General features: G+C 35.2%; 1 protein-coding gene, 1 long non-coding RNA gene and 1 pseudogene across 3 annotated transcripts; 1 reads left to right on the top strand and 2 right to left on the bottom strand.

The window, feature by feature from the left end:
• The first annotated feature begins 3,446 nt into the window (after nt 1-3,446).
• On the top strand, nt 3,447-6,683 carry LOC141410308 (uncharacterized). The gene is made up of 2 exons (XR_012434898.1): nt 3,447-3,581; nt 6,143-6,683. It is a non-coding gene; the product is annotated as an uncharacterized lncRNA (long non-coding RNA).
• Nucleotides 6,684-9,181: 2,498 nt separating this feature from the next.
• Nucleotides 9,182-10,435, bottom strand: LOC102114996 (speckle-type POZ protein-like pseudogene; annotated as a pseudogene).
• An 11,153-nt stretch (nt 10,436-21,588) lies between these two features.
• Nucleotides 21,589-49,680, bottom strand: LOC102127013 (UDP-glucuronosyltransferase 2B18-like). Of its 2 annotated transcripts, XM_045392539.2 has the most exons (6): nt 48,926-49,680; nt 47,476-47,624; nt 30,948-31,079; nt 27,348-27,435; nt 26,291-26,510; nt 21,589-22,124 (listed from the first exon to the last, which is right to left on the bottom strand). In XM_045392539.2, exons 1-6 carry the CDS (start codon nt 49,644-49,646, stop codon nt 21,845-21,847), a joined length of 1,590 nt encoding a protein of 529 aa, XP_045248474.2. In that variant the 5' UTR covers nt 49,647-49,680; the 3' UTR covers nt 21,589-21,844. The 2 variants fall into 2 exon arrangements, with proteins under 2 accessions (XP_045248474.2, XP_065401203.1); XM_065545131.1 differs by lacking the exon at nt 26,291-26,510.
• Between the last annotated feature and the right edge of the window lie 21,410 nt (nt 49,681-71,090).

Below are 71,090 nucleotides of genomic sequence, written 5' to 3'. Positions count from 1 at the left end.
CACCAGTGGAAATGTGGACTCGGTGGGCCAATTTTAAGCTCACCTTTGTCAGAACCTCTGTATGCCCCCACTTTCAAAAATGTTCTTTTCTTTTCTTTCTTTTTTTTTTTTTTTTTTTTTTTGAGACGGAGTCTCGCTCTGTTGCCAAAGTTGGAAGGCTGGAGTGCAGTGGCGCAATTTCGGCTCACCTCACCCAAGCTCCGCATCCCAGGTTCCTGCCATTCTCCTGCCTCAGCCTCCCTAGTAGCTGGGACTACAGGCACCTGCCAACATGCCCGGCTAATTTTTTGTATTTTTAATAGAGATGGGGTTTCACCGTGTTAGCCGGGGTGGTCTTTATCTCCTGACCTCAAGATCCACTCGTCTTGGCCTCCCAAAGTGGTGGGATTACAGGCGTGAGCCACTGCACCTGGCCAAAAATGTTATTTTCAAAAGAAAGTCAGGCCTCCTACTCATCCAAATTTTACCAAGATTCAGTGCCCAAGGATACAACTTGTAGAATAATAACAAATGAGAAATTTGAAATGTTATGCCCCACCAGTTTTTAATTTATTGTCCCTCGGATGCAAATACAGCTTTATGATACCGAATCAGGATCTTGTAAGCATTCCTCCTTTGCCAGGTAGTTGAATGTTAAGCTTCCTCAATAGAGGACACTGGAGGGATAGTGAGGTGGTTGATACAGGAAGGCTCATCCCTTCCAAAGACAAACTCCTCAGTTATTCAGAAATATTTATCATTAATGTTGGAATTTAAGGATATGTATGTAAAAGAATATACTTAAGAATACTAAATAATATGCTTAAAGAATGTAGGAAGAAAACTCCTAATAGCACATTTGTTTTATCTTTTAAGAAATATTGCATGCTGCATAGAAATTAATTCAGAAAACTCCTAAACCATTTGTTCTTGACATAGATAGATTCAGCTTCATATGTTATTTTCAAGATAACATTTACAATTATTTTATTTTTATGTTCAAGTTCTGTGGTGCTTGCATATCCCTGTCTTTATGCAGCATATTCAAAATTAAAAAAATATTGCAAATATGAAGAATGTTATATCAATTGTATCATTCTATGTGATTGCTTAGAGTTTCTGTGTTTAAACTTTGTTAACTGCTGAGATATTTAAAAGCTTGTAGAATCAATCTCCAAGAAACAGACACATCATATTATTGCAATTTTTGTAATTCAATTTACTATGAAATTTTTATGACTCTCCATCCTTCATGTTCACATATTTTCCTAAATATAAATGTACATATCACTTTATGTGAAAAGACTTCTCAAAATTAAACTAGTGAAAGTATTATTTGTTCACTCATGGATAGATATAGAATCATGTATCTGGAAATATGGTCTAAGAATTTCAAAGAAGATCAATTTTCAGAATATACTTTCCTAATAAAGAATATACTTTATTAGGAATATATTTCAGATACATTTCAGATACAGAAATGTATCTGAAAGTATATTCTGATACATTTTCAGAAGACACTTCATTAAGAAAATATAAACAGACTAGAATTTAGCTTTTGTAGTACATGTTGAGCATCATTATTGCCTCAGACTAATATATATACATATAAATTTTTTCTTCAAACTTAAAAAAAAAAGACATTACTATAATTAAAGTGCATGAATGCATTACTTTTTTCTTTTCTTGGACTTTGTTATTTTTTTCTTTCTAGTGGCATGACTATATATTCAATATTTAATAAAGTAAAATATTCAGTGTATATTTCTCTTCTAGACATTAAAATAATTTGTTTTATTACCAACTGTAGCTAAAAATATTTTTTCATAGCAAAGATTACTGTAACAATCTTTCTCATGTGTTACAAATGATCATTATGCCTCTGTTCTGATTGTTCAGGCACATCTCTTGTCAGACAGAAGAACTGTTCTTAAGTTGGTTCCTTTCTTCTTTGCGATTTGCTTTGCAAATCTTTTTCTGAATCCAGAGGCTGTAATGACCAATATTTAAAGGCAGGATTTGGAGAGCTTTTTGCCATTTATTATGCTTTCTTCAACATAGACCTTAAAAATTATTGCACAGGATGTTTGACTCTTTATTCCATCTACAATTTACTTTTCCATGTTATGAGCAGAGAATAAGAAAAATTATTATACATATTTCTGGTTTGTGTACACTCAGTATTCCAGGTATTAAAGAAGTCAGAAATGTCTGACTTGACAAATTAAGGCCAAGAAATAGTGACATCTTATTGCAGGAGAGAAATCATGTAACATTATAATCTAGAGGGACTGATCTAAACTTGCTGGACCATATCTACAATTCCTAACTAAAGGGAACTAGTCTAGTAGTTTATTTTGTGTATTATTCTCCAATTACAAAGGGTCATTACTAAAGTGAAAACAGTAAATCAAGCATATTCAAGGCATCATGTAGAAAGCATCTTTAGTCTTTCTAACCAAGGATTTTACAAGGTTGCATTGTTTTGGATAGGAAGTCAGTTACGACCATCTATAATTTTGAAACAAACAACATTCTCATTAACAAATATTTTGTATTTCATGAAGGATTTGAGCTTTAAACTCCCATGTAACACAAAAGACTTGTATAAACACCATGTTAAGAGACTTGGCCAAGTTTTGCTTAGCTTATATGCTAGGTCATAAATTTGTCTTTAATAGTCACCCTAGCTTCCATGGTAGGTCTTGAATCAAAATAATGTGATCCTGCCAAACTGCAAAACATACACTGTGTAACCCACCTTGCCTAATAGTTTTCAATTATTTCCCACTTAATTTTTATGTAATTTTCTGTTTTCATATAACCCACTAGTTCTTTTTTGTATTCCTCATTTTTATTCATATCAGTTTTCTCTTTAAAGGCCAAGCCTCAGTTACCTTTGTCTTAGAGTTGAACTTAATTTGTACTGTAGTTTCTATCTCCTACTTCAGTAGTCAGAATAAAATCTGTCTTGCCATTTTTAAGAAGGATCTTGCTGTTTTTCTTGACAGGGACACATATAATCCATATCATTGCATTTGTTTATATAGAAGAGTTTTCTTTACCTATGTAACAAACCTGCATATCTTGCACATGTGCCTCTGAACTTACAATAAATGTTGGAAATAAAAAATAAGATAACATAAAAATAAAAAAGAGGTTTCTAAAAATGCACAGTAGAAATACGTGTTTCTGAACTTCTCAAATAAACAGCCTGAGTTTCCAGTGAATCTCATTTTTTTTTTCAGTTTAGAAATATACGTAAGCAAGCATTAAAATGGAGTTATTTTAAGGTTTCTGAAATTAAAATTGTATATTACCTAATGTTTAACAAAGAGTAAAATATTTAAATAAATCAGGAAAGGCACAAGTCTTGTGAAATGTAGAGGAGAATTTTGCAACACCTTGATGAATAGTGGTGGCATTAAATGTCATGACCTTCCCTATCATGTCTGCCTGCTTTAGATCTCAAACAGTGCTACTCTCTTTTCATTTCTTTCTGGTCTTAACAAACTTTTGATCATCAAACAAGCAACATATTATGAAAAAGAGTAAAAATTGCCTCGCAGGCCAGCACAACCAGAGAGCAGTACTGGAACCAGGTGAGATTGTTGGCAGGTGGCAGCAAGTACTTGACTCCTTTGTGGCGCATGACAAACTTGATCTAGAAGACTGTTTGGTCCATGGGCTTCATAAGCTGATCATAATGAATGATTGATAGCCAGAAAACATTGTCTTTATAACTAAAGGAAAATCAAATAGACATAAGCTTATAGAATATAAATTATAAATATGTGAAAATTTTGTGTAGATGTCAGAAATTAGTGCTACATAAAAGTAGATGAAAAAATATTTCATTTCATGGTGGTTATAGAGATTTTGGTTTATGGGTTAGAATTTGTTGAATGCATAAGATTCCAAGATGTGAAAGGAGAATTGAAGAGAGGACAAGTATTTCTATCCTAGAAATTAAAATTAGTTAAGTCCAAAGGATAAAAAGAAATCATTTCAGAGTACAGAGGTTGAATTAGCCATTAATGAAATTGTAATGAATCTGGTGTGCAAATTTCAAAATAGTATCAAAGTCGAGAGATAGGAGACAAATCTTTGACAAGGTTCAGGTCCATGTCAGGGCAAAGCTGATAAGAAGTTGGCATTGATCAGGAATTAGTATTGACATTATATCAGTGAATTAGTGATTAAAAGTGTAAAAGTAAATGGCCTTAGTTTGAATCATGAACTGATATCTACTGGTCCTTTTCTTTTTTTAATGTATCTCTTGCTAGTTTTTTTTTTTTTTTATTGTTAAATTGAATGAATAAGAATGGTATCTTTCTTATCTGATTATTGTGAGTAGTCATGCAATGATTCTTAGGGTACTTGGTAGAATTATTCTCATCATAAAGAGACTCTCAGTAAATGTTCACTATTATTACTGTTTTTCTTGCATTGTGATTTTAAAATCTAAGTAGTGCTTAATATTTTACTTTGAGGTATTGTAGTTCCATTTATTTCCAGTGTTGAAATAATTATGAACTAATAAACAAGGAATAAGGATGAATATAAGTACAAGGCTTACCAATTCAAAACCAAAAAGTGTGAAAGCCTGGCACTGTAGCAATAGCAATGGAGGTAACTTCTCTTTTTGATATTCAAAAAACAGAGCAGGAAGGCTCTGTTTTTCAGAGGAGGGAATTAATTCTGATATGTATTTTTAACACAATTGGGAAAAACTATAACTAAGAAGTTACATAATACAAACTACCAATATAATGCACACCATTTTATATACATTCAATGGGTATCAACTAATTAAAAATTATCTTTATTTTTCAACACAACATTGTATGTATTAATATTTATAATATTATCAAAATAATAGTAATAGCAAAACTAAAATTAATGTCTCTACTGAAATAATTTAGAAACCATATATTTCTGGTTTCAGATATTTTGGCTATTAGACAGGAATATTCCAATCTATGTCTTTCAAGCCAATTATTTTTTGATTTTATAAATTTTCCAAATATGCAAAAGCAACCACAACCATAAGAACAAAGAATATGGCTACATTTATACAGTATGTTCCTTTCCCAATAATTTTTAAAGGCAAATTTGAAAGCTCTAGTTGTTTACAAGTTATCAGTAATGGGATCAAAATGTTAGGATAAAAAATTTGGAAAGCATTAAATATAATGGTAATTAGAGATTGATTATGTCTTGCTGATTTACTAAAAATAAGTTACTTTACAAGAGTTTTAAAAACAAGGAAAAAAGGTAACTAAAATGAGATGATGGACATGTTTATTTGCTTCATTATGGTAGCCTTTTCACTAAGTATTTATATCCCATAATATCACTTTCTGTACCTTCAATAGGCAAAATAAAATTTACTTGAAGAATAACATTTGATGAGATCTCATTCTAAAAGACCCTCATGACTGTGCTGAAAATTAGTCAGTGCTGTAAAAATATTTATGCTTCTTTTCTTTAACTTTGCTCTCAGTCTTTCTTATAATCCTTCTGTTACTATTTTCAGTAATTCCTTTTATTTCACTTTTTGGCTATTTTAAAACTTATGCAGTATACTAAAACCTCTGACAAATGTTTCCACTAAAACCACCAAAAAAAAGATTGTGATACTCACAATTATTTATTGACGATTGCTTTTAAGCGTTACCAAAAAAAGTGTACTCAGCATTGTGTTCATGTTCAGAGTCACTGCTGCTTCCTTGGCATTCATGTGAGAAGTTGTCAGTACATGCTATGTAGTTAAAAAATTACATTCATGAAGAGTCATTAATGACTGCTTTTAATGCATTAATCAAATCTGTAATTGGCATTGTTTTTGAGTCTACTCTAACAGCTTCCCCCTTAGCCTTCATGTGAACAAACTTATCGAGTTGATCTGCAAACAAAGGAAGGCCCACCATAGGGATCCCATGGTTGATCCACTTATTGGTGTCACTGTCTGCACCATGAGGTATAAAAGCTTTGGTTTTTAGATGACCTAGGATTAGATAAACTTTTGAATAATTATTCGTAAAGAGTCTTAGAATTAAGATGAGCAATGCTCAATATGAGGCAATGAAATGGGCAATGTTCTCTAGATAACAAATTACTGTAACAGTCAAACTGCACTAAAATTACTTTCATATCTCAGAGAAAGAAGCACCAAGTCCTCTGGGATGATAAGTGAAGACTGCACAGTTAAGAAGTGGTATGTGACTTGTGACTTGAAGAATGAACGCAAGATTGTCATGCGGACAAACAGAAAGAGCACACTGTGGATAAAGAAAACTGCATATTCCCTACTCCAGCCCCCCAAAAGCATTATGCATGCTAGAACATGTTCTCTTAGAGAAATAGCGGAGTCACTGAGGGTGATATGGCATGGTGTCCAGGGCAGCAGGGAGTAGGGTGGTGGTGATGCTCAAATAGAGGAAGGACAGGCCACCCTCCATCACAAAATGTGTTACCACTTCATAATAAAGACTGGGGATTTATTCCCATAGAAAATGAAGTCACTGGTAATAAAAGAAGAGCTGTTATTTTTCATCTATATTTGAAATATCTAGCTACTAGGAGAAGAGGGTAGGTGTAACATTTGAATTAGGAGATGGACAACCCAGAAAATGGTTGAAAAATTATTCGCGAGATGTAACTACACTTGAAATAAAGTTAATTTGTTTCTGGTCATAAAATAATGTGACTGTATATAATAAAATGCCAACAGTTGTAGTTTATTATATTTCCCCCCAGGACTGGAACATAAATGAAAAGAAGTAAGATTTTATTTTTGAGTTTTTAAATAACAAATGGTGAATCACAAATTTTCTGTTGTACTATTTTTATCCTGATTGGCTATTACCCAAGTTTTCAAAAATTTATTCTTCAGAGTCTTACCAAGAAGGCTATTCTGGACTACCCACTTGTACAGCTGAGTAACTGTACTAAGGTATCTGATTTTATGTCATCAAATTTCCATAGATCCATATAGATAAGGGAGCCTACCGATGAGAATACATGGACACATAGAGGGCAACAACACACACTGGGGCCTTTCAGAGAGTGGAAGGTTTGAGGAGGGAGAGGATCAAGAAAAATAACTAATGGGTACTTGGCTTAATACCTGGGTGATGAAATAATCTATACAACAAATCCCCATGACACAAGTTGACTTACATAACAAACCTGCTCTTGCACCCCTAAACTTAAAACTTCAAAAAAAGATATAAAGTACCTTGTTTTATGAGTCAAATTCAAATTAGAGCATGTCTATTAGAATTCTAAAAAGAGACTGGGCACGGTGGCTCACTCCTGTAATCCCAGCACTTTGGGAGGCCGAGGCAGGTGAATCACGAGGTCAAGAGTTCAAGACCAGCCTGGCCACAATGGTGAAACCCTGCCTTTAATAACAATATTTAAAAAATTAGCCAGGTGTTGTGGCGAGCACCAGTAATCCCAGCTACTAGGGTGGATGAAGCAGAGAACTGCTTGAACCCAGAAGGCAGAGGTTGCAGTGAGCTGAGATCGTGCCACTGCACTCCAGCCTAGGTGACAGAAAGAGACTCCATCTCAAAAAAACAAAAAACAAAAAACAAAAAGAGTTCTAAAAAGATGGATATCACCTACTTAAATGCTTTCCATATGGTTGATAAGGAAATTAGGACAAGGCAGGGTAAGTAATGAGAACTACTAGAAAACTGAAGTAAATAGAACAACCATATTTCCTTGACTTGGTTTCATATTAAATCAGATTAAATAAAATCATGACGTTTTATACATAGTGACTTAGATATTGAGATAATAAATGAAAAATTCAAATATTTAAGTAATCATTAGGCGGACGTAATTCCAGTGTAAAGAAGAGTAACAAATTGCTAATGGTCCACACCTTTTTTATTAATGTATTTACTACATTCATTTTCATCTTCCAAATACAATGTTAAGCTTTTCATTTCTAAAGCAATGAAGTGGGAGTGAATCTACTTATATTCACTTGTTTCATAAGTTACATTCTCATATCTGATGATTATAAAGAAAGCAAATCTATCAATCATCTATGTATGATTTCATAGTTTCAGGGTTTCAGCATGTTGGCAAGGCTAGTCTCAAACTCCTGACCTCAGGTGTGATCCACCTGCCTCGGCCTTCAGTTCAGTTTTTGAAGGAGAGCAGACTATCCAAGATTCATTTATAGTTAGGTATATTTTGCAAAGTGAAAAAACAGGAGTAAATTCAATAATGAATCTCTACAATCCAAAACCATTTAATACAATCAAGAATATCTTTCTTATCTATTATCACAAACATCCCAGTTGCCTCCTTCTAAAATGTTATTTCAAATGTTAAGACACAATTAATTCTACCCTATTAATTTGCTCAAAAGCAAAAATAAATATGTACCGTTCAGTATATAAAAGTTACACAGTAAAAGTAAAAGTGTACATATATATCTTTGTTAATTGGCCAACTTATTAAATTTACATTTGGTCATCCTTACTCTTAACATGTGTATATAAATGTAGGTCACTATAAATAAAAAAAATTACTTCCACACAATACATGCTTTCTTCATGATATCTTAACCTCATTCACTTCTCAATCATTGTAAACTTAGATAAACCCACAGTTTGTGGGACAGTTAACATACAAGACAAACATCACATATTTCACTAAAAATCTGGGCCAACTCATTGTTTATTTGCCCCCTGAAATGAAAAATAAATTAGAATTGAAGCAGTGTATTGCTGTAACTTACTTTCAAGGTAAATGTGTTCTCTCATAATTACAGAACTTAGATTGAAGACATTACTGGTAAACTCCAATACAAGTGCTTTTAAAGAGAATTTAATATTAAACCTTGAGACAGCATAGGACAAACCCTGTAAAATTCACTTTTCTTTTTCAAAATAAAAGATCCTTTTGAAACTCAGTATCTTCAGTTATCAATAGTACTGCATTATAAAGCTAGTTTATGCAATTCTTCATAGCATTGGTCAAAATGACAAGTAATAATAAATAAAATTAAAGCATTATACAAACAAGATAAGTCATTGAAAATAATTTAAGGCCTTGAAGTGAATTAATCAGTCTAACTTAAAGCTGAAGAATAAACCATTAATTATCCACCTGAAATGCAAGCAATATGCTTTTTTAGCTTCTGTTCTGTAGACCAAATAACAGAAACAACTCTTCCTTACGGTTTATGGTTTATTTTTAGAATCCTGGACTTGAATGACAAAAAGTCAATTCCATTTTTCAATTGTTCACGGAAGATTTCTGACTGTTTTAGCCGTTTGTGTGGAATGCCAAACTGTGGACACTGTGCAGATGCTAGTGCTCAGAAGGCTTCTGCTACTAAGTAAGGGTGAGACTGAATCATGGACTTCCCCCTTGATGTTTCCATTACATCGGTTGCTTGGTTGCTGTTCCAGTTTTTCTTATGTTTACACCCAAGTTGTCGAAGTACAATGCACCTATTAATAATGTCTATGGCTTGTGCTTTCAATTGTTCTGCAAAGTGCAAATCTGCAAGGACAAGGGTATCAGCAATATTTTTTATTGAGAGATTACTAGACAAAGCTTCCTCACACATGACCTTCAGCTGTTCCCAGTGCATGTTTGTCTGCAGCTGCCAACAAGTTTTCAGCCATTTTGTCAAGGTTTAATCCTTTCCCTGTGTTAATACATCTCATCATTTCTTTAAAAATATCAGCGTCTAAATCATTTATTTCCACTCAATTCTTTATGCTTTCTTCCATTTCATGTTCAAACATGGCATTAAAACTGGGGATTGAGGTACAAGCAGATTTAAAAGCTTTACATTCTTCTCCTCTCACAACAAAACTGCAGTCTGTAAATCTCCTGTTTTCCCAGAGATTACCTACATCTTCTAGTCGACACTCAGCCACCTTCAAAGTAATTGTATTAGTATGTTCTGATATGTTTACTGAATCTTGGACCACACTCATCTTGCAAAATAATGTAAGCTTGTCATCTGGTAAAAGACTATTAGCTTCGTCAAGCTAAAGTTTCCCTCTAATGAATTTTTTAAAATCTCAGTCCTTCCCTTGCACGAATTGATATGCTCTTTGGCTTTCCATTGCTTTTATTTCTTCCCTTTTGGCATTCAGAAGGGAAAATTTGAATTTTGCTCACACTTCACTTTTTGGAAAGCTGACTAAATGCAAATATAAGGACAAGAAATCTTTACTTTCGTTATCTAATCCCTTTGGGTTTACCCTCAGGCACCATTTCATTTTGTCATTTGGGCCAAGTGAAAATGTTGAACTTTTTAACACCTCACCCATTTCCTCTTGACAAAAACTGAAGTTATTAATGGTCTATGTGTTGAATACTTTACTACTTTGACCTGTGTATAACACTAGCTTTCTACTATGGGACAAGAAGTTATATCTCTAGGTAAAGGTGGGGCAGGTTCCTGAGACATTGCCACTTTATTGCATTCTTTTAGGATTTATGTAGTACCTCACACAGTTGATACCTTACCTTAGATGTCTCAGAGAATTAGTGTTTGATTTTCACCAGGGGCGTGGTTGAGAAGGGCCACCCTCATGTTTTCTCAATTCCCGGATGTGCCCTGGCTGCATCAGCTCCGAGACGCCAAGGCTGTGCTGGAGGCAGCAGGGTTAATGGCGGCAAGTCCCTGTGGAGGCACCTCCACCGACCCACATTCCTCCTCCCTTGCCTGCCATCCTTCCCTATCTCTCTCTCCTCTTGGTGTCATTCCTTGCTGCAATAGAGTTTTGCATCCACATACCTCCTTAGTGCTGTTGACAAATATATTACATATGTATAAGTTAAATGTTCAGCATTACAACTATATATATGTATGCTTTATATAATTGTTTCTTAAATTTGTTAAGAAAGTTAAATAAATATGAATTTATATTATCTGTTAAAATTACATAATTATTTATTCAGGTGTGTTTTTTATTATGTGGATTCACACTGCTTTCTGTGTTTATTTACTTTTAGCCTGGAAAATTTTCTTTAGAATTTATTGTGAGGCAGATTAGTTAGCAATAACTTTCTGTTTTTGTTTGTTTAGAAATGTCTTTATTTCATCATTTTTTGAAGATGATTTTGATTTTGTAGTATGAAGAATTTCTGGTTGGCAGTTTTTTCTTTCAGTACTTTGAATGTGACAAACCATTGCCTTAGGGGCAGCATTGTTTCTGATGAGCAGTCAGCTATTAACGTTATCTGAGTTCCCTTATATGTGGTTACTTGTTGTAGTCTTTGTGCTTTATAATTTTCTTCCTTTAGTTTTCAATCTATTATTATTGTGTTTCTGTTTGGATCTTTTTGTGTTTACCCTAACCTAAGAATTTACAGAACCTCTGAAATGTGTAAATTAGTGTTTTAAAAAAAGTTTATAGGATATTTGGGGCATTATTTTTGAATATTTTTCCACTGAATCTTTCTCTTCTTCATGTGATACTCCTGTTTTGCCTACGTTGCTGTGCTTAAGTGTGTCCCAAGAGTCTATAAGGCTCTGTTTATTTCTGTTCATTCTTTGTTTCTCTCTTCTTTGGATTATATAATCTCTGTCGATCTCTCTTCAGCATTTTTTGGCTCTTATTTTTCTTCCTCAAATATGAAGCAGAATCCTGCTTGTGCATTCTCTATTTCTGTTATTATATTTTCATAGCACTATGTTCACTTGGTTCTTTGAAAAAATATAACTTCTATGTTTTTCTACATATTCTCGATTGAATGTGACACTATCTTTGTACCTTAATTTTCAGCTTTATATGTGATTTCCTTTAGGTCTTTGAGTATATTTATAATGTCTAATTTAAAGTTTTGCCTGTTAAATCTTCAACTCATCCTTTTTTTTTTTTTTTTTTTTCAGACAGAGCCTCACTCAATTGCCCAGGCTGGAGTGCAGTGGCACGATCTTGACTCACTGAAATTCCCACATCCCGGGTTCAATCAATTCTTCTGTCCCATCTTACCAAGCAGCTGGGATTATAGGCATGCACCACCAGGTCCGGATAATTTTGTGTTTTTAGTAGTTGGGGTTTCACCATGTTGGCCAGGCTGGTCTTGAACTCCTGACTACAGGCAATCCTCCCAACTCGACCTCCCCAAGTGCTGGGATCACAGGTGTGAGCCACTGTGCCCAACCTAACTCGTCCCTTTCACAGGCATGTTTTATTGCCTATTTTCCCCATATAGCAGTCCCACTTTCCTATTTCTTTATATACATGTTAAAATTTGTTAAACCCTCAATATTTTAGATAATATGTTATAGTTACTCTGGAAATTATACCCCCATCTTCTTTTAATTCTAATTGTTAATTTGTTTGGTGAGGAGATGGATTATTTTAATGAAGTCTTTTTCCCTTGCAGTGTTATTTCCTTGGTGTTTCTACTCAGAAAGTGCACCCTTGGGTGTTTTCACAAACCCTGGAATAACAGTGATTTTAATAGGAACACTCTTTGACTCCTTTCTGGTTTTTTTGTTTCTTTGTTTGTTTGTTTGTTTTACATGCTCAGTCTACCTCTTAAACTTTACAAATTATTGGCTGATTGATCTTTTTCTTTTGATATTGCCCTTTGGGCATAAATTACTTCATAGTCTGAACCAATAACATTTAGGCACTTTTGCAGTGATAGATTCTGAGGCATTTCAGGGTGATATGAACACAGGAAACACCGTTCTTTTCTGTCTTTTTTTCCTGATTAGTTAGCTTTCTTATGGTCTCGTTGGCATCACTCATGAAATTACCACCTACTTTAGCTGTTACCAAAAAACTCTTCGTATTTTGACCACATGCTTAGGCTTGAATTTCCTACACATTTTTTCATATAAAGTGAATTGCTGTCATGAAAGCTTTAGAACTCTTTGTTTAATGGTCTCTTTCCTTGGGAGAAAGGTATCATCAACCTTTGCTCCAGAGCTAGGGGCACGGGCAGTGGCACACTTCTGTTTGTGCCACTAAGAGTAAGGTGCTAGCCTATAGTCTTGATTTGCTGCTTCTCTCATGGAATCTCCATCCTATAAATGAACTATCATAATGACTATTTGGTACTCAGAGGTCTTAGTATGCTGTGCCTGAGTAAAAATTCTGTGCTTTGACAGTGGCTACATGAAAGAAGTGAAACTTTTTTCACCTCTCTTGCCAGAAATGTAGCCTCTGTAACACCTAGTTGAGGTGTCTCTGTGTGAAAACTTTAGGAAGCTTATTCCCTCCCAAAAAGATAATATAGCCCTCTTGCAGAAGTTTCACAGAGGGGCAGTCCAATGTTCTTGTCTCCACCGGCTTGCAGTAAAATTTCTGTCGCACTGAGGGAGGGTAGGCTAGCAAACAAGACATTTTTTAATGCCGCAAGCTCCTGCTATTTTAAACAACCCTTAGTGTGTTCCTTAAATGTTTATTTGTTTGCTGCATGTTTTGAGGGCAATTCCTAGTATATTGTTAAATTTGTTAATTAATTTTATTTTTTAAACCCTTTCTCTGTTTGTCCAGAGAATACTCACTGGCAGTACTTGCAGATGCAGCATTTACCTCGAGATAACTTTGTCACAAAATATCTAGCTTTTATTATTATTTTTTCATTCCTTTAGCATGCGAACTTTGGAAACAAATAAACAAACAAACAAAAAATTCCATTTTTAGCATTCTATTGGCAGTAGTGCTATTTCCGTTTACAAAATGTAGACATTTTCGATTGCTGAAAATGTCAAATTCTAGAAAATGTAGGATGATATTCACATTGTTCTAGAGCAGTTGTTGGCTGAAGATTAATCTGATGAATTCCATTTTTCTAAAGTAGATGATTCAGACTATTCTGATGTTAGCTCTCTTTGGAAATAACTCCAAGAAGAGTTTTTATAATGATGTTCACACTGAAAAAGAGTCAGATTTGCTTCATCCTGAAGGAGTGTATTTATGTAAAATTAAATAAATGCTGGCTGTGAGCTGCACTATTTTTTTCCTAAACTGGAAAATGGTGAGGCGATGTGGTTTCACAAAGTTGCCCAGGCTGGCCTTGAACTCCTGGGCTCAAGTAATCCTGCCTCCTCAGCCTCCTGAGTAGCTGGGACTATAGGTCCATGCCACTGCAGTCAACTTCTCCTAACGTGATTAAATAGTTGTCTCTAAAAACAATTTTCACTATTTATTCTTGTTACATTTCAGAGCTGATTCATTTTATGCTACCAATCTGGAATTGGCCAGGACATGTTTTCTTCTAAAATGTCTATCTTCATATCATAAGTTTGCTCTGCCTCAGCATTCATTTTTAGACTTAATATGAGTTGTTTAAGATCTAGTCATAGCTTGTCACTTTTGGCTTTGTTAAAACTTCCCTTCCTCGTGTAGTTGTTTGAGATAGAGTCTACTTGTTTCTCATCCTAATGACCCAGAAATGCAACATATCACAGATGTAATGACCATGATATAACCTAATGATCAATACCAGAGTCATATAATAATTTTCCCCTTCTTGTGTGTTCCCTTAATCCAGCCATTCCTCTACTCCTGCAGAGAAGCCTAGGAAATAATACTCATGGTCCTTAATAAAAGTCCTCCCACAGGGGTTTCCCCTACCACTTCCAGAGCTGGTTGAGTTCTCTGCCACTTCTGGACTTTCTGTCAGTTTCTTATCATCATCCCTAACATCAGTTAGGAACTATGAGTAATAAATTTCTTCTATTTTATGCATTTTGTTCTTCCTTTCTCATTTTAATATATTTTACCTGACTCATATATCTGAAACTCACTTCCCCACCTCCATGAGAGCTTTCCAGGATCTTGGTTTACAGCCATTCTCAAGAAAGATACTTCAATATAAAATTGGAAAGAACTCATAACAATATAAATCACAACACCTCTGAATATATTTAATAACAGAGAAATTAGAAATAAAAGTTTAATTTTATGCATCATAGAATTGCTATTTAGAAACAAATAGGACATGTTAGAAATAAGAAAAAATAAAACACTTTGTTGAAGTTATATACCTATTTGCATTTTTTAAAAAGTATTACCCAATGGGTTATAGCATGATGCCAACACATAATGCCAGGTTGCAAGGCATGGAGAATGGGAGAATGTGACATGACTATCTAATGGGTACAAATCTTCCTTTTGAAGTGAAAAAAATTACTTTGGATCTAGATAGTAGTGGTAGTGGCAAATGTGTTAAATGCCAATGAATCATACACACTAAATGGTTTAAGTGTATAATTTTGTGGTGTGAAATTCCTATATCAATTATTCTTTAAATAAACAAGTGGCTGACCGGATTTGACCAAGAAGCCATAGTTTGTCAGCCCTTGGTTTATGCTACAAATTTAATTCCCATATGCTTGAAATAGTAAATGCTGTCATTTTTATCATTTACATTAGAAACATAGTATGTTTTGAAACTAATATATTATGCAATTATATGAACACTAAAATTATTACCGTGGAAATTTTTTAATTTAATTATAATAGTGCCAATTTTATTTTGCTGTACACACAATTGTTAGTGCTTTGCAATATTAATGATTTCATTCTTTCAGCAATCCCATGATACTGATAATGTAATGACAACCATTTCCATTTCATTGGTGAGGAAGCTGAGGCAAATAAAGTCCCCATAACTTGTCGAACCCCACGTCATTATATAGTGATTTCTAAGACTTGAATAAAGGCCATCTTGATCCAGAGTGCCAGCTCTCAACTACCATGTTATGTTGACTCTCTTACTCTGGGTGCAGATATTTTCAAAGTGTAGGTATTAGGTGGGCTCAGTTGTGTGTTCCTTCCACAGTTTCTTATTTCCTATGGTGCCTGGGTCTTTAATTATCTGAAGATCATTCACTTAACATACTTAGTGATTCGTGTTGAAAAGCTGAGAGTGCTAGTGGGCTACCAGGATTTCTTAGGCATATATTTATGTCTCTACAAAATTGTCATTTGTTATGGGGACTACAGATTGAGTTGTTGTGTAATAGTGAGAGAAAAAAAGACAAGAAAGGAAGAAACTGAAAGAGAGAAAGAGAAACAGAAAGAGAACGTGCTGTGTTTCCACCAGAGCTTTGAAAGTTTAGCTGCATTATTTCCATTACATTCTTTGTGTTGAGACAGCTACAAAGTTTGCCAGACTTCAAAGGGAGGGGATATTACTTGATTGGAAAATTGTCAATGTATTTATAGTCATGTCTCAAAATAACAACAAATAAAACCTTTTGAAGAAGGCAGCAGAAGTTATTTATTTATTTATTATTTTTATTTTTTTTTTTGAGACGGAGTCTCTCTCTGTCACCCAGGCTGGAGTGCAGTGGCCACCTCGCCCGGCTAGTTTTTTGTATTTTTTTTTTTAGTAGAGACGGCGGCGTTTCACCGTGTGTTAGCCAGGATGGTCTCGATCTCCTGACTTCGTGATCCACCCGTCTCGGCCTCCCAAAGTGCTGGGACCACAGGCTTGAGCCACCGCTCCCGGCCCGGCAGCAGAAGTTATTAAACTATTGTATGATTCATAAAATATTAAAAATAGTTATAGAAAAAATATTAAAATTACATGAATTTAGATTTCTACAATTATTGCAATTTTTAAACATTGTATCAGTTATTCATACATATTTTTTAAAATAGAACAAACGTCCTAAAAACAAGCTACAAGTGGATAAAATAGATGATATATGAGAAACATTATCAAGTTTTTGAATGACACTAGTGAATTAATAACATGATGTTACATTTTGGAACTTCTTGTCCTGAATTGATGTGTTTATTTCACTAATTAAATTTTAAATCTCATAATTAATACATGAAAACTTTGTGGAAAGTTAAACATTGCAGAATTGTATAGAATAGAAATTTAAATTATCATCCTTGGAATTACATGTATTTTTTGAGATTCTTCTTCATACTAGCTTACGTATATTTTATTTCATTGCAAAAACTACTTTTTTGTTTTTCTGGAAACTTCTTTTTCTGTTTAGTAATGTGATAATCAGCCTGTTATCTGCAGTGGCTACATTCAAACACTTGTTGGAGGTACATGTGTTCATTGACTGAAAGCCATTTAAGTGCTGGAGAAATTTGGTTCATTCATGTGCTTGTATGCAAGGATTTCTACATGATAAATTTCTAGATGTAAAACTTCAGTTTCAAATGGCATATTTACATTTTATTTAAGAGTGTTGGCTCAAATTATACTCCCTCAAAAATAGATTTCTCAGGTTTTTATGGGGTGCAAATCTTCTCTATGGCATTAATTTGTTGGCATTAGTTCTATTTTTATGAGCATGAGTAAATTTTTAGTCTTTTATATCTTATTGGCCATTTTGAATTACTTCTTCATATTTTCATCAATTTTTTATTAGATTGTTAGTCTCTTTTCGTTGGTGATTTGTAGTTCTCACTGAACAATGGATACCAATCTTTTGTTATGTGTGTTATAAGATAGGTTTTATGTGAAATAATTCAGGTTTATAATCATGATAAAACATTAATCTTTGGCACTATATAAGTTCTGTTTGTCTTTATACCTGTATTAATTCCTGGATGATTTGTATGAAATTTTGTGTAGTTTCTCTATCTCATTAATGTTTTAGTGCGTACGTGTCTATAGATTACATTATTTATCTATGTGTATACAATTATAAACATGCATATATATCTGTTTTTAATCACACCTTACCCTGGAGAATATTTTTTTGTGAGAATTAGTTAATGGTAAGACATTTAAGTGATAAAGACAAGTAGATTTCTGTCAATCTGGGCTAGTTTGATCATAAAGTGCTTCCCTGATGTGTAGATTAAAGGAGGGTTATGACTTGATTTAGCTATTTTCCACAAAATTTATAAACTTTTTAATTCTTTGTATATATTTTTTGACATGCTAAAAAGTTTATATTTCCATATTATATTCATAGGAGAGATGAATCAAAAGACTGTGGAAAATAAGAAAAAAGATACGATTATTTAAAGTATAGTTATGTGGAATAATAATAAGTATTTCAAGCTGTCTTCAAAATACAAATTGAATTTCACAACATATCTGTTAGCTACTTAATTGATGATGTGTCTTGTTTAAAAGAAATGGGCATGTATATGTACATGCATGTTTAGCAAGATAGAAAATTCACTAAGTGCCTTTAGAGTGCAATTTCTATATGATCATAATCTAAAATTAAGGACTTAACGATTGTTATTAAAGGTCAAAAATGATAATAAAACCCATATGAAATTTAGGATTGTTTTTTCTCGTTTTATTAAGAATGATGATGGTATTTTAATGAGAATTGAATTAGATTTATAGATTTCTTTTGGCAAATGCTCATTTTCACAAAATTGATTCTACCCATCCATGAGCATGGGCTGTATTACCGTTTGTTTATGTCATCTATGACTTTTTTCGCAATGTTTTGTAGTTTTCTTTGTAGAGATCTTTCACCTTCTTGGTGAGATATATTCATGAAATTTTCTATAATTTCTCTATCTCATCAATGTTTTAGTGTGTATGTGTCTATAGATTACATGATTTATCTATGTGTATAAAATTATAAATATACATATATATATATCTGTTTTTAATCACACCTTAAGCTGGAGAATATTCTTTTGTGAGAATTGGTTAATGGTAAGACATTTAAGTGACAAAGACAAGTAGATTTCTGTCAATCTGGACTAGTTTGATCATAAAGTACTTCCCTCATGTGTAGATTAAAGGAGGGTTAAAGGTAGATTAAAGGTGAGAAAAAAGTGTTTTTTCTTTTTTTTTTACAGCTATTGTGAAAATGGATGAGTTGTTATTTGATTCTCAGCTTTGAACCCAGCATAGCCAAAGCAAGACTAAGAAAAAAGAACAAATCTGGGGGCATCACATTGTAACGCCTAAGGTTCTTGCCAGCCACGCCAAAAACTGGTGGTGTGGCTGACCACGGCAAGTGAAAGAGACCTGGACTGAGAGTGAGCAGTAGGTTTTATTGAGCAGAGCAAGAGTACAAAGCTTCCACAGTGTGGAAGGGGTCATGAATGGGTAACCAGAGCTGGATTACATGATTGCCTTTTAAACTCTTTAAGGGGGGAAATATGTGCAGCAAGAAGATGTTACCAGAGCCAGAAACAAAGGCAATTAACCATTTGTAACATGTCTTAGTCTTAGAACTTGAGGAAAACCGGAATCGAAACCTAGGTTTTATCTACTTTATGACCTTGCCGTGGCATGGCAAAGGAGACAGGATCTTACAAGACTTTACAAAGAATGTTTACAAGGAATTGGAATTAGGAGTGTAGATAAGGTCCACTGGTTACAGAAAAACAGGCAGTTAACATTTCTTTCACTTTAGTTTTGGGGAAGGGGGAAGGGAGAGAGGACACAGGGAAACCTACAGCAAAATTTTCATTGTTTATAGCTTTCTTGGGGAAGGAAACACATGCACAAATCCTGTAGTTAGGAATATTTTAAGCATATATCTTCAATATTATTCATCCAGGATCGAAGTAAGTCCTCATGTAGTAAATGAGTGAGTTTCACAGCTTTCTGGGTCCCTGCTTGACCCAGGAAGCCCAGCTGGCACCTCCTCTCAACATTACCCAACATATTGCAAGGCATATTCCAAGTTACCAAAACAACATGGCATCGGTATAAAAACAGGCATGGAGACCAATGAAACAGAATAGAGAATCCAGCATTAAAGACAAATACTGACAGCCAACTGATGTTTGACAAAGTAAACAATAATATAAAGTGGGGAAATGACACCTTATTCAACAAATGGGGCTAGAATAATTGGCAATCCACAGGTAGGAGAATGAAACTGCATCTTCTTCTCTCACCATATAAACAATCAACTCAAGATGGATCAAATAATGAAATCTAAGACCTGAAACAATAAAATATTATAGAAGGTAACATTTCAAAAACTCTTCTAGACATTGGGTTAGGCAAAAACCTCGTGACGAAAAATCCAAAAGCAAATGAAACTGAAACAAAGATAAATAGTTGTGATTTATTTAAACTAAAAAGCTTATGCCAGCAAAAGAAATAATCAGCTGTGTAAATAGACAACTCACAGAGTAATCAAAAATATTGATGAACTATGCATCTGACAAAGGACCGATGTCCAGAATTTACAAAGAACTAAAAAAAATCCACAAGAGAGAAATAAACCCCTTCAAAAAGTAGGTTAAGGTAAGGGTAACTAGATAATTCTTAAAAGAAGATGTATAATTGGCCAACACATACGAAAATATACTCGACTTCACTAATTATCAGTAAAATGAAAATCAAAAGCATAATGCAAAACCACTATACTCCTGCAAGAATGCCATAATTTTAAAATCCAAAAATAATACAATGTTGGCATGGATGTGGATAAAGGGGGACACTTTTATGCTGCTGTGGGAATGCAAACTAATACAAATACTATGAAAAACCATATGAAGATTCCTATAAGAACTAAAAGTAGAAGTACCATTTGATCCAGCAATCCCACTACTGTGTATCTTCCCAGATACATAGTAGATACAAAGAAGTTTTATATGAAAAAGATCCATGAACATACACGTGTACAACAGCACTATTAGCAATTTAAAAAATATGGAACCAAACTAAATGCCCATCAACCAACCAACAGGTGGATAAAGAAAATGTGGTATACATAAATATATACACACACACACACACACTCACATATACCTATGTACATACACGCACATATACATACTATATTTATACACCATGGAATACCACTAAACCATAAAAAGAAACAAAATAATGGCATTAACAGCAACTTGTATGGAGTGGGAGAGCATTATTCTAAGTGAGGTAATTCAGGAATAGAAAACTGAACATCGTAAATTCTCACTTATAAGTGGGAGCTAAGCTATGAGGATGCAAAAGCATAAGAAAAATATAATGAGCTCTGAGGATTCAGAGGGGAGGTTGGGAGGGAGTAAGGGATACAAGACTACACATTGAGTGCAGGGTACACTGCTCACGTGATATGTGCACCCAAATCTCAGAAATTACCACTAAAGAACTTATCCATCTAATCAAACACCACCTATTCCCAAATAACTATTAATATAATTTAAAATATTATAATAAAATCAACCAGATGAATATTTTTAAATATCTAGAAAAATAGAATTGGCTCATGAAACCAAAGACGTTACAAAATAGTTCAATTTTACAGTAGGAAGAAGGTTAAGAGTTGCTGTATTTCTAATTCCACATAATTTCCACTGATAAATGACTTAAACTCTAAAACAGTAAACATTTGGCTATAAATTTTAGGAAAAATGTGAAAATAAAGCTGCATGCATTATAAAAGCCAAGCAATACTACTCATCTTAAAATATCCAAAGGAAGAGAGACTTTCTATATAATATAACTATGTAATAGTTTCCTTAGCAGCAGTTAAAACAATACAATCCCATTCAAAATGAAGCCAAATTATTCTGAGTATGTGCAAAACAGCACTGATACTGTCAGTGGACTTCTTAATGTTCTTGTGTTTAAGTAGAATGTGTGAAATATAGTTAAGCTGAGTAAACATTTTCTTGTGTAAACTGTGAATTAGAACACAAATTTCAATATAAGTTCAACAAATTTCAATACAAACTCATATGGATTTATATTATTTTTTATTTTCCCGAGTGTTTTCTTCATTTCCACAAAATATTTCTAACCATTAACTGGGTGGTAAATCTCTGAAAAACAAATTTTTATTTGACAAAGTACATTTTGAAAAGATTTTTATTTTTATTTTTTATTTTTCTTTTGGTCACAGGAAGAAAGAAATCTTGTATCATAACCTTTCTTGCTGGAATAAACTGAAGTAGTCTCATCTATCAGGTTTTCCAGCTTCAAATCTCAGATATAACTAATCACTTTTTCCCTTCTTTCCTTTTCTAGCAAACTTCCAGAAACAAAACAGACAACATTTCATGATGATAAATATCACAGTTGCCACACAGGCCAGCAGGAACCCAATCACATCCAAAGAGTGATACTGGAACCAGGTGAGGTCATGGGCTGCAGGCCGAAGGTGTTTAGCTCCTTTGTGGCGCATGACAAATTCAATCCAGAAGACTGCTCGATCCAGGGGCTTCACTGGTTGATCATGTTGAATTCTTGATAATTTCATAACATTCTCTTTATATCTGAAGGATAAAAAAAAAGACCCCAATGCAGCAGGAACAGACGTTTACAAAACCCCTCAGACACCGAGTTAAAGAAGGAAGGGGTTTATTCATTAGGGAGCATCAGCAAGACTCCTGTCTCAAGAGCTGAGCTCTCCAAGTGAGCAATTCCTGTCCCTTCTAAGGACTCACAACTCTACAGGGGTCCATGTGAGAGGGTCATGATCAACTGAGCAAGCAGTGGGTACATGACTGGGGACTGCATGCACCAGTAATCAGAACGGAACAGAAGAGGACAGGGATTTTTACAATGCTTTTCCATAAAATGTCTGGAATCTATAGATAATCAGTTAGGTCAGGGGTCAATCTTTAACTACCAGGCCCAGGGTGTGGCACCAGGCTGTTTGCTTGTGGATTTCATTTCTGCCTTTAGTTTTTACTTCTTCTTTCTTAGGAGGCAGAAATTCGGCATAAGACAATATGAGGAGTGGTCTTCTCCCTTACTAACACTGAAAGTAAGTTAATGTGTCTGTGCATATCAAGTTTATGAAAGGCTTTTAAAGTGCCAAATAATTCAAAGTAAATGTCACAGAATTGACATAGAATTTATGTATTTTTATTTGAGTCATCATAGAAAGTTTGGCTTTTAAATTTGATTTTTCTCATTGACAAATATTTTTAAAGTAGAAATTGAATGTTAGGTGAGAAAGTTAATTTTTTTGAAGCAGAGAAAATATAAGGCATTTTAATTTGCCTTTAATTGTTTAATTTTAAGTTTTTGTGGGTACATATTAAGTGTATATATTTATGGGGTATATGAGTTGTTTTGATACAATGTGAAATAATCACATCATGGAAAATAGGATATTCATCCCTTAAGCATTTATCCTTTGTATTATGAACACATTACAATTACACTGTTAGTTCTCAAACAGACATATGAGAACGTGCTCAACATCATGAACCATTTTAAGTGCTGTAAGAAAGATCGTGAAAGTGCAATATGAGAATTATCATCTCTAAGTTCCTAAAAAGTAATTGTGTCATGGTGAGTGACATGCCTCACAGCTAGCCACTTTGCTTCTACATTACTCTTTTGTCTCCTACTGTTTCCCAACCTGTAGCCAGATTGACTTTTTGCAATTAAAGTCAGTTTATAGCACTCCCCTGATTAAGACTTTGGCCTGGCTTCTCATTATTTAGAGAATAAAATCCAACTCTGTTATTTGGTCTACAGAACCCTACATTATTAGACACTGGCACATTCTTTTTCTAACACTTTTCCCCTGCACACTGTCTTCTAGATTGGCCTTCTATTTTTCTTTAAGCTCCCAAAGGTGTTCTTAGCACCTTACACATTTTTTTTCCCTCTCTCCTGCTCTTGGAGTATTCTCTCTTGCTACAACCCAAGGCATGCTTCTCTCCCTTTCTATGGCTTCCTTCTAATGTTACTTCTAAGAGAGGCTTTTACTGACCACACTATCATGGAAACTCTAGGATTTTCTCTATTTTCTGTGCTTATTTTGCTATTTGATTCCTAGAATTTTAAAATGCATTATATATCTCATAAAATAAACATTTAAATATTAAATACAAAAGATAAATATACATACACTAAATGAATAGTTCAAAAATGTAAGATCATCTTGAACATTATTTAGAGGTGAAGATATCTATTTACCTACTCTTCAGATCATGGTATAGGATATCACAACCTGTCTAGAATCACTCTCTTTTTCTGAACCATTTAGTCACTACTTTTGTCCTCCAATTAAGTATTAGCCTGACTTCGAATAGCATACATTATTTTTCCTTGTTTATGTAATTGAATTATATAGTATGTATTCATTAGTGTCTTTTTTTAATGTAGCAGTTGTTGGGTAATTCCATTGCTGTGTAGTATTTTGTTGATTGATAAAGCACAGACTACGCCTTTATTTTATGATTAATACATATTTGGGTTGCTACCAATTTTTAGGCACTATTGATAATTCTGTCATAAACATTCTTCTAGATGGTATTATATTTATATATTTATACATATCTCTTGGGTATATAGTTGAGAGTAGAATTGCTGAGATAAAACTGGATGCATAATTGTGATTCACTTCTTGACTTTAAAATTTTTTGAAGTTTGTTTTTTTGATCTCTAAAATTTAAAGATATGTTAGTTATAGTTTTTATAACTTCCCTTACTTCCACTATGACTGAATCATACAGTTTCTATGACATTGAACCTTATTATACTTACTAAGTCTTGAGTTTTTGCCCACCACATATCACTTCAAATAACTATTCGACATCCTCTAAGAAAATGTGTCTTCCAGTTGATATATATAATACATACATGTGTATTGTGTATGCACATATGTGCATGTGTGTGCATCATTTACATTATAAGATTCCATTCATTAATGGTGTTCTTCAAATATTTTATGTCTTTACTCACTATTTGCTCTTTTTTTAAGTCTGTTTAGGTTGAGTGAAACTATTTGTATAATCACTTTTAAATCTACTAGTTTGCTTTATATATTTTTTTTCTATTTGTCCAAGCTGGTTTGTGTTTCTTTTCAATTATTTCCCATCTTCTTTAAAGGTATTTTTATTATTCATTAATCTTCTTTTTTTGTGATAAAGTATTTTTAAAGTACTCCTTTAGATGATACCCTCCTTACATAAAAGCATTATTGATAGTAGTTATAAATGCTGAATTGATGGTAGCTCGACTCGGCAAGGAATTTTGCACGTTGACATCTTTGGGTGTGAAAAAATCAATTATTAAAAATTTCACTTAAAATTATATTTTTTGTGCTTCAAAGACCATCATCAAAAAGGAAAATTTAGTGCACCAAGAATAGGACAAAATATTTAAAAATTATATATCTGACATGACCCATAATATATAAATAGTTCTTAAAACTTAATAATAAGACAAATAACAAAGTTTTAAAATGTTCCAAGGATTGCAGTAGGCATGTTTTCAAAGAAGATATATGAATGATCAGTAAGCACATATAAAGATTCTCAACATCTTTAGCCATAATGAAAATGCAATCTGAGACCAGAGATTATTTTACACCCACTAAGAAGGCTGTAACAAAAAGACAGATAATTACAGGTTTGGCAAAAATATGGAGGAATTGTAACCATGTTGTACTGCTGGTGGTAGTGATGAATGAAACAAGTACTTTGGAAGAGAGTTTAGCAGTTCTTCATAAACATACAGTTCCCACATGAGCCAGCAATTCCACTTGTAGTATCAACCCAAAAGAAAGGAAAACAGGTTTATGCAAAAACTTGTGTAGCAATATTCCTAGTAACCACAACTGGAAACAATCAAAAGGCCAATGAACTGAGAAGTTAACAACTAAAATATGATATATCCTTACTGAAAAATATTAAACTGCTGTAAAAAGAAATGAAGTATTAAAACATACAACAACATGAATAAAACTAACAGCATAAAAAACAACAAAAAATTAATCTAGGTGAAATGTCATTTACACAGCACCCTAAACTGTATGATTCCATTTATATGAAATTTCTCTAGAGAGAATAATCTCTAGAGAAAGAAAATAAATTAATGTTAGACTGGGGCTAAGCGGTCAGAGGAAGTGACTTCTGTGTCATTGCAGTATTAGTGCTGATAGAAATATTCTAAAATTATGTGATAGCAATGGCTTCACAGCTCTGTAAACCTAGTAAATATATTTGGATTTTATATCATAAACAGGAGGATTTTATGGTATCAAAATTAAATCTCATTTTCAAGTCCATTACAATAATGATGATAATAAAAGTTAATATTTCAGTGGGAAAATAGTCATGTTCTGAGGCATTTTAGATATCGAATTAAAATATTTATTATATTATTTAAATTATTGTTCCTTTCTACTATGGATTCATTATGTCAAAGTTTTAAGAAATGTATTTTTTATATTCACTATATCATTTTAAAAGTATTTTTGTGTAGAAAATTGTTTCACTAACTGGCTATTCATTAGATGTATGGGTCTCAAATACAATTTTTAAATAACTGATGCAAAATAAAAACAGATTTCAGATTGGTTAAATCATTTAAATTCTTTCAGAATTACTCTCTTATGAAAAGGATGAAGCTCACACTCACTATTGACAAGAGAAGCTATCTATAAATACCACCTACTGAAAAATATTATTCTACTCACAAAGGATCATTAATTACTGTCTTCAGTGCATTCGCCAAGTCTGTACTCGACATTGTGTCGAAGTCCAATCTAACAGCTGCTCCTTTGGCTTTCATGTGAGCAATGTTATCAGGTTGATCGGCAAACAATGGAATGCCCACCATAGGGACCCCATGGTAGATTGCCTCGTAGATGCCATTGGATCCACCGTGAGTTATAAAAGCTCTGGTTTTTGGATGACCTAGGATTGGATGAATTTTAGAAAACTTATTCATAGGAATAAAATGAGACGCACAATGAAAGGCTCTGAAACTGATAGTGTTCTCTAAATAATACATTGAACTAATTTGCTATTACTTTTCAGACTTCAGAGAAAAAGACACGTACTTGTGCTGGGTATGTAAGTGAAGGCTGCATGGTGTGTGTGACTTCAGACTGCAAAACAATACAAGAGTTCCAGTTGGACTAATGAAAAAGTGCGATCTAGATTTTTAAAATGTGCAGTAAAGAAGACAGCAAGAGATGGGCATGATGTGAACTGCTATTTTAAGTGCAGTCACAGAGTGTGATATGTGGGGTGTGCAAGGCAGCAGGCAGTGGGTTGGTGGTGGTGCTAGGATTCAGGAAGGACAGGTCACACTTCATCATGACCTATCATCACTTTATGATTAAGATTAACAATTTAATCCTTCAGAAAATACAGAATCACTGGTGATAGAAGAGCTATTATTTTTGGTGGCATTTGAAATAACCCTGCAAGAGAGGAAACAATAGGTGTAAAGTTGTAGAAATAGGAGACAGAGAGATACCTCAGGAAGTTATTGAAAAATTCTGTGAGATGTAGTAACACCTGAAATAAAGATTTTTGCTGATTCTGACCATAAAGAATGTGAGTGTATATCATAAAATGCCAATAATTATAGCGTATTCTTTTTCCCCTAGGACTGGTAAATAAATATAAAGAAGTTACATTTTGTTTTTCCTAAACAAATACTCAAAAAGCTTGTTTCATGATTAACTATTAACACTCTAATGTACTGTAACTAATATATCCAGTATTTGTTCACCCGAGTCTTACCTAGAAGATCATTCTGGGGTATCCACTTATAGAGCCGAGTATTGAGACCTAAGGTATCTGGTTTTTTTCCATCAAATCTCCACAGAACCTGTTACAGTGAAGAAAATATCTTATTCCATGAGTGGAATTCAAAAGTTATAGAATGTTTGAACTGTAAAAAGAGTAGGAATGAGATCAAGGGATGTTAGTAAATCAGAACTACTCAAAGACTGATGTAAACAGAATACTCACATTTAATTTTCTCAACTTTCATAATTAGTTAGGCACGTAAGGAAATCATGATTTTCCAAAATAGTACCTTAGAAAAAATCGGATTATCAATGAAAAGTTCAAGTATTTAAAAAATTGTTACACTTTTTAAAAGAAAACCTACGTGCAGCCAGTCATCATATGAAAAAAGAAAAAAAAGCTTAACATCACAGATCATTAGAGAAATGCGAATCAAAACCATGATGAGACAGCATCTCACACCAGTCAGAACATCACAATGTGGGCGAGGTTGTATAGAAAAGGCTTGCTTATACTCTGTTGGTTGGAATGTAAGTTAGTTCAAACATTGTGGAAGACAGTGGCGATTCTTCAAAAACCCAGAGGCAAAAGTACCATGAAACCCAGCAATCCCATTACTGGGTATACAGCCAAAGGACTGAAAACTGTTCTTTCATAATGACCCATGCACAAGTACAGTAATTGCAGTACTATTCACAATAGCAAGGACATGGAATCACCCTAAATGCCCATTGATTATGGGCTGAATAAAGAAAATATGGTACATATACACTACTGAATATTATGCAGCCATAAAAAAAGAACAAAATTATGTATTTTGCAGGGATATGGATGGAACTGGAGACCACTATCCTTAGCAAACTAACAAAGGAATGGAAATAAAAATATGGCATAGCCTCACTTATAAGTGGAAGGTGAAAGATGACAACATGTGGACACATAGATAGGAACAACATACACTGCTATGTATTGGAGGGTGGAGGGTGGGAGGAGAACGAGGATCAGGAAAAGTAATTAACTGATATTAGCCTTAATATCTGGGTGATGAAATGATCAGTACAATAAACCCCCATGACGCAAGTTTACCTATGTAAGAAAACTGTACATGTACCCTTGAACTTAAAATAAAAGTTAAAAATAAAATTAATTTTTTTAAAAATAAAAATATTCTAAGAAATGTATAAGAAATTTTTACTATTCATTTTAATTCTAGTGTAAAACACTAACAATTTCATAATGACCTGAGTGCTTCTTTCGTTTTATGTATTTTATACTAGTTTTCATCTTCCAAATTTAATTTTAATGTATTCATTTCTTTTTGAGTAATTTGACAAGTAGTTCACATGTACCTACTTGTGTGTAGGTTAGAGCCCGTTGTCCTTTGATTGACAAAATAGCAAGAACATAAATAAGCTACTTATAAGAAAGAGATTAATGCTGCAAGGGTAGTATGCATAACTTCATTGGAATTATAAATTATCAAGCACTACTTCCAAAATAAATTTCAAGTGACCATTTTTGACACAAATTCAGAGTATTATCAGTGTTTCTAACTTTGGATACTTTTTGGCATAGAAATGAGGAACCTGTTGGTATCATGAATAAAAATACAGCTGTTGAATAAACTCAAAATTGTAGTTTGCTGAATTTGGTCAACTGATTATTAACACCAAGACAACGTGCTACAAAGCTTTGACAATAGTGATTAATATGTTTTGCTATAGCCAAGACATTTTATGTTTAAGTTACTAATTTTGAAACTCCCAAGCAATCCTCATAAACTGAAAAATAATTTACAGTGTTTAACTTTTATTTGCTACATCAGTGTTAAAGTAACTCAGGTTTCAGCAAAAGGTTGGAAGAGGTCATTACAGAAAGCTTTATCAGGCAGGAAATTAAAAGGTAATTGATAAATACACAAAGGTCACTGGCTTATTCTATATAGAAGAAAATAAATTTCTACTATGTTTTATAGAGTGGGCATCTGAACTTGTTTCTGTGCCTGGCTACCTTTTGTTTGACTCCTTTCTATATTTCCTTCTGCTTCCTCCATTGAGAGGGGTTGTTAATCTGATAGTGCAGAGTCCTTGTCCGGCCACATTTTATACTGCGCAGTGTCCACCTTCAGGGCAGGATCCATCTCCACCCTTTCTCTTTCATCTTCCTCCTTCAGACATTGGCTGGGTGCAGTCCAGCAGGGCTGGCTGCTTTTTCTCTTTCTCTAAATCTATCTGGCTGTGTGAATACTTGGACAAGTTTTCTGTCAGCCTAGGCTGTTCTTTCTCTGAATAGTACCCTGAACATTACTCAGGTACACCTTTTACAGTGATTCTCCTGCACCAGCCTCCCAAGTAGCTGCGATCACAGGTGCATGGCAACATGCCTGGGTAATTTTTTGTATCTTTAGTAGAAATGGGGTTTCACCACATTGGCCAAGCTGGTCTCGAACTCCTGACCTCGTGATCCGCCCGTCTTGGCCTCCCAAAGTGCTGGGATTACAGGCGTGAGCTACCGTGCCTGGCCTACAGTTTACACATTTAATCACAGGATTGGAATTCATTTTCCTTACTCCCCTACTCTCCACATGTGGCAGTTATTCTTCCTAAATTAATAACATTCGATCATGTTATACTACCACAGATCTTTAAATAGAGTATATACCACATAATTACTAACAGAGCCAATCTTCTCCATTTGTTGTCAGGTATTTTATATAAGCATTTGACTTAAAGTGCAAATAGAAATACTACATCCCATAATTGTAAACATTCACCAAGAGCTTCCAGAGTGCAATAAGTTATAGAGGTGGTTCAAGAGTCAGTCAAGTGTTCTTCACTCATTGGATACTGCTGAGATTAGGAAAACTGTTCTGAAGCAAATGATCATAAGTCTTACTTGTATTTCTACAAGGATACAGTTCTGGATATACATTTTTTATGAAAACACCTGAAAGTCATTCTAAAGACTACATTAAGCACAATTTTCACTTACCTGAAATATATTGAGTTAAATTCAGCTGTATATATGAGTGTTAATATCAGAAATTAAAAATAATTGTGGGTCTCAAGTTGCCTTTGGTGGATACATATGGAGTAGTGAGTTTCCACTGATGCTAATAGAAACCACTCATGCATACCAAGGGTGGAAACTCCCCCAGGGCCACATGCAACCTCTAAGGCTGAGGCACAACTATGACTTCTGTCGGTGGATGCTATACAAGCACATTTAAGGCTATATTCGGCTATAAAGAGTTCAATCTACTCTTTAATATTCTTTCCATGTAGATCACATACACAATTCAAAATTTTATGGGATACGAGCTGAAAAGTCTCCAAACACTTTTTAAATACCTTTCTCCATACAATTTATTGTCAGGATATTTACATAGGGGAATGTTCATACTTAAAACCATTTTTTAAAATGCAACTACAATTTTCAAACTTATCACAGTCTCTCCAGGATTATCCTTGTTCTCATTTTTCAACTTTTGGTCAACTTCACATTTGTCAGAAGTTTCTATAACTGGATTACTTACAAACTTTAACTGCCTCTTTCAGTAGTTTTCCACACCAGTAAGGCACTTCATCTTACCTTTTGTGGGATCTGGGCAAGGGCTGATGCAATTACGTTGGCCCTTTCTTCTTTCATGTTAGTGACCATTGACCCCAGAGAAAACACCACAACACCATTTTCTCCAGAGCTCTGTACAAACTCTTCCATTTCCTGTGAAAAAAGAATTTGTTTCATCACAAAAGAATATCAGCATAGCAGGCACTACTGAAAGAAGTGGTACAAGTTACTAAAGAGACAAAATCAGGTATTTTGAGGAATTATTGGAGTAAATAATATTTTCTAACTGACTCAATCACTCAGGTTTTTTGCAATTAGATATATAATGTGAGATAAGTGGACTCTGTTAAGGATATTTGTGTAACTATGTGTGTATGTGTATGTATTTATGTGCATGTGTGTAAGGGAGAAAAGAAATGGAGCTATTACGTTGTAGTCAGGGAGATAATGTTAAAAATATTATACCCAGACTCTTTTCTTACAAAACTAAAATTACTAATATAGGTTCTTGGAAAGTGGCACCACTCAGCTTTAGTTCTATATTGTTGTTCTACTAAATTACTTGTGTTGATTTCAGGCAGGTTTTCTGTAGGATTCTTTTATTAGGAAGCCATTAGTGTTTACTTCCCTCACTATGAGCTCTGAGGATAAGCTACTCACAGTTGGGATAATTTTATATCTATGTTTATGTTTCTCTACAATGCTTTATACTTCACTTAAAGTTTGTCAGAGTTTTCTGGTAGTTTTTGAAAAATTAAACAAAAATAAAAGCTGATGGTTAAGAACCACTGACATTCTGGAGTCGGGTATTGTAATTTGGAATTTCTGTGAATTAGTCCAGGAGTCTTATTTATAATACAGAATGGTACACTATACAGTTACATAGTTGAATGATCATATTTTCAGGTTATTGTTTAGGTGGAACACCTATTGACCTGAGATCACACTGTTAAATTCATGTACTACTTATAACTGCATATGAAGAACTCTCATCATCACTTTGTTGTGTTTCAGAAGCAGCACTTGCACCAGAATAGAAGAAGCCACCAGGCCTTTCTGCAGGGGAGATCTTGTCTCTCTTTTGAGCAGCTCACGCACACCACGTAACACTCCTGGTGAAGATGTGCTTGGCTGCAATCGATTGCGAATTATTCTGAGTTGCATTTTCCTATGTATGCCAATATTTAAATTTAAATACTTTGAGATTTAATCATTGTGGTCAAACTTTTCCTAACGGTCCTTAACAAAACAAAGAAAAAAAGTCCAAATGTTAACTGTGCAGACCGCATATTACAGAGTGTTTTTTAAAATACGATTTTTAATTTTAAGGTAAGAGTCATTGTACTGCTATTCCAGGTAATACTTGGAGCATCTAGGTATTGTGTGTGATTGCCGTTGACTGTAGCCATATTTACTGTAACTGGTGTTCAGTGTTTCACCTCACTAGCTTGATGCCGAGAGCCCTGTTTATCCATGCAGTGTTGAAGGAATCTAATCTCTGTCTACAGATTCATCACGGATATGGACTGGTTGTTTCTTCTGCTGTGATAACATAATAAAAATAATAAAAAATTAATGTAAGAAATTTTATAAAAGCATGAAAAAAATTTTTAAATAAAATTTTTCTAAAATTTTATGTTGTGATATTATTCATGCAAAATATATTTTTTCATCATGGCTTTTGTCCTATTTATATAGCTCAATGCACACATGTGACACTTATTTAGAAAATTGTGTATACATTTTCCTCCTGCAAAAACTTGTCATCTTGTCACATTTATCATTTTCTAACTCCCTTTATTTCTATTATGGTTGACAGTGTAATTGAATATTTCATTGATAAAATTATTGTAATGCTATTGTATGTGCATAGTATAAGTTTTTAATCATTCCTTCATTTAAGATGTTGGACTACTTCCAATGTTAATTTTATGCATATTTTCCATAATGCTGAATAGGTACACCTTGATTAATTTTTTTCTCTGTATGATTTCATATGAATATATTATAAAACTCATAGCAAATTTCATCTTTTAAAACACTTGATACATTTTGTCAAGTGTCTTATTCTCTTATATATAAATTATCTGAGAATCTAATATTTAATTGAAATGAAAGCAACCTGGATTAGCAATTATTTTACAAAATAAACAAAGAACTGGTTTCACAACCACTGACTTGCATTCAAATCTTTCTGCAAGTTAGTAACAACAGCTAATAGTAGTAATTATCACTATTGTACTACTAGCCCTCCTTTTTCTTGTCCTTCTACAAGTCCCACTCTCTTCCCCTTCCTACTGACACTATCGGTTTCCCTTAGTGTGAGTGGGAAAATCTTTCAAGAGTAGGGCAGGGTGGCATAGATTTTTCATTAGTCTTACCTTAGCTTTTGTCTCTTGAGAAAGTTATCATATAAAGCCCATGCAATTTGCATTCAACATAGATACTGAGTTTTAACAATGGAATAAAATCTCAGTTTTATGTAGACAAAAATGGTCTTTTAAGAGATTACTTAATAATGTAATAAAGAATGCTTGCTTTGTACACGTTTCAAAAGTGTGATATTAATTTAAAATATATGAGTTTATTGTGTTCTTTCATAAAGAATATAATCTTATATGCCGACAGAATTTTTTTGGTACTGAAACTAAGGGCACTATTCTGATACAAGTGGTATAAATTATTTGGTCTTTATTATACATGCACTGTTCATTACCTCTGTGCTTCTCTGTCAGGCAGCTATGATGTTGAGACAAGTTGCCACAGGAAACTTTAATGAGTTGCTTGTCATATGGCAAAAATCATCTGCTTTCATAGGGTATGTTTATGCTATAGTATGTAAACCTCTGGGGTCTCAACGAAGAATTATTTAAATGCTTTAGTAAGATCAAATGAACACTGAATTTGTTTGCAAATGTTAAAGGAACACATTTATATTGTTGAGAAAGTGTTTTAAGCTGCAATACTGGTGAAGATCCTTATTACCTGTGGTAGAATTTTAGAATTTCAACTAGCCCATCTTAACTGTCAAAACTGATATGTCTACTTTTAATCAAGTCCACAAGGTATCTGTCAACTATGACTTTGCAAGATAATATAATTTTGATGTACTAAACAATCTGGTTCTATTAAATGAAGAACGATATCTCAAGTGACTTGCACATGTTAAGTAATTAGTAGTGTTAGTAATAATAACAAAATAATAATTGCAAAATTAATGATATTTCTGAGTAACTGACTATAGGCCAGAGATAAATTACTAATATAAAACCCTCCCTCACGCAGGAAAATACACTAATATTTATACACCTTTCCCCCATCCTCCCCCTATCTCTTAACCCTAATATTATGCTATCTTGTAAATATAGTTTAACCAAACATTAGATTATGAATCTAACTATAGAAGCCTAATACTTCTTATTTACTGAGAAAGTTTGCAGAAATTGCTAATTCATGCCCCCATGTTTAACAACATGGCTCGCTCAACTTTTAAAGGATGAAAGTTATCCATTGGTCTTCGGAACCAAAAATATTGGTGCAACTCCAAATAAAAGTAATAACCATGTATACCTCCATTACCGTAATAACCTTGACCTCCTTAATTTCCCCTGTCCTCATTACCTTTATCAACCCTAGCAAAAAAAAACCTATACCCATCCTATGTAAAAATAATTATTATATCCACCTTCATTATCAGCCTTCTCCCTACAACAATACTTATATGCCTAGACCAAGAAACCATCATCTCAAATTGATGTTGAACAACAATTCAAACACTAGAGCTGTCACTAAGTTTTAAACTAGACTTCTTTTCCATAATGTTTACTCCAATTGCACTATTCGTCACTTGATCCATCATAGAATTCTCACTATGATACATAAACTCAGACCCCAAAATTAATCAATTTTTTAAATACCTACTCATTTTTCTCACCACTATACTAATTCTAGTTACTGCCAACAATATCTTCCAACTCTTTATTGAATGAGAAGGTGTAGGAATTATATCCTTCCTTCCAATCAGCTGATGATATGCTCAAACAGACGCTAACACTGCGACCATCCAAGCAATCTTATATAACCGCATCGGCGATATTGGCATCATCCTAACCTTAGCCTGATTCCCCTTACACTACAACTCATGAGACCCTCAACAAATACTTATCCTAGACTCCAATTCAAATGTCCTCCCACTAATAGGCCTCCTCTTAGCAGCAACAGGAAAATCAGCCCAACTCGGTCTCCACCCCTGACTTCCCTCTGCTATAGAAAGTCCAACCCCGGTCTCAGCTCTACTCCACTCCAGCACTATGGTTGTAGCCAGAATCTTCCTACTCATCCACTTTCACCCCTTAGTAGAAAGCAACACAACAATTCAAAGTCTCACACTATGCCTGGGAGCCATTACCACCCTATTCATAGCAATCTGTGCCCTAACACAAAATGATATCAAAAAAATTGCAGCCTTCTCCACCTCAAGTCAACTAGGCCTAATAATAGTTGCTATTGGCATTAATCAACCATATCTAGCATTCCTACATATCTGCACTCATGCTTTCTTCGAAGCCATACTATTTATAAGCTCCAGATCTATTATTCATAACCTCAACAATGAACAAGATATTCGAAAAAATAGGAGGATTATTTACAACAATACCTCTCACCTCAACCTCTTTAATCATTGGTAATCTAGCACTTACAGGCATGCCTTTTCTCACAGGCTTCTCCTCCAAAGACCTCATCATCGAAACTGCAAACACATAATATACCAACACCTGAGCCCTATCTATTACTCTCATTGCCACCTCCCTAACAAGTGCCTACAGCACCTGAATCATCCTTCTCACCCTAAAAGGGCAACCCCACTTCCCAACCCTAATCAACATTAACGAAGGCATTCCTACCCTATTAAACCCAATTAAACACCTCACAATCGGCAGCGTAATCGCAGGGTTCCTTATTACTAACAGTATCTCTCCCACTTCACTCCCTCATACAACAATTCCACTCTACTTAAAACTCTCAGCCCTAAACGTAACTGCCCTAGGATTCCTAGTAACCTTAGACCTTAGCCTCATAACCAACAAACTTATAATAAAAACTCCACTATACATGTTCAATTTCTCCAACATACTAGGATTTTATCCTACTACAATCCAACGCATAACCCCCCACCGAAACCTGCTTATAAGCCAAAGCCTAGCTTCTATCTTACTAGACTTAATTTGACTAGAAAAATCTATACCCAAAACAATCTTACAAACCGAGGTTGCCGCCTCCATTGTCACCACCACTCAATACGGTATAATTAAACACTATTTCCTCTCCTTCCTTATCCCTCTTACCCTAGCCTTACTTGTGATCATGTAGTCTGTTACCCCAAGCAATCTCAATCACAATATACATACTAAAAATAATGTCCAACCAATAACCACCACCAACCAAGGGCCATAATCATATAAAGCACCCGTGCCAATAGAATCCTCTCGAATCAACCCTGACCCTTCCCCCTCAAAAACCACTCCAACCCCATGTTATTAAAATTAACCACTACCACCAATCCATCATACTCCGATGCCCATAAAACTAAACCCACTTCCATTACTAACCCCACCAAAGCACTCCCCAAAACTTAAGTCCCTGAGCTCCATGTCTCATGGTACTCCTCAATAGCCATTGCTGTAGTATAACCCAAAACAACCATTATACCCTCCAAATAAATAAAAAAGATCCATTAAACCTATATAAGTTCCCCGTAATTCAAAACAATAACACAACCAACCACACCACTAACGACGCCAATCCCCCATAAATAGGAGAAGGCTTAGAAGAAAAACCTACAAAACCCGTAACTAATAGTGCACTTAACAAGAATAAAGCATATGTCATCATTCCCACATGGACTGTAACCATGAATAATGATATGAAAAACCATCGTTGTATTTTAACTACAAAAACACTAATGACCGCAACATGCAAATCCAACCCACTAATAAAAATAATCAACCACTCCCTCATTGATCTCCCCACTCAATCCAACATCTCCATGTGATGGAATTTTGGTTCACTTCTCGGTACCTGCCTAACCCTCCAGATCATCACAGGCTTCTTCCTAGCAATACACTATTCGCCAGATATCTCCTCCACCTTCTCCTCAATTGCCTATATCACATGAGACGTAAATTATGGCTGAACCATCCGCCACCTCCATGCCAACGGCGCCTCAATATTCTTTATCTGTCTTTTTCTACACATTGGCCAAGTCCTATACTACGGTTCATTCCTCCTCTTAGAAATCTGAAATATTGTCATTACTCTGTTACTCACAACCATAGCAACAGTCTTCATAGGCTATGTACTCCCATGAGGCCAAATATCATTCTGAGGTGCCACAATAATAAAAAATCTCCTATCAGCCATTCCATATATTGGAACCAACTTTGTCCAATGAGTCTGAGGTGGATATTCAATTGACAACCCCACCCTCACACAATTCTTCACCCTCCACTTCATCCCACCCTTCATTACCACAGCCCTAACAATCCTACACTTACTATTCCTCCATTAAATAGGGTCAAACAACCCCTCAGGAATCTCCTCCTACTCCGACAAAATTACCTTCCACCCCCACTATACAATCAAAGATATCCTAGGCTTGATACTCCTCTTTCTCACTCTAATATCCCTAGTGCTATTCTCAGTTGACTTCCTAAGCGACCCAGACAACTATACCCTGGTTAACCCCTTACATACTCCCCCTTATATTAAACCCAAATGATACTTCTTATTCACATACGCAATTCTACTATTCATCCCCAACAAACTAGGAGGTGTATTAGCACTTCTACCACCAATCCTTATCTTAGCACTCATCCCCACACTTCATATATCTAAATAACAAAGCGTAATATTCTGCCCACTCATCCAATTCCTATACTGACTCCTAATTGTAACCCTACTAACCCTCACATGGGTCGGAGGACAACAAGTAAACCACCCATTTACGTTTATCAGACAAATAGCATCCATAACATACTTCACCACAATCCTAACCCTAATGCCACTTGCTTCCTTAGCCAAAACCAAACTACTCAAATGAATCCGCCCTTGTAGTATGAACTAATACACTGGTCTTGTAAACTGGTGATGGAGACCCTCTTCCCAGGACAACTCAGAGAGAAAGCACTTAACTTCACCATCAGCATCCAAAGCTAAAATTCGAATTTAAACTACTCTCTGTATTCTGATGGAGCATCAACTTTAAGTACAACTTAAGTATTGATCCGCCCCGTAATTCTATGTATATCGTGCGTTACTGCTAGCCAACATGAATATTATATAATACTATAAATACTTAACTGTATATAACACATACAAATACATAAGTACAATAAATGCTCAAAAAACATGCTTACAAGCAAGTACCATACCCGTTTATCTAACTATAGAACATAACACCACCCTTCAAAGTCAACTCCTGTCCCCAGGGATATTGATCAGTACTTTATATCCTTAATAGTATATAGTACATTTGATCATTCATTGAACATAGCACATTTAAGTCAAATAAATCCTTGTCACCACGAATACCCTCTTCAGTTAGTGGTCCCTTGTTCACCATCCTCTGTGAAATCAATATCTGGCACAAGAGTGCTACTCTCCTCGCTCCGGCCCGTAACACTTGAGGGTAGCTATAGTGAACTGTATCCGGCATCTGGTTCTTACCGCAGGGCCATGAAATTAAGATCGCCCACATGTTCCCCTTAAATAAGACATCTCAAAAAATCATAGGTCTATCACCCTATTAACTAGTCACGGGAGCTCTCCATGCATTTGGTATTTTATCTTTTGGGTGTGAATGCGACCCCATTGCAGAAAGCTGGTCCCCCTACACTGTATGTTACAGGATCTGTCTTTGATTCCTAATACATAATATTGTTGATCGCACCTACATTCCATATTCCAGCCTTGCATAACTACCACAAGGTGTTAATTAATCCAAGCTTGTAAGACATAACAATAACTAAACACACTAGCAACTGCCTTTCACACCAAATACTGCAATAAAATTTCACAACCCTCCTCCCCCATCTCCAACTTCACTTCCCTGGAAAAAAGATACCTTCGCCAAACCCCAAAAACAAAAGCCTCAATCCAACTTAGCCAGAGCCTAAATTTTTATCTTTTGGCTGCACACAGCTTTAACAGTCACCCCTCAACTAACACAATTTTCTTTTCAGCTTTGCTCCGCTGCCTCCCAAATTTAATTTCTTTACCCTGATTTTACTCAACTTACATACCCACCCACTCACTACTAAACCCAAAACTCCCACTATCACAACCCCAAAGACAGTACTTCATAACTATCTCTCTCTCTCTCTCTCTCTCTATATATATATATCTAAAATCCAACTAATCCCTGTTTATATAGCTTAACTTATCTAAAGCAAGACACTGAAAATGTCTAGACGGACTTACACCACCCCATAAACAACAGGTTTGATCCCAGCCTTTCTATTAACTCTTAGCAAGATTACACATGCAAGTATCCAAACCCCAGTGAAATAACCCTCTAAATCGCTACAATCAAAGGACTAAGTATCAAGCACCCACTAATGCATTTCAAAACACTTAGCCACACCCCGACAGAAAACAGCAGTGATAAACCTTTAGCAATAAATGAAAGTTTAACTAAGCTATGCTAGCATAGTAATTAGAGTTGGTTAATTTCGTGCCAGCCACCGTGGCCATACGATTAACCCAAGCTAATATAGACCGGCATATAAAGAGTGTTTTAGATATGACCTCCATAAAGCTAAATTCCATCTAAATTGTAAAAAACCATAGCTGATATAAAATAAACTATGAAAGTGGCTTTAGTACTTCTGAACACACAATAGCTAAGATCCAAACTGGGATTAGATACCCCACTATGCTTAGCCCTAAACCCTAATAGTTAAATTAACAAAACTATTCGCCAGAATGCTACAAGCAACAGCTTAAAACTCAAAGGACTTGGCAGTGCTTCACATCATTTTAGAGGAGCCTGTACCATAACTGATAAACCCCGAACTACCTCACCACCTCTTGCTCAGCCTATATACCGCCATCCTCAGCAAACCCTAGTAAAGGCCACAAAGTAAGCACAAGTATACTCATAAAAACGTTAGGTCAAGGTGTAGCCTATGAGGTGGTAAGAAATGGGCTACATTTTCTACCTCAGAAAATTCCACGATAGCTCTTATGAAATCTAAAAGCCTAAGGAGGATTTAGCAGTAAATTAAGAGCAGAGGGCTTAATTGAATAAGGGCATAAAGCATGCACACACTGCCCATCACCCTCCTCAAGCATATTTAAGGACTAACTTAACTAATCACCCCTCATATTTATATAGAGGAGATAAGTCATAACACGGTAAGTGGGAAGGTGCACTTGGATAAATGAAGGTATAGCTTAACACAAAGTACCTGGCTTACATACAGAAGATCTCAATATAATTTGATTACCTTGAGCCAACTCTAGCCCCAAACCTAACCAATATTATTATCAAATAAACCTAACTAAATCATTTACCCAAATAAAAGTATAGGCGATAGAAATTTTACCCTGGCACAATAGATACAGTACCGTAAGGAAAGATGAAAAAACTGACCAAGCACAAAACAGCAAGGACATACCCCTGTACCTTCTGCATAATGAACTAACCAGAAATAACTTCAAAAAGAGAACTATAGCCAAAACCCCTAAAACCAGACGAGCTACCCCAAAACAGCTAAAAGAACACACTCATCTATGTAGCAAAATAGTGGGAAGATTTATGGGCAGCAGTGATAAACCTACTGAGCCTGGTGATAGCTGGTTATCCAAGAGAGAATCTTAGTTCAACCTCAAATTTACCTACAGAATCACCTAATCCCCTTGTAAATTTAATTGTTAGTCTAAAGAGGGGACAGCTCTTTAGACACTAGGAAAAAAACCTTACACAGAGAGTGAAAAAACCCAGCTTCCACAGTTGGCCTAAAGGCAGCCACCAATTAAGAAAGCATTCAAGCTCAACATCCAAACACCTAAAAATTCCAGACGTATCACTGAACTCCTCACACCCCATTGGATTAATCTATTATTTTATAGAAGCAATAATGTTAATATAAGTAACATGAACAATTTTCTCCACTGCATAAGCCTACATCAGATTGAAATACTTCACTGATAACAGTCTAATAATATCAAATAACTAATAAAATCATTACTACTCGTACTGTTAACCCAACACAGGCATGCTCTTAAGGAAAGGTTAAAAAAGTAAAAGGAACTCGGCAAATCTAACCCCACCTGTTTACCAAAAACATCACCTCTAGTATTACGAGTATTAGAGGCACAGCCTGTCCAGTGACACATGTTTAACCGCCACAGTACCCTGACCATGCAAAGGTAGCATAATCACTTGTTCCTTAAATAGGGACTTGTATGAATGGCACCATGAGGGTTTAATTGTCTCTTACTTTTAACCAGTGAAATTGACCTGCCTGTGAAGAGATGGGCATAAAACAATAAGACGAGAAGATCCTATGAAGCTTCAGTTTACTAATGCAATAAAAACTATATAGACCTATGGACTTTAAACTACTGTACCTGTATTAAAAATTTTGTTTGGGGTGACCTCGGAGCATAACCCAACCTCCGAACAACCTATGTCAAGTCTACACCAGACAAAGCAAATCAACACACAATTGACCCAATAACTTGATCAACGGAACAAGTTACCCTAGGGATAACAACACAATCCTATTCTAGAGTCCATATTGAGAATAGGGTTTATGACCTTGATGTTGGATCAGGATATCCTAATGGTGCAGCAGCTATCAAGGGTTCATTTGTTCAACGATTAAAGTCCTACGTGATCTGAGTTCAGACTGGAGCAATCCAGGTCGGTTTCTATCTATTTTACATTTCTCCCTATATGAAAGGATAAGAGAAATAGGGCCTACTTCACAAAGCACCCTCTCTCCATAGATGATACAATCTCAATCTAACAGAACATTACACACCCAACCCAAGAACAGGGTTTGTTAAGATGGTAGAGCCTGGTAATTGCATAAAACTTAAAACTTTACAATCAGAGGTTCAATTCCTCTTCTTAACACCATGCCTGTAATCAACCTTCTGCTTCTTGTTGCACCCGTACTAGCCGCCACAGCACTCCTCACACTTATTGAATGAAAAATGTTAGGCTACATACAACTACGCAAAGGACCTAACACTGTGGGCCCCTACGGACTATTACAGCCCTTCGCCAATGCAATAAAACTCTTCACCAAAGAACCCTTAAAACCCTCAATATCCACCATTACCCTGTATATTACCGCCCCAACCTTAGCCCTTTCTATCGCCCTTTCCAACCTTGGCCTTTTATTCATTCTAGCCACATCCAGCTTAGCTGTCTACTCAGTCCTATGGTCAGGATGTGCATCAGACTCAAACTACGCACTAATCGGTGCATTACAAGCCATCGCCCAAACAATTTCATAGGAAGTTACCCTAGCCATTATCCTACTACCAGTTCTGCTAATAAGCGGCTCATTTAACCTACAAACACTCTTCACAACACAAGAACACCTCTGACTTCTCCTACCATCATGACCCTTAGCCATAATATGGTTTATCTCCACACTAGCAGAAACTAACCCAGCCCCTTTCGATCTCACAGAGGGTGAATCAGAACTAGTCTCAGGCTTCAACATTGAATATGCCGCAGATCCATTCGCTCTATTCTTTACAGCTGAGTACATAAATATTATTATAACAAATGTTCTAACAACCATAATTTTTCTAGGTCCATTATACACCATCTATTCTCCAGAATTATTCACAATATGCTTTACCATCAAAACACTCCTCCTAACCTCCCTATTTTTATGAATTCGAATAGCATACCCCCGATTTCGATACAATCAACTTATATATCTACTATGAAAAAATTTCCTCCCACTCACACTGGCACTTCTCATGTGGTATATTTCAATACCCATTGCAATCTCCAGCATTCCCCCCCAAACCTAGAAATATGTCTGACAAAAGAATTACTTTGCTCGAGTAAATAATAGAGGTTTCAATACTCTTATTTCTAGAATCATAGGAATTGAACCTATCCCTGAGAATCCAAAATTCTCCATGCTACCCATCACACCCTATCCTAAAGTAAGGTCAGCTAAATAAGCTATCAGGCCCATACTCTGAAAATGTTGGTTTCACCCTTCCCGTACTAATCAACCCACTAGCTCAACTTATCATCTACTTCACCATCTTCACAGGCACCCTCATCACATCACTAAGCTCGCACTGATTTTTCGCCTGAACGGGCCTAGAAATAAATATACTAGCCTTCTTTCCAATTCTAATCAAAAAAACAAGCCCCCGTTCCACAGAAGCAGCCACCAAATACTTCCTCGCACAAACAACTGCATCCATAATTCTTGTAATAGCCATCCTCTCCAACAACCTGTTTTCTGGATATTGAACCATAACAAACAACATCAACCAATACTTATCCTTAATAATAATAACAGTACTTACCATAAAGCTAGGAATAGCCCCCTTTCACTTCTGAATCCCAGAAGTCACCCAAGGAACCCCCCTAATCTCCAGTCCGCTCCTTCTTACATGGCAAAAATTAGCTCCCATCTCAATTATATACCAAATCTCACCATCAATAAATATAAGCATCCTTCTTACCCTCTCAATTTTATCCATTATGGTGGGCAGTTGAGGAGGGCTCAACCAAACATAGCTATGTAAGATCTTGGCATACTCCTCAATCACCATATAGGCTGAATAATAACAACATTAACATATAACCCAAACATTACCAACTTCTACCTAACCATCTATATCATCCTAACAGCCACTGCATTTATAGCACTCAACCTAAATTCAAATACCACAACCTTACTGCTATCCTGCTCCTGAAGTAAACTAACCTGACTAATACCTTTAATATCATCTACTTTATTATCCCTAGGAGGCCTACCCCCACTAACCGGCTTCCTACCTAAATGAATTATTATTCAAGAACTCACAAAAAATAACGACTTTATTATTCCTATTACCATAACCATTATAACCCTCCTCAACCTATACTTTTATATACACTTAATCTACTCTACTTCTGTGACATTGTTTCCCACATCCAACAACATAAAAATAAAATGACAATTTGAAAGCACAAAACCTACACGACTACTCCCCCGACTTATTACCCTCACCACCTTCTTCTTACCAATCTCCCCATTAACCCTATCTATCTCCTAGAAATTTAGGTTAAGCAAGACCAAGAGCCTTCAAAGTCCTTAGTAAGTAAACCATACTTAATTTCTGAAATACACAAGGACTGCAAAATTTCACTTTGCATCAACTGAATGCAAGTTAATGACTTTAATTAAGCTAAGCCCTTACTAGGTTAATGGGACTTAAACCCACAAAAATTTAGTTAACAGCTGAATACCCGAATCAACTGCCTTCAATCTACTTCTCCTACCACAGGGGAAAAAAGGCGGGAGAAGCCCCGGCAGAATTGAAGCTGCTCCTTCGAATTTGCGATTCAACATGAAAATCACCTCGGGACTGGTAAAAAGAGGCCTAACCTCTGTCTTTAGATTTACAGTCTAATGCTTACTCAGCCATTTTACCCCCGCCACCTATGTTCGCCAACCGTTGACTATTTTCAACTAACCATAAAGACATCGGAACCTTATACCTACTATCGGCGCATGAGCTGGGGTCAGAGGTACAGCTTTAAGTCTCCTTACCCGAGCTGAATTGGGTCAACCCGGCAACCTTGTAGGCAATGACCATATCTATAATGTTGTCATAGCCCATGCATTCGTCATAATCTTCTTCATAGTAATACCCATTATAATTGGGGGCTTTGGGAACTGACTAGCGCCCCTAACAATTGGCGCCCCCAACATAGCATTCCCCTGAATAAATAATATAAGCTTCTGACTCCTTCCCCCCTCCTTCCTACTATTGCTCGCATCTGCCATAATAGAAGCTGGTGCTGGAACCGGTTGAACAGTTTACCCTCCCCTAGCAGGAAATTTTTCCCACCCAGGAGCCTCTGTAGACTTGACTATCTTTTCATTCCACCTAGCAGGTATCTCCTCCATTCTAGGAGCTATTAATTTTATTACCACTATTATCAATATAAAACCCCCTGCCATATCCCAATACCAAACCCCCTTGTTTGTCTGATCATTCCTAATTAGGGCAGTCCTACTCCTCCTCTCCCTCCCAGTCCTAGCCGCTGGCATTACCATATTACTAACAGACGGAAACCTTAACACCACCTTCTTTGATCCAGCTGGGGGAGGTGACCCCATCCTATATCAACATCTATTCTGATTCTTCGGCCATCCCAAAGTCTATATCCTTATCCTGCCAGGGTTCAGAATAATCTCCCACATTGTAACATATTACTCTGGAAAAAAAAGAATCATTTGGGTATGTGGGTATAATTTGAGCTATAGTATCAATTGGTTTCTTATGGTTTATTGTATGAGCCCATCACACGTTCACAGTAGGTATGGACGTAGACACACGAGGCTACTTCACCTCTGCCACTATAATTATTGCTATTCCCACTGGCGTTAACATCTTCAGTTGACTTGCCACACTTCATGGAAGTAACACCAAGTAACACCTAGTGATCCTCCGCAATACTTTGAGCTCTGGGCTTTGTAATTCCTCTTTACAGTAGGAGGCCTAACCGGTATTGTATTAGCAAACTCATCATTAGATATTGTATTACATGACACATACTATGTTGTAGCCCACTTTCACTATGTTCTATCAATAGGAGCGGTATTCACTATTATAGGAGGTTTTATTCACTGATGTCCCTTATTTTCAGGCTATACACTCGACCAAACCTATGCCCAAACCCACTTTGCTATTATATTTATAGGCATAAATTTAACTTTCTTTCCACAGCGCTTTCTCGGTTTATCCGGTATACCCTGATGTTACTCCGACTACCCTGATACATACACTGCATTTATCATCCATAGGCTCATTCATTTCCCTAACAGCAGTAATATTAATTTAATAATTTATATAACCTGAGAGGCTTTCACCTCAAAACGTAAAGTCTCACTAGTTTTGGACAACCCTCTACCAATTTAGAGTGATTGTACGGCTGTTCCCCACCCTATCATACATTTGAAGAACCAACCTATATAAAATCTAGATGAAAAAGGAAGGAATCAAACCCCCTAAAACTGGTTTCAAGCCAACCTCATAACCTCTATGACTTCTTCAATAAGATATTAGAAAAACTATTTCATAACTTTGTCAAAGTTAAATTATAGGTTAAATCCTGTATATCTTAATGGCTCACCCAGTTCAATTAGGCCTTCAAGATGCCACATCCCCTATTATGGAAGAATTAATCACCTTCCATGACCATGCACTTATAACTATTTTCCTAATCAGCTTTCTAGTCTTATATAGTCTCTCTCTAACACTTACGACAAAACTAATAACAATATCACAGATGCCCAAGAAATAGAAACCATCTGAACTATCTTGCCCGCACTTTTCCATACAACACAATATGAAGTTGCCAGTATTTTTGTAAACGTGAGCATAATTATTTCTATCAACATTCTAGTCCACTTTTCCATCATCTGCTACCTGAATCCATGCAAAATTTCCTGATGGTTGGTTCTTCACAGTCTGGCCCTCCTGCAATTTAATCCATTGAATATCTTGAAAGTTCTTCTTAAAGAAGAGAATCTTTTCATATATCTTTATTTCTTAACTCTTTTTCATAGTTTTTCAATATGCTTAGTAAATATTTCAACTCCTAATATGTATCCGGCTCTAATTTGCCTCTCAGCATCATCTGATTCTTAATCTCTCCCTGCAAACTAAACCTGAGGACTTGAGAACTGTCCTGACCACTTTACCTGCTTTCCTTCTTTTGTCTGTCTCTCCCCGTCATTCTTTCACTTATTCTTGCATATTGTTCAGCTCTCATCTTAGTAATCAGTGACTCCAGGATACTTTTTATTATCTCCACTGATGCTTTCTTGTCATTGGGTTTTTCCTTGAGATAATAGTTTTTATATAATTTTTATTACTTGCACATATTCTATCTTTTGAAGTAGAATGTAAGTTATGTGGAGACAGAAACTCTGTCCAATTTTTTTCTCTGAAAATTCTGCACTTACCTGTGTTTTGTGCTTATCCCTTTAAATATTATTTGAACAAATGATCAATACCTTCTTAGGTGTTGCATAATGAAGACTTTAATTTAACCAACTCTATTTTCAAAGTCTCCTTAGTATTCTCCTCTATTTGTAATACTCATAAAACTCACATAGGTGTGATGGTATCACTATGTACATGAGTTTCTAATTGGTATCTGCTTTACCCAACCTACTTCCCATCTTTCTTTCAGGGTAAGTCAAACACTCTGAGTGAAGACTATAGAGTCATTTCTACTGAAACTTCAAAGCCAACAAAATAAAACCAACGAAAGTATGTTTACCTTAGGTAGGGGTTTGGCAGGTTTGCAGTGGAGTCCTCCAACAAAATCAACATTTGGTAAGAGTGGATGTGGAAACTGAAAATTCCAGGAGTTTCGAATAAGCCATATGTCAGCTTTCCCTATTGTCTCAGATAATGTAGTGGGTCTTCCTAACAAGAATAAGAAAAAGAAAAGTGGATGAGACAAGATAATTACATTAGGTTATTTTCTGAAAGGAGTTAGAATAATGTAGGCAAAAATATAGGCAAAGTGTCTGTGCTTTGAAAAATATATACATATATTCATCTATAGACATAATTTAATTTTATGTATTATTTATTTTGCCTATGTATATTTATAAGAAAGACAAAGTAGTAGGAGAATTGTGAGGTTAAGCTACATCTCTAATATCACATCAGTATACTCACAATCATAAACAATTATTAAAATAAGCCATAGAGAATTAAACATCAATTTCTTTTCTTTTTAAAGCTTCAATAGTAGCATATGGACATTTAAACAACTCTTTGAGCTCCATAGTCAATTAATTCTACTGTACCCATAAAAATAATTTTCTAAGAAATAGTCTAGTTTACAAAACTCATTAAGCCAATCCTTTTATCTTTGGTTCTTCAAGTGAACTATGGACTATGTGGAGAGAATGGCTGAAAACCTTGTACTCTTTTAGATTCAAGCTAATATCTTAATAATATTATTTTTAAGTAAATATATTTGTAAATTATAGCTAGAAATTTTTGAGAAATTATTGAAATAAAGAGTTGTACTCAACCTTAATCTGTCTCATATTTTTTAATAAAGAGACATAGTTTGAAAAAAACTATGTAGATATAACAATCTTCACATTTCAACAAGATGATTGGACTTTAAATGAATGATTTCCAATTCTTTAATGAAAGAGTATAGAAACATTAGAATCTTCAAATTATCTTTATTGATTTTTGCATCTGAGATATGGACATTCTCTCTACTGTGAAGGAAAACTTCTGGTAACATGGGAACATCTTTTGATTTCTAAACAAGAAAACTAAGCTTTACAAGAAAAAATAATTTCTGCAGTTATATAGATAGTTGTAGAAAAATGTGTAACTACTCATTCTAAATCCATGCATTCAGTAAGATGTTATTTGATGGGTTTTACCGTTTTTAAGATGTAAAGCAATGTATAGTAAAACAGATGTGTAATTGCTTAAAGTCTTAGATGCACTAATATGTAGGTTTATGATTTCCTGGGGTGTTCAGTGTGAGTGATGGCCACAGGGTTTTAACCGACCCTGTAATTTAAGCTTTTCTATAATATTTGTGAGATTGATAGATCATCTTGTATTTTTGTTTTATAAATTCACTTACCAAAACCCCACTACCCTGACTTTAAGGCTTTATATAAGTTCTGCTTCAAAGATACAAATAACTTAGATCTTCATGTTACAGATTGAAAAAAAAAAAAACTTACCTAGAACTTCACTATAAAACTGATCCCACTTCTTCATGGCATATATTTGGAAACAAAAGTCAAAATAAAGCATATAGATCATATTTTTTACCCTCTCCATGAAAGTCATGTGATCACTTAATTCTGACATAACAACAGGTACATAGGAGGGAGGGAAAAGAAATCCTCCACAATGCTTTTCAAAATTGTAGCCAGGAGTGAAGCGGAGACTGTACACAAGGGGTGTGTTAAATAGCTCAGCCAGCAGCTCACTACAGGGAAAAATAGCATCTGCAAAAACGACGTCAAATCTTGACTTTTGTAGTTTCTTCATTAATTTCTTATTTGAAACTACATCTTTACAGAAATTTCTAGTTATGTCACCAAACTTCCACATGATTTCTTGTATTTGTGAAAAATATAACCAAAATGTATCTTTTGGAAGTTCTGACCATCTCTTAATCTGTTGCCTGATGATATTCTCAAACTCCGTTTTAGTTAAAGATGTAGGAAAAACTTCAATTTTAAGAGCGGATGAGTTGTTGGGATCAAAAAGAATGGAAGCTGAAGATGCCAGTACAGTCACCTCATGACCTCTCTGGACAAGCTCTTCCAGGATTGTCTTCATATTCATCCAATGGCTATATTCTGCCGCCCACACCAGCACCTTTCCACAACTCCCAGAGCTAAAGTAAAAGCTCAGTTGTATTAGCAGAATTACTGAAGTCCATTTCACAGACATCTTTGTGCAATGCAATGCTTGTTTTCCAGTTGCTGTTCTTTTCTGTCATTTCTCATGGTTATATCCAAAGATAAATTAACCAAGAAGTTAAAATGTAACCCTTATACTTCAAAGTACAAACAATATAATTAAATCAACAATCCGAGCATGTGGATGGCAAGGAGACAAATGAAGGTAAATGACCTGTTTACACAGATGTGATTAATTTCCCGTTTATGTTTCTGAGTGCTATCCTTCAGCTAATATCAAGGATCTTGTATGGGCATGCCATCTGTCTTATGCAATATATTTTAGAAGAATGTCCAGAATGGTAGCAGTGAAAGGTCATGTTTCTGCAGTCCATTTGACACAAAAGTAAAGATAAAATGACTAAACATGGTCCATACATTTTTGTACACTTTGTTGATGTATAATTTAAAAATTATACAATTTATCAATTATTGTGTAAAATTTACTGTTTCATAGTATATTCACACAATTGTGCATCTACCACATCAATATATTTGACAGCCCCTTTTTCTCCCCAAAATAAGCCCTATAGCCTTTAGCCTTTTCCTCTTCACCTCTAATTTCTGCATTTCCCCTGTGCTGGGTAATTGCTAATTGAATTTCTATCTCTATAGATTTGCCTATTCTGGACGATTTTTAATACATGGAATCATACAATATGTGGTATTTCGTGAGTGGCTTCTTTTATGTAGCATAATATTTTAAATGTTCATTTATTATATAGCATATACAAGTTGATTCTTACAACCATGATGTAAGATATTGAGAGTTTCAAGATGACACTATCTTTATAAACTTTGTTAAGGTAATCAAAGATAAAGAGAGAAAAAGAGAAAAGTAAATCAAGCTTGTAGTACATTCAGCATTAATCATTAGGTTAGCTTGTTCTCTGACTCACTTCCTCATAGTTATTTGGCTATTGTCGTGGAATTCTGCAGACCTTGTTACGAGATTGTAGTTCCTCTTAACTCTTCTATAGATAATAATTTAAACATTATGAAAGGATCAACTTTCCTTCTGAGGTATTCCTTCAGATAAAACTACTGACTCAGCAGGTCTGAAGGACCTCACTGATGCCAGCTGATCTGAGGAACTTCACTGATGCCAGCTGATCTAGAGGTCCCCACAAGGAACTGACTCAGCAAATAATTTTGTTTCTTGCTCTGATACCTTTGTCCCTATTACCCTGACCAATCAATTACCCAAATTTTCCAGTCTATCACCATCTATGATCTCCTTAAAACCTCCAGCCCAGAACTCCTTGAGGAGCTGGATTTGAGGTTCTCTTCTCATCTCCTTGCTCAGTGCCCTGCAATTATTAAACTCCTTCTTTGCTGCAAACCTGACGTCTCAGTGTAATCGGACTATTATTGGACAGTAAGCATATGAACCTGTTGGTCCTATAACAAAACTTCAATGGAATAAGTAGCTGCAAATATAATAAAACTAGAAAGATAACTATAATTAGAAGTGGAACTTAATGATGTAACAGAATTGATGAAATCTCATGATAAAACAAATAAGTGAGGAGTTACTTCTTAGGGAAGAGCAAAGAAACTGGTTTCTTGAGATGGAATCTACTCCTGGCGATAATGCTATGAACATTGTTGAATGACAACAGGAGATTTAGAATATTACTTAAACTTACTTTATAAAGCAGCATTAGAGTTTGAGAGGATTAATTCCAATTTTGAAAGAAGATCCTCTATGGGTAAAATGCTATCTGATCACATTGCATGCTGAAAAAAATCTTTTGTGAAAGGATGGGTTAAAGTATATGGCAAATGCCATTGTTGTCTTATTTTTAAGAAATTGCCACAGCCATGCCAACTGCTAGCAGCCACCACTATAATAAGTTATCAACCATCAACATTGATGCAAGACTCTCCGTCAACAAAAGTTGCACTCACTGAAGATTCAGACGATCATTAGCACTCTTTAGCAATTAAGTGTTTTTTAATTAAGGCATGTACTTTATAGACTTAATATTATCGCAGACTGAATACACTACAGCATTGTGTAAACATAACTTTTTATATGCCTTAGAAACCAAATTGTGTGACTCACTTCATTATAATATTTGTTTTATTGTAGTATTCTAGAACCAAATCTGCAACATCTCAGAAGTATGCCTTGTATTAGTGAAAACACTTAATATGAGATATACTCTAAAAATATTTTAAGCTAGAGGAGTGGCCAAGATGACTGACTGAAAGTAGGTAATATGCATGGCTCTCACAAAGAGGAACAGAAAGGGTGAGTAAATAGAGCCCCTTCAACTGAAACATACACGCACTCACATTGGGACTATTTAAGGAAACAACTTGATCCACAGAGAATGAAGAAAAGCAAGGCAGGATGACAGCCAACCTAGTAGCAACACAGAACCAAGGAAAATTTCCTCACCCAGGGAAGTGGTGAGTGCATGTGCTACTCCAAGTAACAGGCTTCCTTCACAGATCTTTGTAACCCTCAGGTCACGAGATCCCCTCATGAACCCACTCAACCGGGCCTTCAGTCTGACACACAGAGGTATGCGGAATCTCAGCAGAGCAGCCACTCAGACACATGTAGAGACGTGGTGTCTAGATACTCTGGCCTTCAGGGCTTCCTGGCAAAAGTAGCTGTAACTCTTGCAAAGTGGAAGGTTAGAATTGCAAAGTGGAAGGCTGAATTCAGGGGGCCGAGAAGTGACAGTCTGTGGGTCCCATTTTCACAGTACCTCACAGGATAAGATTCACTGGCTTGGAATTTCAACCAGCCATGATAGGAGTGTTGGGCCTCCCTAGAATGGAACTCTCAGTCACGCTGGGTACCCGGACCACTATCTTTGCTGCTTGTGCAACTTAGCTGTCCTGGCATTTGAGTTTTGGACAGTCCAAATCGACCAGGGGAAGGAAGGAATTCCCTAACACAACACAGCTACTCTACCAAAACATGGCCAGACTGCTTCTTCAGATAGGTTGCAGATGCTGTTCCACCTCACTGGGTGGGACCTCCCAGCGGGGGACTCCAGGCACTTCCACCATTGTTCTTGGGCCCACAGAGATTTGAAAACTCCCTGGGACAGAGCTCACAGAGAGAGATATGGGCCACCATCTTTGCTGTTTGGGCGACTCAGCAATTCCAGCCCGTGGGCTTTCGAGATTATGTATGATGAACCATACATCTTCCAAAGTATTAATGTTGTTTTTTATTTTTATTTTTATTTTTGACATGACTCTAACAAGTATCAAGAAAAATGGTTAACTGTCTGTAAAGAAAGTGTAACTATTTTAAGACGTGTATTACTTCTATTCCCAATTAGATTTTGATTAGTCTTTCATTGGTATCACTGTTAGAGTTTTGCATGTAGGACAGATATATAAAAATGTATTATTTATATTATAAAAGACCCTTATCTAATGCCTCACTATAAAATGATTACCAAAATGAAAGTCATAATCCTGGATATAAAAGGTAAAGAAAACTTAAAGCATTTTATATTTTACTTTTTCCAGAAAGGTCATTCTGTCTGTTAGTCCTACAATGTGCACAGGTACATACGAAGGTGGAGTTAGAAGTTTCCTGCAGCATCACTCTGATTTGCCTCCTAAGTGTGAGCACAAAAGGGACTGCAAGCAGCTCAGCCACTAGCTCCCCAGAGAAAACTATAGGGTCAGTGAACTATTACGCTGTAATGATTCAATTCCTGCAGCTTCTTCATGAGTGTCTGTCTGTAGACAACACTCACATAGTGGTTTAAAAATTCCACCCAATTCAATTAAAAAATATATTTAGTTTTACCTTTGATTACCAGATGCTAAGCCAGGAAAGATATTGAGAACTGGATCTAGGAGCCAAATGTAGTAGCTCAACCTGTAATCTCAGAACTTTGGGAGGCCAAGGTGAGAGGATCATTTAAGGCAAAGAGTTTGAGACCAGCCTGGGCAATATGGCAAGACCCACTCTGTAAAAACATTTTACAAAAAAATTGACCAGGTGTGCTAGGGTGTGACTACAGTCCCAGCTACTTGGGAGGCTTTGGTGGGGAGGATCACTTGAGCCTGAGAGTTCAAGGCTGCAGCAAGCCATGATTGCATAATTGCACTTCAGCCTGGGTGACAGAGCAAGGCTTTGTCTCAAAGAGAAAGTAAAATAAAATATTAAGCTAGGTCAAAAATTCATCATTTGCATTCTCAAGATTATCTTTGTCATATGCCACATGGACCTCCTTGAAATTCAATGAATAAGTCTTATAGTCAATGAGAAAAGCCTGCAGTAAGTAAACACTGTTACTTTGTGGCCCCTTTCTATGAATTTCTCTAGAATGTTTTTGACATTAAGCTAATGGCTCACATCACAAGGCCAGCCAGGACTTTCCCACAGAATGCACAACCAGCACAGCAGAGCTGCCAGTGGAGAATAGTTAAAGCCCACTCTCAAACAGCGTGATGGTAGCTCCCAGATACAATGCTCACAGAGACTCAGAGTTTACAGGGCTCAGAATTGAAAGAAATATACACAGATGTTAAACATTAAATATTAAGTATAAATAGCCACTGTTTATTTTGAAGCTTGATGTTTATTATGGGAATCAAAAAATAATGTATCCAGAAAAATTTGTTCCAACCTTAAAAAAATAAAAATACATGAAATATAACTGTACTCATCTATATTTTCAATGACAGGGGAAAAAAAACAAATATAATTTTTAAAGTTTCTAATTCACACTAAACACAAACATATACACACTTTCTGTCATTCCACACAAAGCCCAAATGTACAAGGTGGTTTTGGAAAACAAATATTTTACATCACCTTACCTATGTGGACCCTCACTAATTAGCTGTTAATACATTGAATAACTATAATATAAAGGCTATTTTGATATGAATCACGTGAATAATAAGGATGTTTAGAGTTCCAGAGAAAAAACGCAAGTACTTCTATATGAAATAATTAGAAAAACTTAATGAGGCAGGTAACATATGATATAAGATGAAAACTTTGATTGGACCTAGGTAGTGTGTGGCCAAGAAGGGATTTTCCAATAAAGAACAGAAAGAGTAAAAGTTGTGGACATATGGAGAGCATCCCAATGTGTATGGATCACAGAGAATGTTGAGGGCAGGAGATTACAAAAGACAGTTAATTTGGAATGAAGACGTTAGGCAGTCTTACTTGTCACACTATGGATTTGGATTTTAATACACTACCAAAATTTACTTACACAACTTTTAAAGAATGACGGTTATGGAATCAAGATTTTCCTTTAGCAAGCAACTGTGTCAACTAATATTGTCATGTAAAGTCAAGACCTTAAAATTAGAAAGGATTATTAAAAATGTGCATTTGTAACCAAAACAGGAGATCATAATGGCCTGATATGGTTGACTGTGCCCCCACCAAAATCTCATCTTGAAGTGTAACTACCACAATTCCCACATGTTGTAGGAGGGACTTGATGGAATTAATTGAATCATGGGGATGAGTCTTTTCCATGCTATTCTCTTCATAGAAAAACTTTGCTTTAGATTTTGCTATTTGTTTTTGGATAGTTAGTTGTCTTTACTTTCTGCTTTTCTTCATGCCTCCTTAGCTCCTTGATTTTATATATTAATTTATTTTAATTAAAAAAGAAAAAGAAGTTACTTATAATTTATGTTCAATGTTGAATTTTGTTCATTTTTATGCCTTTTGTCACATACTTCATTTTTTTATGGGAAACCTATATGAAAATATTGCATTTGAAAACACAGGAATACATAGATATTCCAATTTCATAAGCAAAACAAATTTCACAATCCTAATTAGCATACTTGCTTTTATTGAGTTTTATGAAATTTAATTAACCATTAATTTTTTAAAAACTCCTTGGATAGTGTATAAATAGTAGTACCTAAAGAGTGGAAATCTAGAATTACGATAAGACGAAAGTTAAAATTATCTGATTGCTAAACTGTAATATCAAAATTGCAATTCCCTTTTAATTCTAGAAAAGTCTAATTCATAAGGAAGACTACATGAATCTAAGCTTCTACTTTTATGCCCAAGTACACTGGGTGGAGTTCTGACACAATCAAATATGTTGAGGAGATTCTTGGGCATAATTCTTTTCTACCTTTTTTATATCCGCCCTCCCTTTATATGTTCCTTGGAGTTAGTACACTTCAGGGTTGCTTTTGTTTGTTTGTTTTTTGGTTTGTTTGTTTTTGAATAGTAAGCACAGACCTTAAGATTTAAAATCTTGGATGGGCGCAGTGGCTCACGCCGGCAATCCCAGCACTTTGGGAGGCCGAGCTGGGTGGATCATGAGATCAGGAGATTGAGACCATCCTGACTAACATGGTGAAAACCCTTCTCTAATAAAAATACAAAAAAATTAGCTGGGCGTGGTGGCAGGTGCCTATAGTCCCAGCTACTAAGCTACTAAAAATACAAAAAATTAGCCAGAAGTGGTGGCAGGTGCCTGTAGTCCCAGCTACTCAGGAGGCTGAGACAGGAGAATGGCGTGAACCTGGGAGGGCGGAGGTTGCAATGAGCCAAGATCGAGCCACTGCACTCCAGACTAGGTGACAGAGCGAGATTCCGTCTGAAAAAAAAAAAAAAAAAAAGGATTTAAAATCTCAAAATGTGAGATAGGAACTTATTATTTTATTTTCATTTTGTCAGAAGCAAATAACAACAAAGATAAGTATTTTCAAAGTTACTTCTAGAATTCATAGGCAAATGATTAGTTGAGCCCACATACACTACTATAATGCTTTAAAATTTTTTATGTAGAAGTAGTGCCTGTTAATGCAAAGCAGAAAATGAGATTCAAGTTCTAAATGGAAAGCCACACTTTCTTCACTGTGTAAATGGCTGGTTATAAGGATTGGAGGTTGTACTCACCTTCTGTGGAATCTGGGCCAAGTCTGAAGCAATGAGATCAGCCTTCTCTTTTGTAAGGTTTTGCACAACTGGCCCCAGAGAAAACACCACAGTGCCATCTTTGCCAGAGATATGGACAAATTATTTCATTTCCTACAAAGAAAATAATTTCTGCATCATAAGATGCAATATTATGTAGAATAATGTAGTTTACTTCTGCTTTAATAAAAATCTAAAGAAGTTTCCATATGTATAATTATATTGTCCCTATATTCTGCCATATATTTCCAGTCTCTACAAGAAAGTTTGTGTTAGAAACACATGGCTTCAATACATAGTAATCAATTACTAGAAACAGTGCCCAATCAAATAATTATACAGAACACTTAAGTAATAAATATATGGCTCTTTTAATATTTGGTAAATATCTAATTCTAAAATCACAATAGTTTGCAAACTCATAAAAATATTCTTTGAGGAGTGATGTCAGTAAAATGATGAAATAACACCCCCCAACATTCATTCCCACACAAAAATATTGCTAGTAAACTATGTAAATACAAAAAGCCACTCTGAATTCACCAGAGCTAAAAAGAGAAGAAAATCCCAAGACTCATAGACATGGGAAAACTCATGATCTGTAAGATGAATCATTCTTTTGGATTGTGACACCCCTTCCACACACCAAGAAGACACCACTGTGAGAGAACTTTACCTGAAGTTACCAAGATCAGAGGAGGAAATTTGAAGTGAATGCTCAGTTTCTTCATGGATCTGTGATTTTTTTTGGGAAGCCCATTTTTGTCCTACCCCAGGAGAGGCATTAGGAGTGGCTAGACAGTTGAATGACCTGGGTTGAATTGGAAACAAGAGTGGGAGTACTAATCACAGTGACAGGCACACAGATCTCAGCAACTGCTTGGTGTTCCTATTAGCAGGAATGCCATACTGCGGGGTCTGACCAGTACCATAACACTGCAGGGGCCAAAATCCAAAAGAAGGTCTGAATCTTTGGCCTGTATTTTTTACAATTCTCAGGTCCTCATACGGAGCATTTCTATGACCTGCAAACAAGTATAACATTTGAGATTAAGTTTCAGTCATTGCTTAAGTCTCTGCAAGAACTAGAAATCACTGCAAGTCTGGTTTTCAGTTACAATGCAGAATTAAAATTCAGATGCTCCATAAAATTTTTGATAAGACATTTAGTGCACCACTATTTTAAAAATTCAGAAATCACAGTACATATGATTAGAAAGTTGAAAAAAACACACTTTAGAGAATAATCTAGGAAAGAGATGATAAATTTTGCAAAGAAATAGAAATGTTTTAAAAATAAAAAGAAATCCAATTAATAAAAAATAAGTGAAGTGAATTGAAAAACTCATTAGAAAACTTCAACAGCAGACTTGGTCAAACAGAGTAAGAAATCAGCAATCCTAAAGGTAAAACATATGTAATTACCCAGTCAGAAGACCAAAAAAAGACATATAATTAAAATTAGTGAAGTAAGCCTATGACAATATCAAACATTATTAAGCAAACTACCTCCGTATAATAGGAGTTCTTGAAAGAGATAAGAAATAAAAAGGTCTAGAAAACATAGTTAAGAAAATAATGATGGAACATTTTGTAAATCTAGAGAAAGATGACAGTATCCAGGTACCCTAATCAAATTTAATCCGAAGAGTATTTCCCAAAGGCACATCCTATTTAAATGGTTAAAAGGCAAATACAAAGAAACAATAGTGATAGCAGTATAAGGAAAGGTTTATACCACATTAAACAATGTTCCAATTCAAGTTTCATCAAATTTCTCAAAAAAATAAATCAAACTGTGAGCAAGAAGACAATAAGATATACATTTAAAGTGCTGAAAAAAATCTGCCATGCAAAAATACTGTGCCTACCAAAGCAATTCTTAAAACCTGAAAGAGTGATAAGATTTTCCCAGACAAACAAAAGCTAAGGCATACATAAACACCAGACCAATCTTATAAGAAATAATAAGAAAGAAAATTTTTTTATTGGAAAGAAAAGGACACTCACATGTAATAAGAACATATCTGAAGGCAAAAAAAGCACTAGTAAAAGCAATTATAAAGACAAATTCAGAATACTCTAATACTATAATTGTGGTATATAAGACATTTATATCTTTATCATGAAGAAAAAAGATAAGGTTATTAAAGAAAATAATAACTCAAATGGTTAAGAGATGAAAATTTGAAAGGATATAAATTGAGACATCAAAAAGTCATTATGTAGAAGACAAAATTATGTCAAAATACAGTTTTGTTTGTTTTTCTCTGTGCTCAAAGTTGTCATCAGTTTAAAATATCTAACAATAAAGTATCCTTGTAAATCTTTCATTAACTAAGAAGCCAAACATAGACACAACAAACAAAAATGGCGTGAAATGAAAGCATACTACTAGAGACAATTACTTAACCATAAAGGAAGACACAAAGAGAGAGAGACAGAGAGAGAGAAAGAGAGAGACAGAGCATAGAAATACCATTTGATCCAGCAATCCCATTACTGGGCATCTACCCAAAGGATTATAAATCTACTACTATAAAGACACCTACAGAGAGAGAAAGGATATACAAAAATAACCCAGAAAACAGTTAACAAAATGGAGGTAGTAAATCTTTATCTGTTAATAATATTACAGAATGAAATTGATTGAATGATCCAGGTAAAAGACATAGAATGACTTAACGGATGAATAATTAAAACTCAACTCTATTGTCCACACAGGAAACTCACTTTCCCTATGAAGGCATACACAGACTAAAAGGAAAGAAATAGAAAATTTTGTTTCTTGTCATTGTAAACAGTAAAAGAATTACAGTATTAGCCATACTTAGTTAAAATATATTTTATCAGAATTGATAAGAAGTTGGCCATTATATAATAATCAAGAACAAAATAGAGCAACAAAATAAAATTGTAAATATATATGGTCTTAACACTGGAACATCCAAATATATAAAGCAAAATTTATAGAGCTGAAGAGAGAGATTTATTGCAATATGATAATAGTAGAAGACTTCAGCACTTTACTTTCAATATAAAAATATAATTCATTCAGAAAATCAAAGAAGAAACCTCAGAGTTAAACTGCACTCTAGGTAAGATAAACCTAACATGGACATTTACAGAACATTCCATCGAACAGCTGCAGAATATGTAATCTTCTCAACAGTACATGAGACGTTTTCTAGAATAGACCATATTTTAGGTCAAAATAGGTCATAAAATTTTTTTAAATCAAAATTAGATCAATTTTTTTCCACAACAGAATAAAACTAGAAATCGATAAAGGAAAGAATATGGGAACATGTACAATTATACGGAAATTAACTGTGCTCATAAACAACCATTAGGTATATAGATAAATCATTTTAAAATATATGAGAAAAATAAAAATGGAAAGACAATATAACAAAACCTAGAAGATATAGAAAAAAATAAGTTCTAAAACAACAAATATATACCAGTAAATGTCTTCATTAAAAATGCAGAAATGTCTTAAATAAACAACCTATACCACCTCAAGAAACGTGAAAACAGAAACGAAACTAAAAAATAGTAGAAAAGGGATATAACAAAGATTATAGTGGAAATAAATAAAACAGACATTTTTGAAATATTTAAAATCAACAAGACAGAAGTTGGTTTATTGAATACATAAAATTGAAAAATCTTCAGCTAGATTAACTACAAAAAGTGATGACTCAAATAAATAAAATGAGAGATGAAAAAGATACATAACAACTGATACATAGAAATACAAAGGATAATAAGATACTATTATAAACAAGTTCATGCCAACAAATAAAAAAATCTAAAGGATATAGAAAAATTTTTGGACATGTGCAACCAACCATGATTGAATTTAAAAGAAATAGAAACATGAACAGGGAAATAATGAATAAAAAGACTGAAACAGTAATAAGAACTCACATCAAAAAGCAAAAACTAAAAACCATGAACTGATGGCTTCAGTACTAACTCAAGATGGATTAAAGACTTAAACATAAAATCTAAAACCATAAAAACCTTAGGAGAAAACCCAGGCGATGCCATTCAGGACATAGGCATGGGCAAATACTTCATGACCAAAGCACTAAAAGCAATTGCAAAAAAAGCCAGAATTGACAAATGGGATCTAATTAAACTGAAGAGCTCCTGCACAGCAAAATAAACTATCATCAGAGTGAACAGGAAAGCTACAGACAGGGAGAAAATTTTTGCAATCTATCCATGTGACAAAGGGCTGATATTCAGAATCTACAAAGAACTTAAACAAATTTACAAGACAAAAACAAACAACCCCATAAAAAACTGGGTAAAAGATATGAACAGACACTTCTCAAAAGAAGACATTTATGCAGCCAACAAACATATGAAAAAAAATGCTCATCATCACCAGTCATCAGAGAAATGCAAATCAAAACCACAGGGAGATATCATCTCACATCACTCAGAATGGCGATCATTAAAGTCAGGAAACAACTGATGCTGGAGAGGATGTGGAGAAATAGGAATGCTTTTAAACTGCTGGTGGGAGGGTAAATTAGTTCCACCACTGTGGAAGACAGTGTGGTGATTCCTCAAGAATCTTGAACTGGAAATACCATTCGATCCAGGAATCCCATTACTGGGCATCTACCCAAAGGATTATAAATCATACTACTATAAAGACACATGCACAAATATGTTTATTGCAGCACTATTCACAATAGCAAGGACTTGGAACCAACCCAAATGCCCCTCAATGATAGACTGGATAAAGAAAATGTGGCAATATACCCCATGGAATACTACGCAGCTATAAGAAAGAATGAGTTCGTGTCATTTGTGGGAACATAGACCAAGCTGGAAACCATCATTCTCAGCAAACTAACACAGGAACAGAAAGCTAAACACTTCATGTACTCACTGCTAAGTGAAAGTTGAACAATGAGAACACGTGGACACTTGGAGGGGTACATAACACACTGGGGCCTGTCGTGATGGGTGGCAAGGGGAGGGGGTGCATTAGGACAAATACCTAATGCATGTGGGGCTTAAAACCTAGGTGACTGGTTGATGGGTGCAGCAAAGCACCGTGGGACATGTATACCTATGTATCAAACCTGCATGATCTGCACATGTATCCCAGAACTTAAAGTATAATTTAAAAACTTAATCAATTTTTTCTCAAATGTTTTTCCCAAAACATTAAACACTTTAAAAATAATTTTTCAAGAATGTGATTATGTTGTTACTAAAACCAGAAAGGAGGAGTCAGAGAGAGAGAGGGAGAGAGAGAGAGAGAATTTATAGACCAATAATCCTGAAGAACATAGATGCAAAAATGCTCAACAACTGCTAGCCGACCAAATCGAAGAGCACATCAAAGAGATTATACACAATGATGAACTAGGATTTATCCCATGGATGCAGAGAAGGTTACATATATGCAAACCAGTAAATGTGATACATTACATCAAGAGAATTAAGAAAAAATATATAATTTTATCAGTAGATGTACAAAAAGGATTTGATAAAATTTACATTTCTTCATGAAGAAAACGTTAAACTTTCAACAAATAAAGTATATTAAAAAACACTTCAAACTTATAAAGGCCATATATGAGAAATGCACAGGTAACATCACACTAGAAAAAGAAAGTTAGAAAGCTTTATCTCTAAGATCTGGAACAAGAAAAATATGTCCACGTTGACCACTCTTATTCAATAAAACATTAGAATTTCTAGCCAGAGCAATTAGCCAAGAGAAAGACATTTAGGGCTTCCATCGGAAAGGAGAAAATCAAATTATCCCTCTCTGTGTATGACATAGTTTTATACACAGAAAATCCTAAAGACTCCACCACAAGCTCTTAAAATTGATCAACAAATCCGGTAAAGGCAGAAGGCACTAAATTATCATCCAACAACTCAGTTGTGTGTCTGTATTCCAATATCTAAATGAAAAACAGAGTGTAAAAAAGAAATCACATTTACAAAGCTACAAAAATGAAATATGTAGGAATAGATTTAGCCATGAAGATATAAGATATTATAAAATGATAAAACATTGATGAAAGAAATGGAAGAAAACACATCTGAGTTCAACACATCTTGAACTCCTCAAGTCACCCATGAAGATTAGAATCAAGTTCTTCCAAACTCCTGTTAATGTTGATATGCTGACCTGCTCCTATGAATTGCAAGTGTTTTAGTTTCTAATATGGTAAATTATTTACAGAAGGTTTACAATTTACTCTGTTCATATTAATCACAGAAATCACAATCTAAGACAACAATATCATTACAAAATGTATTTCTTAAATGATAAAACTTGAAAGTAAATCACCTTTATTAGTGGGCCGCAGAATAGATGTAATATTGGTGGGCATGAAAACAACATTAATCTCTTTGTACATTTTCATTGGAACTTTTGGGTGTCCATGTGCATTGTCATTGAGCAGTAATATTTTGAAATAAATTTTATTTTCTCAGGAGTAGATTGTCTTTAACTTAAAGTCACTAGCTGAATTAACCACTAACAAAAGAGTCACCCTGTCCTTTAACGCTTTAAAGTCAGGCATTGACTTCCCCTCTTTAGGTATTAAAGTCTCAGATGACACATTTTTTCAATAAAGGACTGTTTTGTCAACATTCATATTCTGTTGTTTAGTGTAATCATCATCATCAATGATCTTAGCTAGGTTGTCTAGATAATTTTCTGCAGCTTCTACATTGACACTTGCTACTTTACTTTGCACTTCTTTGTTATAGAGGTAGATTTTTTTTTTTTTTTTTTCTCAGCCTCATGGACCAATGTCTGCTAGCTTTCCAAATTTTTCTCTGTGACTCCCTCACCTATTTCAGCCTTCATAGAATAAAAAGAGATAGGGTCTTCTGCTGGATTAGAGTTAGACTTAAGTTATGATTATTGTTGGTTTGATACATCCAGATTAAAACTTCTTCACATCAATGATAATGGGGTTTTACTTTTTTTTTTTTTTTTACCATTTGGGCATTCACTGGACTTACACTTCCAATTTCCTGCATGAACTTTGTTTTAGCTTTTTTTTTTTTTTTTTTATTCACAGTTTGGCCGTTTGATGCAAGAGGCCTAGTTTTAAGTCTTTCTAAGCTTTTAACATGCGTTCCTCATGTTTCTTAATTATTTCTAGCTTTTGATTTAAAGTGAAAGATGTGGTACTCTCCCTTCTAATTGGAGACCTTTGTAAGTTTATTAACTGGCTTAATTTCAATGCTGTTGTGTCTCAGGAAACAGGCCTGAGGGGTGGGAGAGAGACTAGGAAACAACTGATATGTGGGGCACTCAGTAGACACCCATTTATTACATTAGACATCTTTTGTGGGCTTAATTTGTGATGCCCGAAACCAATTACAATAGTAATATGAAAAATCACCAATCACAGATCACCATGACAGATATAATAATAGCGAAAAAGCTTGAACTTGTGAAAATTAACAAAATGGGTCACAGAGATATAAATTAGTTATTTGCAGTTTGAAAAATGATATCAATAGACTTGCATGATGTGCAATTGCCACAAACATTCAATTTGTAAAAAAAAAAAAAAAAAGAAACTAAATATGGGCAAACCATAATAAAGCAAAGTGCAATAAAGTAAGGATACTTGTACTCTGAAGAATATTGTGATATGTGATATAAATGGTGCAATATGATCAAAAACCCAGAGAAAACCATTAGTCATCTATGGAGCAATCAGAAAAAGTTGGTGTTTCAGATCACATATACGGTGAGGTGAAAGCTTTGGTAGGCTCTAGACAGAGAGTGGCTACAGGAAAAAAATCAGAAAATGAGAGAAAATCCTGATATTTGGAAACTATTCCCACAAGTATGAATTTTAGAGTAAATCATATACCAGAGATTATAAAAGAAAAATTTCGGTTGAAATTGGAGGCCTTGTGTAGCTTTATGTGATGTATACGAGTTTCTATTTTAATTTACAGGCAAAATAATTTAATCTAGTATTAAGGAAAAGCAGTCAAAAGGTCATTATTGTTTTGTTTTGTTTTGTTTCTTTACCAAGGTAGTCTGGCAGCTAAACAAAGATTGGCAAGTAAACAGAAGAGTGTAAATGTAGGGAAAATAATTAAAAGTATTTATTAGGAAACCAAGTATGAGACTATAGGGCTGTGGCTTGCATTGATAATAGTAAATGTGAGGAATATAATTTGAATTTGTGATTACCAATCGACTACATCTGAGGGTGAAAGTATTGCATCAACAAAGACACTGATATGGTTTCTACCTGAATGTTCAAAACATTGACAATGCCATTAGGTAAAATATATACAAAAAAAATGAGTGCTATGTTTGGGAAAAACATGATCTTTCTGCAACTACTTTTCTTCAGTGATTAATTTAGTAATAATACTTCTCTATGTAAATAATTATAATTTCCTAGAAGACTCATTGTTGAGTAAAGTGATAGAGTTTCATAACATGAATTAGATAATAATTTCTCTATCTACTCAGCTATATATGCTTCTGTTTTTTTTTTATGTTACACATTTAATGCACAATTTACAGCACTTACGTAATCCACTCATGAATGGTATATAGAGAATAAAAGAGAATGTGATATAGTTGCTATGCTCAAGTAGCTCACATGTTTATATTTAAGGAATTTGAATGGCATTTATTTCTATATTAAAGAAAGGGCTCCATTAGAGATAGTCCATGGTAAGGAGTGTGTAGAGAAGAATGTTTAGTACAGAAAGCCAAATGCATTTAATTTTTTTCAGATGAAATTATGCTTCAGCTGAGACTTTTCAATAGGTGCTCAGAAAGTCAAAGGAATGTTATTTAAAACCCCAATCAACTTTAGTAGCCTCATTTTGCTGAGAAGAGAAACACAAGCAAATTTGGAAGTGTAATCATTGACAGATTTTTTTTTTTTTTTTTTTTGAGACGGAGTCTTCCTCTGTTGCCCAGGCCAAAGTGCAGTGGTGTGATCTCAGCTCACTGCAACCTCTGCCTCCTGGGTTCAAGCAATTCTTGTGCCTCAGTCTCCTGAGTAGCTGGGATTACAGGCATGTGCTACCATGCCTGAGTAATTTTTGTATTTTTAGTAGGGATGGGGTTTTACCACGTTGTCCAGCCTGGTCCCAAACTCCTCACCTCAGGTGATCCAACCTTCTCATCATCCCAGAGTGCTGGAATTACAGGGGTGAGCCACCACACCTGGCTGACAGAAGTTTTGAGAAAGAGAGAAAGGATCAGATATTTCATATTTCCCAATATTTTTGTTTTACTGTTAATGTTGTTGTACTTTGATACAACAGATGTCTCAGAGATTCACGGTCATTTATTTAGCAGAACCTATTTGAGAGGAAGGATTAGAGTCAACAGTTGGAAAATGATTTGCTTTACATAAATAGGCAAGGTGACAACAGATTTTGTGGTAGTAATTGATAGAGTGAATGGCACTTCACAGGGAAAATATACCAAAAAAAAAAAGATGTTGAGATTAATAAATATCTTAGAAGAAAGTTAAATATTTAAAAATATTTGACAATAAATATTATTTCCAAGCTATATACAAAACTCAGGCATGCTAGGATTACAGTATGGCTGTATCACTTCTATAAAAAACACAAATTGGATTAAAAACCTTATTAATAACACCAAAAGCCAAAGTCAGATTTTTAAGATTATGTTCACATTGTAAATGCCAAATAAAAGTAAATTTTGCTTATGTGAGAAACTTGACCTTATCCAGAGAGGCCAAGCAGGTGTTCATATGATTTGATGACTACAATGATTTTAGAATATAATTACCGATTTCTAGAAAATATGGTAGTTTACAAAAATTAAGAATGAATGCAAAGTTAATGGAAGACCGAAGCTTAGGTAAAATTCAGGCATAAAAATATACTTCAGAGGATAATAAGTAAATGTAATAAATCAAGAAAGACCTGTCACGATATGCTATGTTGTGAAAAATGAATACGTCTATATTTTTAAAGTCTGAGAGATTTAATGGTGTTTGTCTTTTTGGATCGGCTCCTGCATGTGCTTTAATTAATTAAGAATCAACTTGTATTACTATCATCCTTGCTAGAGTTTCCAGCCCAGCAGTCTCACTTGTTTGAATGCAGCAGAAGGATGCAGCTTCCTGTTGTTCCAGGAAACACCCAGATGGCCTGGCACACAACCTCATCCATTCTGCTGCTGTTAGCCAGATGGGCAATGCTTGCTAGAGCTTCCAGCCAAGTGGCCTCCTTTTTGTGTGAACTCAGCTGGAGGGCTCAGATTCCTATTGTACCAGGAAACACCTGAACAGCAGAGCATGCTCCACCTGAACCTGTCACTGGTAACCAGACAGGTAATACCTGACAGAGCTTTCAGCTCAGTAATCTTGCTTTGTATGAGTTCAGGTAAAGTGTACAGCCTCCTGTTACCCCAGGAAACACTTGTATGGCAGGATGTGTGACATTCCAACCACCACCGTCACTTGTCACTAGGCGGTGCAGATTCCTATTGCCCCAGTAACACACCGATAGTATGGCACATAACTTCACTTGTCCTCACCTTCCATAGCCAGATGTGCCACATCTGCAAGAGATTCCAACCTACCTAATATTCCCACTTTCATCTGACTTCAGGAAGCACAAAGACAGCAGATTAGGTCTGACAGGTCAAAGTTATGGTTTTGTGTGCCAACTGTGGCCCCTTCCTGAGGAGGACATATAGCCAGAACATTTAACAAAAGACACACAGGCATGGAGAAAGTGATCAGAAGGGGCTCCTCTAAGACCCAGGAGTGGACTAGAATCAAAGATAGTCAAATCAATTCATCTTATTTCATAATTAAATTCCTAAGAGCATCAAGAAAGGAGAAAGAAAAAACAAGTTCTGAAATTGAGGCAGTAATTAATAGCCTACCAACCAAAAAAAGTCCAGGACCAGATGGAGTCACAGCTGAATTCTACCAGAGGTACAAAGAGAAGATGGTACCATTCCTTCTGAAACTATTCCAAACATAGAAAAAAAGAAGGAATCCTCCCTAACTCCTTTTACGAGGCTAGCATCATCCTGATACCAAAACCTGGCAGAACCACAACAAAAAAAGGAAATTTCAGGTGAATATCCCAGATGAAGATCGATGTGAAAATCATAAATAAAATACTGGCAACACAAATTCAGCAGCACATCAAAAAGCTTATCCACCATAATCAAGTCGGCTTCATATTTGAGATGCAAGGCTGGTTCAACATATGAAAATCCAAAAACGTAATGCATGACTAAAACAGAATCAATGAAAAAAAAACATGATTATCTCAATAGATGCAGAAAAGGCCATTGACAAAATTCAACACCACTTCATGCTAACAATTCTCAATAAACTAGATATTGATGGAACATATCTCAAAATAATAAGAGCTACTTATGACAAACTCACAGCCCATATCATATTTAATGGGCAAAAGCTGGAAGCATTCCCTTTGAACATCGGTACAAGACAAGGATGCCCTCTCTCACCACTTCTATTCAACATAGTATTGGAAGTTCTGGACAGGAAAATCAGGCAAGATAAAGAAATAAAGGGTATTGAAATAGGAAAAGAGGAAGTCAAATTGTCTCTGCAGATGACATGATTACATGTTAAGAAAACCCCACTGTCTCAGCCCCAAATCTCCTTAAGCTGATAAGCAACATCTGCAAAGTCTCAGGATACAATGTCAATGTGCAAAAATCACAAGCATTCCTATACACCAATAATAATAATAATTTAAAAACCAGAGACCCAAATCATGAGTGAACTCCCATTCACAATTGATACAAAGAGAATAAAATATCTATTAATACAACTTACAAAGGATGTGAATGACCTCTTCAAGGAGAAGTACGAACCACTGCTTAAGAAAATAAGATAGGACAGAAATAAATGGAAAAACATTCCATACTCATGGATAGGAAGAGTCAACATAATGAAAATGGCCATACTGCCCAAAGTAATTTATAAATTCAATGCTATGGTCATCAAGCTATCATTGACTTTCTTCCCAGAACTGGAAAAAAGAAAAACCACTTTAAACTTCTTATGGAACCAAAAAAGAGCCCGCAGAGCCAAGACAAACCTAAGCAAAAGAAACAAAGCTGGAGGCATCATGCTACCTGACTTCAAATAGTATTACAATGATACAGTAACCAAAACAGCATGGTACTGCTACCAAAACAGATATATAGACCAATGGAACAAAACAGAGGCCTCATAAATAACACCACACATAAAACCATCTGATCTTTGACAAACCTGACAAAAATAAGCAACGGGGAAAGCATTCCCTATTTAATAAATGGTGCTGGGAAAACTGGCTAGCCATATGCAGAAAACGAAACTGGAACACTTCTGTACATCTTATACAAAATTAACTCAAGATGGACTAAAGACTTAAACGTAAGACCTAAAATCATAAAAATCCCAGAAGAAAACTTAGGCAATACTATTTAGGACATAGGTGTGGGAAAGGCTTCATGACTAAAACACCAAAAGCAATGGCAACAAAAGCCAAAATTGAAAAATGGGATCTAATTAAACTAAAGAACTTCTGCACAGCAAAATAAACTATCATCAGAGTGAACAGGCAACCTACAGAATGTAAAAAAGTTTTGTAATCTATCCATCTGACAAAGGACTAATATCCAGAATCTACAAATAAGTTAAACAAATTTACCAGAAAAAAAAAAAAAAAATCAAACAAACAACCCTATCAAAAAGTGGGTGAAGGATATGAACAGACACTTCTCAAAAGAAGACATTTATATAGCTGACAAACATATGGAAAAAAGCTCATTATCCTTCGTCATTAGAGAAATGCAAATCAAAACCACAACGAAATACCATCTCATGCCAGTTACAATAGTGATCATTAAAAAGTCATGAAACAACTGATGCTGGAGAGGATGTGGAGAAATAGGAATGCTTTTACGCTGTTGGTGGGAGTGTAAATTTGTTCAGCCATTGTGGAAGACAGTGTGGTGATTCCTCAAGGATCTAGAACTAGAAATACCATTTGACCCAGCAATCCCATTACTGGGCATATACCCAAAGGATTATACATCATTCTATTATAAAGACACATGCACACATATGTTTATTGTGGCACCGTTCATAAGAGCAAAGACTTGGAACAAACCCAATGTCCATCAATGACAGACTGGATAAAGAAAATGTTGGACATATATACTATAGAATAGTATACACACATAAAAAAGGATGAGTACATGTCCTTTGCAGGGACATAGATGAAGCTGGAAACCATCATTCTGAGCAAACTATCACAAGAACAGGAAACTTTAACACCGCATGTTCTCACTCATAAGTGAGAGTTGAACAATAAGAACATGTGGACACAGGGAGGGGAACATCACAAAATGGGGCCTGTCATGAGGTGGGGGGCTAGGGAATGAATAACATTAGGAGAAATACCTAATATAGGTGATGAGTTGATGGATGCAGCAAACAACCATGGCACATGTATACCTATGTAGCAATCCTGGACGTTTGCACATGTACCCCAGAACTTAAAGTATAATAAATATAATACAGTAAAGAAGTATCCTTGCAGCTATTTATCACTTTATAATAAACTATCCTCAATTGTGGGCATTTGGAAAAACAGCAAGCATTTTATTACAACTCCCATAGCATGAGTGTTGGGTAGCCTCAGTCAGGTGGTTCATACACAGTATTTCTCAGGTCATTACTTTCGTATGGTGGCTGGGGATGTAATCATCTGAAGGTCATTCATTCACATACATGATGATTGATGTCAAAAGACTCGAATTCCTGTGAGAATGAATAATCATGACTTCTTAGTCTCCTCTTTGCATCTCTCCTTGAAATTGTCCTTTATCATCAGGACTTTGTGTGTGACACTGGGCTCCAAAGTGTATACAGGGAGAAAAAGAGAAACAGGGAGAAGGAGAAAGAAAGAGAGAAAAAGGTATAAGTAGAAGACAGAGATAGACAAACAGAGACAGAGAGATGAAGATAATGTACTGCCTTTTCTAACAGTCTTCAAAATTATGCTGTCACTTTCACTATAATTTATTTGCAGAGCAAGTCACAAGCCTTGCCACATTTCAAGGGGAGGGACCACAGTTTAATAAGAATGTCAAAATATTTGCAGTGATGTCTCTAAATTCCACAAATTTGAGGTAATGATTTGGTCAACAGAAGACTCTAAGCAACTATGAAATTCATTACATATGGTGTTGGGGTCCGCGTGTTTCCTAAACAAAGGAATGAACACACAAGACAACACAAGACAAGACAAACATGGTGGCCGCCTCGAATGGCACGCTCTGCTTTATTTTATACAGTAGTTTGTGGAATGTTGCCAAGTCACAAGACACACTGTTGTTTTTCTGACCTTTCCCTGACTTTCTGGATTTTCAAGATGTTTACACATAAACAAGCCCCCAACGCCCTGCTTCGTTTGCAAGAGCAGGACTTATCGGGAATGCCCTGCTTCGTTTGCAAGAGCAGGACTTATCAGAACGTCCCA

The sequence above is a fragment of the Macaca fascicularis genome, chromosome 5 (assembly GCF_037993035.2).
Source record: "Macaca fascicularis isolate 582-1 chromosome 5, T2T-MFA8v1.1".
Lineage (NCBI taxonomy): Eukaryota > Metazoa > Chordata > Mammalia > Primates > Cercopithecidae > Macaca > Macaca fascicularis.
This window is presented reverse-complemented; position numbering and strand designations above follow the sequence as displayed.

What these genes read in the sequence shown, in the direction of transcription:
- LOC102127013 (XM_045392539.2), bottom strand. Translation starts at nt 49,646, where the DNA reads ATGTCTGTGAAATGGACTTCAGTAATTCTGCTAATACAACTGAGCTTT. An exon ending in ACCCCAGAATGATCTTCTAG is followed by an intron (nt 26,511 to 27,347) that starts GTAAGACTCGGG and finishes ATCCAATCCTAG; the next exon opens with GTCATCCAAAAACCAGAGCT. An exon ending in ACAGTAATTAATGATCCTTT is followed by an intron (nt 22,125 to 26,290) that starts GTGAGTAGAATA and finishes TTTATCCTTCAG; the next exon opens with ATATAAAGAGAATGTTATGA.